At 47.2% G+C, this 71,876-nt stretch overlaps 4 protein-coding genes and 1 long non-coding RNA gene across 5 annotated transcripts in view; 4 read left to right on the forward strand and 1 right to left on the reverse strand.

The window, feature by feature from the left end:
* The first annotated feature begins 10,003 nt into the window (after positions 1-10,003).
* Positions 10,004-14,011, forward strand: LOC119397513 (uncharacterized). The gene is made up of 3 exons (XR_007416579.1): positions 10,004-10,079; positions 11,397-11,483; positions 13,783-14,011. It is a non-coding gene; the product is annotated as an uncharacterized LOC119397513 (long non-coding RNA).
* Positions 14,012-33,856: 19,845 nt separating this feature from the next.
* On the forward strand, positions 33,857-35,668 carry LOC119398030 (phosphate-regulating neutral endopeptidase PHEX). Its single transcript, XM_037665295.2, has one exon. The coding sequence runs from the start codon at positions 33,857-33,859 to the stop codon at positions 35,666-35,668; it is 1,812 nt and encodes a 603-aa protein (XP_037521223.1).
* An 8,482-nt stretch (positions 35,669-44,150) lies between these two features.
* Positions 44,151-49,439, reverse strand: LOC119398031 (uncharacterized). Its single transcript, XM_037665297.2, has 5 exons — positions 49,278-49,439; positions 48,416-48,576; positions 46,533-46,606; positions 45,281-45,361; positions 44,151-44,375 (listed from the first exon to the last, which is right to left on the reverse strand). Exons 1-5 carry the CDS (start codon positions 49,395-49,397, stop codon positions 44,242-44,244), a joined length of 570 nt encoding a protein of 189 aa, XP_037521225.1. The 5' UTR covers positions 49,398-49,439; the 3' UTR covers positions 44,151-44,241.
* Positions 49,440-55,017: 5,578 nt separating this feature from the next.
* Positions 55,018-61,522, forward strand: LOC119397514 (uncharacterized). The gene is made up of 3 exons (XM_037664940.2): positions 55,018-55,036; positions 59,297-60,085; positions 60,964-61,522. Exons 1-3 carry the CDS (start codon positions 55,018-55,020, stop codon positions 61,482-61,484), a joined length of 1,329 nt encoding a protein of 442 aa, XP_037520868.1. The 3' UTR covers positions 61,485-61,522.
* An 8,768-nt stretch (positions 61,523-70,290) lies between these two features.
* The window catches only part of LOC119396340 (lipase lipl-1), a 12,255-nt gene continuing 10,669 nt past the window's right edge, over positions 70,291-71,876 (forward strand). The window contains exon 1 of the mRNA XM_049417055.1: positions 70,291-70,546. The gene's annotated coding sequence lies outside the window, so the exon portion shown is untranslated. The remainder of the gene's footprint in view (positions 70,547-71,876) is intronic.

Below are 71,876 nucleotides of genomic sequence, written 5' to 3' on the forward strand. Positions count from 1 at the left end.
GATCGACGAGATTCACTCACGATTGACGGAACTTCTTCAAGCGCCTTGGCTGCAGAAGGGTTGGATCTGCGGGATACAGGTCCGTTTTCCCGTTTCCCGTCCTCCGCAGAGGCCTCACCGGGAGACCTCGCACACTGAACGTGAACGGTGTGGCCAGGACTCGAAGACAGCGACGGCGGGAGGCCCGACAACTGGGCGAGATTTGTCGCTATAGCGGTGACCAGTGTGGCGAAGGTGGCTAACGGATACTGGGAGGTTGAAAACTCATCGGTCTCGTCGCCCGCTAGCGTGTCCGGCTCCTCGCGATCGACGTTAACGCCAACGCTGGCTCGTCGGTCCCGTAGCCCGTCCTAGCCATCCTGTCCTTGGACCTTTGTCGTACGGCTGTCGGAGACCGGACGCGGCTTTTTAAGCGGTTTCGGTCCCATCCCGTTGCCGGCGCTAGTGGTAGGTACGTTCGTCTTGCTGGAAGTCAATGTGTCGCCGCGCGCGGATCTGCTACTGCTGCGCTGATGCTTGGACTTAGTCGAAAACTTGCTCGGGTAACGAATGCGACGCGAATGGTGCGCGGCGTCTGCCAAGGCGTTTGATGCGGATTCGCGCTGCCGATCGCGAATGCTCTTCGTTTTGGACGCTCGTCTCGAGGAAGTGGAAGTCGTGGGTTCGACCTGCGCTGTGACTGTCGTGTGCTCCGGTGCTGATTCACTCTTGCTATTGCCAGTCGTGTGAGAAGCAGCAGCAGTTGCCTGAGCGTCCGGGTCCAACCGGCGCCATTGGTTTGGACTGCTGCGATCAGCGGCTTTCTTGGATATGATGTCCTGTTCGTCGCTTGTCGTCTGCTTCTCCATATTCCCTGAGTCAAACGAAAGGAAACAAATAGTTATTAACGAATGTTGCGTTAACGAATGACACGCACTGGGAGAATTGATGCGAAGAGCAAAAATGCAGGAAGATCCTTGATAATACTATATGGTATTTTATGGCGCAACGGCCAGTAGTGGCAAAGAGGAGGAAGATCCATGTGTTCAGGAGATATGGAGTATCGGCTAATGCAGTCGCACTCAATATGACCTGCAACATGGGAGCGCGTGGTCTCCCGAGTTCAAAGACTGCTTATGGCTTCCGCTAGCCCTTATTTCCATGACTAAACGCTGTTCTCTCGCTTGGGGATGATCCCAAATAATAAAATATTTATAAATATATAGTAGTTGAAATGAGAACAAGTTGAAGCCATGCGCAATGCTTGAGGTCATGAGGCCACGCGCTCCCGTGTTGCAAGTCATATTGAACGCGACTGTACTTACAGTTCTGGGGGATGAGGTTATAGATGGGCTCTACAGCAGTTACCTGAAGGTAAGACAAGTTGTCCAGACAAAATTATTATCGAAATTATGAAGAAAATTGGACCAGAGTCAACATATGCGCTCACTATATTGTCAAGCAATTCGGAAGACCGCAGAATTACCTATAGAGAAGAAAATACCTGTTTTTATTTCGCAATATTAAAGAAATAAAAATAGGGAGGAACAAGAGTAAACAAAAGAACATAACACTTTCGTAGCAGGAAACATAAACGTCCTGAAAGCTCTCGTTATCAAGGTAGTACAGAAAGGGAGAAGGCTGGTCTTTTCTGAACACCAGACAAGTTATAACAACAAGCGATCAATAGATGATTCAGATACGCAATTAAATAATATGTTTTGTAGAACTGTGTTTTAGGGGCGAAGCTCCTTAAAGCGGCACCCGTTCGTCCCCGTCGTAGTGCGTAACCAGTCTTAACGCTAGTACCAGATCTTGACCTCCAAGGTGGTGCCGGTGGGAGATTTCTCCTGTGCGTTGTTGAACAATAAAAAATTCGCAGCGTGCGCGTTAACTAAAAGCCGAATTCTTCTGTCTCTCATTCCCCATTAGCAGCCATTGGCATGTTCCAGTAGGAAACGTTAGTAGAAGTAGAAGTGTAAGTGTTAGCTAAAAGCCGACTTCTTCTGTCTCTCATTCCCATTAGCAGCCATTGTTTACCTCCAAGGTAGTGCCTGGTGAGATTTCTCCTGTGCGTGATTAAACAATAAAAATTTTGTTCAAAACGCCGTTGATTGATGAAATAAACCAACGAAAGACGCCAGATGTTTTCTCAAAGCAACACGAAAAGACGCCAGATGTTTCTAAAGCAAAACGAAAAGACGCCAGCTGCTTAACGAAAGACGCCAGATGTTTTCTAAAGCAATGGTTTTCTAAACAATGAAAATTCACAGCGTACATGTAAAATTAAAGTGAGCTGCAAGTCGTCATAACTCTCATCGAACCTTTAGTATAAACGCGCCCGATCTCACGTCGGTGATGATGTACTGGGCAGAATTCACGGAAGATTCACGGTTTACCGATGAACCTCCGCAGCTTCGCTCACTCATCATCATTCACTCCGTGGATATGCTGTGATTTTTTTCTAGGATACAGAATAGACGAAGGTGGTAGATCTGCCAAAAAGTTTAGCGCATGTGTGGGCGGAATTTCAGATTCACCTTCGCCTTAATACTCTAATGCTAGCTTGTGGTTTAATCTGTTGTTGTTTTTTTGTTGTTTTTTTAATCTATGCATGTGAGCCGTGCACCTTGCGGAAGTAAGACAAAAAATATATTTCGATCTCCGGTGCTGGCCTGCGTAGGTACGTTACAGTTCCATCGAGTGGCAAGCGAACCAGCCGGGATTAGACTAGAATGCTTTTACGGCGCAATATCTCACGAGGGCATGCCGATTTAACGGAGCGTAAATTAGTCAAAGCGGAAGATCAGAAAAAGAAGAGTTGCCCGTACACTAGATGGTTAAATGGTAATCTTCAGGCCACAGCGAATGTCTCGGCAAGGTAAAGGAACTTGCGTTAAGCAGGTATGATTGGCACTCATGATGTCGCTAAGCAGCCAGCGACTTCACGGTACACAACAAGCACGGATGAAAAACGAAGGGGAGAGAATTAATGGAGAGTATATACCAAGTGTGTGTTTCTACCTGTTTCTCGTATAGGATCGCGCGTCACACAGCGATAGAGTACCGAGAAAGCGAAGATGGGTTAGGCTTCGTGGACAGGGTTAGAACGCTGCAGTGAAGAAATGACGCTTACGACTGTTTCGTTTGCCCAGTCAGCTGATGTTGCGGAGGCACGGAACAGTGCCACTTTTAATAAAATGTCGAACTCAGGACCAATAACAAAAGGGAAAACAACGCGAGAAAGGCAAGCTGCATCGTGAGGCCCGAAATTAAGGTCGTTGAAGGAACGCATAGCTACAAAATTACTGGAGGTTACTTTGGCGCGGCATTCGTTCAGCTGCAGTGAAAATAATGCAGTTGCTTGCAATAATATTTTAAGAAACTGTGCGATGCGAATAGTGGCGAGTACATGGGTTTGAGTAATCGTTGAGCCTGAGGAGGCTTCGAGCGCTCTTGAGACGTCAGATCCAAAAATTTCGAAGGCACCCTAAATTTTTCTAGGCATAGTCTCTCTGCACATAGTTTGTTACATTGGCGTGAATAGCGGGGGGGTCAGGGGGGTCCTGGCCCCCCTTGTGTTCAGGCTGGGGGGACACGCCCTTGAATGTGTCCCCCTTTGAGATTTGTGTTTCAAACATCATATACTTCGCGCATTCAGCTTTTTCAAATGGCTGTTCATATTGTTGTGTGTACCTGTGTTCAGTACTTCTCAGGTGTGTGAGACTATTGGAATCGCAACTGCCGCTCAACTGGTGCAGAGAAGACTCAATAGAACAACGCGTGCTGGGACCCCATGCTCGATTTTAAAATTTTATGTCAATGCATGATTTTATTCCAACATAAATCAAAATAAAATCTATATTTATAAGAACAAAATGGCCGCCATGGCAAGATGTGCGTCCCCCCTTGTGATTCTTCTGGATTAACGCCTCCGGTTTGATATTACGAATAGTTGTGTTTATAACGAAAATTTTTTATGTCAACAAATTGCAAAGACACCAAGCCTGCTGAGATCAAAACTTGCAGTTTCGGCAAATGCATTGACTATATGTTTCCACGCTGGAATAAGAGCTGTGTCTGTAGACGGTATAAAACGGCATAGCTGCTTTTATAGGAAACTATGATTAGGCGGGTGCGTGCCATCTTTAAAGCTCGTCATCAAGGTAAATGCACGCGCATTTTTGAACGCGCTTAGTCCATCCGCCCGTGTCTAGGGCTATCCATCATTGCGTGAGCGTGCCACGTATGAGGGCCATCGTAATCATCGTTATCAACACTATCGCCACCACCACCTGCAAGGGCTTTTCTGGCGGTCAGCAATTTTTCAAGAACCCTTCAGCTTAACCAACCACACAAGTGCGTCCTACTTCGACGTGAAGCCGCACCACTTAAGAATACTTCTCACGGATTTTTCGAACTGATTTCAATGCTTGACAAGTGGGGTCCCGATGGCTTTACGTGCGCATGGAACGGTGGGGTCGGTTGGTCGAAATGATTATGATGATAGTGGTGGTGATGATGATGCGAGTTTCAATGGCTCGGGAAATATCAAATTTCTCCTGACGCAGCGGTCCACAAACTTTTGACACCCACTATACCGTTTCATATTGGGGTTCATTCTAGGTGATGGTGAAACATTGCGGAGTCAGTAACTTGCGTTCCGCAAGGCACCAGAACTTCACAGCCCACACCAAAGACACAGAGGCATTGAACCAATAAAAATGGCTCGTTCTCACGAAGGTATCACGTGAGCCCGCACGCGCGCGTGTACGGGTTGTTGGCCTCCGCGCATTGCAGCAGCAGCAACAGCCGCCGCATCAATTGCATCACTACAGTCCGCAACGTTCGCCGGCGCAAAAAACGACGAGTATCATCGCAGCGCCGCTAAGAAGGGACAGGTTTTTCGATCTTCTCGATCGGAACAAGAAAATAAAGGAAGGAGTGCGTTCGTCGTCCACGATGGCTGGAAAGCGTAAACGTCTCCTTCTCCTCCTCCTGGTTTGAGGGCGATGACCACGCGAGAGCCAAGAAATATCTGCCTCCCATGCCACGGAGGCCGGCCGTTCAGGCTAGGACATGTCTGCAGAACAGGCCATGCGGACGCAGTGACGCCCGCGCCGAAGAAACGAGATACAGTTGCGACATCGTCGCGCTGCTGCGCAACACCCGCAAGCGCTCGACGCGAACCCCAGCGGCGTCGACAGCAAACGGCGCGCGCCGGTCACTACTCCCTGTGTCCGTCGTGGTCCTCACGTGCGGGAGGCCCTGCACCTTTTTGATCCTCTTCCGCAGAAGTGGGCGGAGAAACAATAATGGGAAAGCCTGGTTGCTCACTTACGTAACACACTATTTTCGCGACTCTCTCTCTCTGTGCGCACAGTTTCGTCCATTTAATTCCGCTCGTAGTCTTATAAGCCCCGAAGGTAGCCGTGAGATACATATACGAAGTCATCCTAGCTCTTCACAGAGATCCCTTAGAGAGGCTTGCGACAGGCATGGTTTATCAAGGAGTGGGAAGGGAGGGGCGAGTTTTATTAAGGCGCTCTCGCTCGGGCTTTTGTTATATAAGGCCGACCAATCGGAGTATCCAGTGCGAGCAGCGTCCGTTGTCGTAAACACTCAGGAAACCATTCGTGCCGGAAACGTCGTGAAAAGAACCATGAAGTCCCTGCTAGCTCTCGCCTTTCTCGTCGTCGCTGCCAACGCGTTGTACTACGAAACGAAACCGGAACTTGGGAAGTACCAGGATGAAGCTGAGGTACGATTGATTGATTTGACATGACTTGATTTGATTGACGTGCTTTGACGTGCAAAGCAACTTTGGATTTCTGGAAGACGTCTTAGAAGTAGGCTCAGGAATACTTTCGACCCTCCTGGGCCCCTTAGGAGCGTTTTTGCACTCTGACTCCATCGAAACGTGGCCGCTACTACCGGGAATCTAATCCGGTGCCTCATCAGCAGAATTAACGCCATACATATAATAATAATTGTTGGGGTTTTGGGTCCCAAAACCGCAATGTGATTGTGAGAGACGCCGTAGTGGAGGGCCTCGGATATTTGGACCACCCGTGCTTCTTTAACGTAAGCACACGGGCCTCTAGCATCTCGCCTCCATCGAAATGCGGCCGCCGCTGCCGGGATTCGACCTTGCGACCTTCGGTTCAGTAGTCGAGCACCATAGCCACTACAGATCTCCGCGACGGGTAACGCTACAGATACAGTCATTGTCACTGATGCATGAATAGAGCGAAGCAATCTTTACTGTTCTTCGTGCCAGTTAGCCCGGTCGGCTTTGCTAATAATATATTCGACACGAGTGGCTGACATATCCAATGTTACGAACTTTTCTAGCGTAATAACTTTCTGCATGAGTGCGTGAACGGGTGCACCGCTTTTCTCCAGCCAAGGCCTGTATCGTATAACATCTGAGAACGTAGCTATACGTGTGTAAATTTGTGCGCTTTAGAACTAATATAAGCTACGAGGGACCCCTACCAGTGGCAGATCTTGTTTTATTTAGCTTTTCTCTTCAAGCTATCGGACACGCCGAATAGCGGAGGCGTCCACACTGATTTGGGACATCCGGATCGCTACTGCGGCACTGTGATATGAGCTTTTCGTATACGACACTTATACTCGCTGCAATGGTTCATTGGCTATCGCACGTTGGCGACTGCGAAATTTTAGCTCGGGTACTGCCCGGTCGCGTTATCTGAACCATACTGAATCATTTCTGTCAAGGACCACAACGTAATGTGGTCATTCGTTTTCGAGAGCCGAGCTGCCAGCAGCGTAGCTTTCCTGTATTTCTAGGCGAAGGGGAGAGAGGGGAAGGATGTCTAACAAGGTGGCGTCAACCTTGGTTGGAGGGCCTTATGAACGAACTGTACAGTTACAGAGATGGGGAAAAGTCTGTCATTTTTTAGTCAAAGTTTGCACGAGTATCTACACACGGTTCATTCCACCGGTATATTACGTGTCGACAACAGAATGAAGCCAGTAGATGGAACAGCCAGGGGTCACAAAAACCGGTAGAAAGTTCTCTTGAGTTGCTTTAGGATGTGTTGATGAGAGCGGCATTTTAACCATACCTGTACCAACTGCATATGGACTGACAAATAATTAGACGTTTCGACAAGAGGGCGTTTCTTCATCAAAGCCTATAGAGTGATTTGAAAGGTCAACTTGTCGGCTAGTTGGTTGAACATATTTTAGGTGAACAGTGCGAAAGACGAGGGCAGAAAAAGGCATGTGCACACGAACAACCACGCTTAGCGCTGACTGTCAACTCAAGAGCGGTCATATTTTGTTTTAATGCGCCTCCTCAGCAGAAACGTCATCTTGATAAGGCAAACACACGTGATATGCAGACTCCTTGCGAAACAAACCCAACTGAGTTGTGGTGAAGCTAGAGCCACTCTAAATGCCCACGATACACAGGCACTCCAGTATACTTTGATTTAAGCGACATCTACGGCAAATGCGTTCACATCTACGAGGTGACACACGACAAAAGAGTACATCCTTTCGGGTAAGAGATAGCAAGAACTATGTTATGGGCGTAATAGTGTAGCTTTTTGCTCAGCCCACGAACAACAGTTAAAGTTATTAAAATGCTTTGTCTATAATGCTTACTTCTCCTTTTGTGTGAAGTGTGTTTTGCACTGACCAAATGCCGAATATTTTAGCATTTTGTCAATTTCCGTTTAAGCAAGCAACGCCTTATGTTTTGCGGTGGCGCTCAGTCAAAATTTACAAGAGGACAGCGTAGAACCACGTCTCACGGGCAAAACTCCTTTTTGTGGCGGACCTTCATTACAATTTAAGGCGGCTTACTTCAAAGGACTTTAGTCCGCCTACGTGTAAGCGGTGCAAGTTTGTTTGCACTGGTGAAGCATTCATTCAAAACTATTTGCATTCGTTTACTGGAAAAAATTTTGTTTCCTACTTGAAATCCGGAAAAAAAAGCAACCTTCCCTTGAATTCCGCGACGAGTCCGCGGAGCCGATAGGTCACTGTGACGTCACAGATTTCGGAACAGTTTCTTACCACGGCTCTTTTGGCATAGCAAATGTTGTCAAGGCATGCATAAGTTGAACCTCTGGCTCTATCTCAGTGCAGTGCCGTGCTTCTTACCGGTAAACAAGTATGACCGCAGCTGAGTCGCCGCTGTCAAAATTTATGACTTCAAGGTTAATTGATGCGGAACACTGGCGTACCAATGCCTCCTCTGGCGATGAAGGTTGCACCATTTCTAGTGGATGAACGCAACTCACCACTGCAGCTCATAATCTTCCAGGTAAGAATATGGGGTCTAGCATAGGTACTCTTAGTAGATGCATTGGTAGCTGGCATAATAAAGGGACACTAAATAAAGAGAAGAACAAATTTTCCCGTATTAGTAAGTTACTCTTTCACGATATTAAAAACACCACGCTAGCGAAAAACGTGAAAAAGTAAAATGCGGGTGGCGACGCCGCCTTGAAGTACGCCAGCTGCGGTGGCATCATAGATTAAGACGGCGTCTACTAGGGCCTACGTAGTTCCAAATCGGTAAAACAGAGGTACATTGCCTTCTGAGGGAGATAGGGACTTATCATGCCGAGTTTGAGAGAATTTCGCTGAACGAATGTGACCAAAATACGAAAAAGCACTTTGAAATCCGCGACATCACCATCGGAGATTTCGGTGGGAAATTTAGAAGTCAAACTTTTGACATTGATTTTCTCGCCACCAGTGTGGTGAAATTAGCGACTTTTCAGAATATAATTTATCAGTCTAAACTAATTTATTGTTTCACTTTAGTGTCCTTTTAAGGACTGGCAAGTATGTTCAGATTGGCAGCTGCCAGAGACAGGCAGAACGTAGGCGAAACGGTAAACACGTATTTCCGGGCGCCTAAGTGGGATAGCTTGCGCAGCTTCCAAGACAAACAGGTGTGATGCATTGAACATGTATTTTATATACGAGATCATAACTTGGCGTACTCCACCGCTGCTACTCCGCAATTTGTTAACGGTTAGCTGTGGTGTCCTACGCTATGCCGTATTTACCCGAATGCTACCAGCACTTGTAGGTACCGTCTTGTCTTCGTCAAATGATGGCAAATGTTCGCCAATGATGGCTAAAATACATATTGGTGGTGCTACCTTAGTGTTGGTTAATGTAAATCGTGCGCTTTTATAACTGCAAAATTGCCTTTATTGACTCTTTCTATCTAATGATACCGAAGCGTATACACTGACAACTTCAGTTGGTTATGCCTGCGGGTTTTCTCTTGTGTTTGTTTATTTATTTTTCCCGAGGCATCCTCCTTAATTGTGTATTTGGAAACTGTGTGTGTGTGCAGTGCTTCCCGTACGAGACGTACTGGTACGTGATCTACCGCACGTTCGAGCATGACCCCTACCTCGACGATGGCAAGTGCGCCTACGTCGTGCAGACCAAGCCTCTTGTGAACAGAACAGCAGAGGCACATCTCAAGGACAGCACCGGCAGGGTTCTGTGAGTTAATTAGGTTGCTGTACTTAGGAGCGAATCCAGACTTTCATTTTGAATGGAATGGGAGCTTGCCAAACTTTATAACGTGCACCTAAATGTAAAGCACACGGATACATTTTCTTTCATTTCACCCTCATCTAAATGCGGCCGCCATAGCCGGGAATCGAACCCGTACCCTCGTGCTTAACAGAGCAAGACCAAACATGCACCACGGCCAGTAATGGCGAGCATCTCGATGTGCATAATGCAGGCGTTTTGTTTCAAAACCCTCCTCGGTGAACTGGCAGCTCTGTTTTTAACACGAAAGTGTTTTATGCCAGGGTCCACCATAAACTGACGCACGTCATTTCCGTCACGGAACTGACGCCCATGAAAAGGCACACGTCTTGCACAGAAATGAATTCAGAAAAAAGACTTCGTTTTTTTTCCCAGCTCGAATCGCTAGCGATTCCCACGCTCTATGTGGGACTGGCAAACTATGCGAACTTGTATAAATATATATTTTTTCTTTTAATTATACAGAGAGTTCACGACGGAACTGCACAAGACGGAGGGATACAAGTACTACAACAAGCACAACGTGACTCTGCTCAACGGTAAGCTTAAGCGTTTTGCGGAGAGCAATCATAATCATTACCATAGCCAGCGGCACGGAGTGATGCCGTTTCCGGTACAATATGCGTGAGAAACGTAGACGGCATCTGATAGAATGCAGCGCCCCATCATGGTTTTTTGCTGCTCACACATGCACCACCACTGGCCTGTTCAACTCTTTTGTCCTATATAAGTTAGTTACGGAAGCCCTTCCTGAGAAAAAAAAGAATTAACATTCATTACAATATGTCAATTATCAAACATTAATTACATCACGTTGTACGTTGGCATATCGTAATTAAGGCACTCAGAACTTGCGCTATCCTCAGGCTGGCTCAGGATGCCTGTTCAATTACACAATGTGCGCCATTTAGAGCCTGTAATTGTGAATACAAGGTTACGACAAAGCGGGCACGATAGCAAACCACAGTGTTGGTGGTAATAATAATGATTGTTGGGGTTTTACGTGCGAAAACCACGATATAATTTTGAGAGATGCCGAATTGGAGAGTTCCGGAAATGTCAACCACGTGGGGTTCCTTACCGTGCACCTAACTCTAAGCACACGGGTCTCTAGCATGTCGGCTTCATCAAAATGCGGCTGCCGCGGGCCGAAATTCGATCCCGAGACCTTCGTGTCAGCAGTCGAGGACCATAACCACTAGACCATCGCGGCGGGTCCAGTGTTGGTTGGCGGCTGCTGGTAGCCGCGCCACACGAGCGCGCTAGCCCGCCTGAATTGGCTGTTTGACACCCGCCGTTTTTTGACGCTCGCGCTTGACGTTCCTCGACGTTCCTTGACGTTTACACGTCAATAACTGGTGTCACAACACAATCAAAAAGAGGAGGAGGCAGCAGTTCTCTGAGCCATCAAACCAGAACTGACAACACGACGAAATCGACAGCATGGCGATATTTTGACATTTTCTAGGACTCTCTAAGCATTGTCTAAGTTGAGCTAGTTGGTAAGGGTTCATCATAAAGATAAGGCATGCAGACACGGACACAAGAGGAGATAGCGGCGTTTGTGCATTCTTTTTATGTTCTCTTGCGACCGTGTTTGCTTGCCTTACCTTCTTTTATCTAGGATACCACTCTGGTGACCACGCTTACCGCGTGGTATTGGTATTTTCTTCTTGTTTTTTTTTTAAGTGCTACTCGCCCCTCGGTGGTAAAGCTCCGTCGAATAATAGGGGAAAGTGGTACTTCTGGTAGTGCATTTAGTTCCCAACTGTCCGTATGCGACACTACCATATCCCAAGAACGGTGCACTTTATCCGACAGTCTTTAACAAACAAATTTCACGTTCTTCATTCCAGGACCCAAGAAAGGCCACAGCGTCACCTTGTACAGCGCGTACTCCGACTGCAACGAATGCAAAGTCTACAGGCACCCGTACATTGGCGGTAAGGTCAACTATGCTTTCAATTTCAAGCAAGAAGCTGCATTTATCAGCTAAGCTGACTACAGAAGAGCTTGTCTACCGAAACTGTAGCTGAAAACAGAACGCTGAACAGGAGAAAATTATGTAACAGACAAAAAAAAATCACAAGGTTCCTTATGCATTCGTCTAAGAAGACTCGAAGGCAAAAGACATCGTCTTCTTTTTCTTCTCAGTCGATGCAATATTCACCCCAACCCCCACGTCCTCAACCCTCCGAGACCTTTCTGCACCTAACGTCGGTTTACTCGGCCTCTGTGATCGGAGACATTTCAAGCTTTCTGCACCTTACCTGGCGTCTCACTGCCTCGGTGATCGGCCCACCACTGACCAAGCGACGATGTCATGTGATGACGTCATCGTATGACGTCACAAATTTTGGCGCTCTGTGACGTCGTCACGTCATTATGATTTTTTTGCATCACTCGTGTTGATGCCTCTTTGCCTCTTAATTCATCGCCCCCTGAGCGGGCGAGGAATTAAGATGGATGGATGGATGAATAAACTTTGTTTCAGAGGCAAATAAATAATACTCTCGAAGAAAAAACAATTGCGGCAGAAACCAGTGAAGACGATTGTCAGTCAGCCACACAGCTTTCTCGTGTAACTTGCTGTATGTTCGCGCTGCTATCCGTAAATCACCGTACCTTATGGGCACAGCAGAGGATGACCGTAAGCGTGCGCAGGGTTCCCCATTAGGGAGGGGGGGGGGGCAAAGTTTCGTCGCCCTCTCTCCTGTTGGTCGTATCCAAAGCACAACATGCTTCACAATGTACGAAAAAGAAATTAAATTGAAGTAATGACGTGCTCACAATGGCCTGTCTTTGGTCCCTGGATTTCCGAGAGTAAAGATGGGACGTGAACAGTTCTTGGAATGCAACATCAGGCGTTCGGCCGTCATTATCGTCAAAAACCTGCGTGGCCATAACTGAATAAACGTACGGGGCAGATTTCGCCCCCCCCCCCCCAGCTGAATAAGGGGAGGGGGCGCCTCCCCCCCTCGTGCGCACGCTTATAAGGATGACACATGAAGTCGCATTCTCACTGTGAACCACAATTTCACAGTGTACATAGTTCCGAAATCAAAATCGCCCAACTTGAACGTCCGTAGGACTCCTTGTTTTTGAAGAGCCCTTAGGGCGCACCTAACCACTCTGAGTTCAAAGACGAGAGAGCAGTTTCTTTCTCGCCTTCGCTATCCTTCCTACTGAGGCTATCTCCTTCTCGCCACTTATTTCTTCATAAAACACGAGGACAACGTCAACACTGTGCATTGAGTCTATCAGGATTTCACGCATTTCGGCTACACGCTGTTTTCTCCACTTCCTTATTCTAAAACGCACAAAACGAAGTGATATCAGCTGATAGTCATGCGAGACAAGGCAGAACGGGTGTGCGACTGCATGGCAAAGCAGGGTAGGAGACATTTCACAAGTGATATGCATCGTATATGCACCAATTGAGAGCCTATTTCCTTGTGACGTCAAGTGAACAGACTGCTGGCGTCACGAATAGTGCCGAAAAGACGGGAAATGGCAGGAGAGAAAAACGCGTTCGCTCTTTGTATTTTGAGAGGTTGTTTGAAGGCCCTTTAATAGAAGTTATGAGGCGCGAAGTGACCTTTGAATTCTGGTAGGAGGACACCTTATATACGTATTTCGTTGTGCATGAAGCTTGGCCACGTTTGAGCGTGGCGCCGATGTGACGTGAAGACGCAACTTGAACCCATTTGAATAGCGTTCATTCAGTTCCGGAGAGTGCGTTATTGAAAGTACAGCTTAAAAATTAAAAAAATTAAAACAAAAAAGATCACAGGGTTCTTTGTGCATTCGCCTAACACGACTCGAAGGCGAAAGCCGTCTTCGTTTTCTCCTCAGCCGATTGTATTGACCTCCCCCCCCCCCCCCCCCCCCCCGTCCGAAAGCTTCCTGCACCTCACCTGGTTTTGCACTGTCTCCGTGATCGGCCCACCTTTGACCAAGGGATGACATCATCATGTGACGGCACGTTATGTGACGTCATAGTGACGCGACAAATTTTGGCGATCTGTGACGTCCCGATGAAGTCATCACGTGATGTTCATTTTTTAAATTACTCCTGTTGACGCCGACGGTCAGGTTTCGCCGTTTATGAGGCCTCTAAGGCTTTCGCCTTTAAAAAAATGCCAAGAAGCTCAACACGTTCTCGCCATACGGAATCTGCCAGGCATACGCATGGGTCGGACGAACTGTTTTAATTAATCCTGTTCGTTTTCTTGCTCGCAGAGAAAGCCTGCTCGCTGCTGGTACCTGCTCACAAGAAGCACTACCTGACCCACTCGTGCAAGTTCATCTTCCACCTTCTGTGCGGAAGCAACTACGAGACTGTCTACGACGAGACTTGCAAGAACAAATGAACGCGCCGCTGCATCCGGCACGAGGCTGCGTAGTGTATGCAGCATTTCCGCTGTCATTATCCCGCTGTCTGGTCTCTCTCCATACATCCAATAAAGGCATTACTCCACGCTGTAGGCGCACGGTTCTTTCATTTCCATTTAAAAAGAAAGCTCAAGGAGCCTTGGCCCTAGTGGGAAAATAGGGTCAAGTGAAGCTTAAGTGAAGTGGTCTATCTATCTATCTATCTATCTATCTATCTATCTATCTATCTATCTATCTATCTATCTATCTATCTATCTATCTATCTATCTATCTATCTATCTATCTATCTATCTATCTATCTATCTATCTATCTATCTATCTATCTATCTATCTATCTATCTATCTATCTATCTATCTATCTATCTATCTATCTATCTATCTATCTATCTATCTATCTATCTATCTATCTATCTATCTATCTATCTATCTATCTATCTATCTATCTATCTATCTATCTATCTATCTATCTATCTATCTATCTATCAATCACTGCGCAGTGCTCCCTCCCAACTGTTTCCTTCGTCCACGCCGGGAAGTGGGACATTCATGCCACGTGCTCAGCAGCGCAACACTTCAGCTGCTACAGGCAACAACGGACGGTCATGAGTTCATATCCTGGCCACAACGAAATGTGGCTACGTGAAATGGACAAGTCACCTCGATGAATAGGCCAGATTGCCACATCAGAAACGGCTGATCGCGAAGAAGTCCACGATCGAGAGAGCATCGATTACTGGAAAACGGTGCACACAAATACTCAAGTGACCGGAGCACCTTCGGGGGCCGCATTTCTGCACGCTCGCCGGCGCCAGATTTTTGGCGCATAATGCCGCCACCGAAATATGCGAGTTACAAAAGCTCCGTTTAAAATTTTTCAATACATCAAAGAGACACCGATACGCCCATATGGAATCGCGCATGTGTTCCTTGCTGCACACCAAGCTGGAGCTCTCCTCTCGTGCCAGGGGCGTAGCCAAAAATTTTTTTTTCGGGCGCGGGGGGGGGGGGGGGGGGGGGGTCAGCCATACTTTATGTATGTTCGTGCGTGCGTTTCTATGTGTGCGTGTATATATACGGAAGCAAAACTGAAAATTTTCGGCGGGTTTGAACCCCCCCCCCCTGGCTACGCCCCTGTCTCGTGCCACCACTTCGTTCTATTCTTTTCTTGCGCCCTTCTGTCCACTCTTCTTTCAACATGACCTTTGCAATTATTCTATAATATGATGTTTATTAAGGGATGAAAAAGGGGATTCTGCGGGCCCATTTTCTTTTTCGTTTGACACAACCTTAAAGAAAACCAACAGATACGAAAAGACAACTTGCCGCCGGCAGGCACCGAACCTGCGACCTTCGGATCCGAAGGTTGCAGGTTCGGTGCCTGCCGGCTGCAATTTGTCTTTTTGCCCACTTTGCTTTCTTCACATCTGTATCACAGTTACTGCAATACACTTAAAAACAGTACAATTAATGTCCCCTATACCCTCCTTGGCTTTTTTATCTGCTGGTTTTCATTAAGGGTATTTATTAAGATTATTCATGTAACTGATCAATTGGTCAGCATGATGAACTCGATGACGAAATGATGTTTTGTGTCTTCGCTTGGTTTCGCGACACGGCTTAGACGCGCGTCAAGCCGCAAACCAAGACAAACCAGCGTGACGGGTGGTTTCTCTCAATCTTCTAAAGTTTATGCTTGATTTTTCATTTTTGCCGGTTACTATCATATAAAACCCCCCTCGCGTGTATGCTGTGGTTATCTTTTTATGACCTTCTCTTGCATGCTCCGCGTTGAGCTAACCGTGGGCCTGAAGTTGACTAACTCTGCAAATCTTCGCATTGACTTTCAACTACAAAGATACGTTCCGCAACAATCTCGGAAGTTGAAGTGAAGCGCTTAAACCGGTCGCGGGACACTCGCCGCCGTGGTTCATTTGCATACGTGACAGCGGGAGTGAATCTCCGTGCGACCGCGTGTGGGGTCTCGTTCCGCTGGCAGATAAGCTGCCACGCTATCTGACTCAGTGTAAGAGGCACAGGCGTTTGACTAGGAGCACATCCGGCAAGAGCACTTCACCTCATAAACTCCGTGCACTGTGGAGAAAGTTACAGTAAAAAGATAAACATCTTGAAGAAGGGCTCCACCATCAGTTCTCCTCTAATCGCCATCCGCCCAACGCCGACTAAAACACAAGCTTCACGGAAGTATTAGAAGAATGCAATGGGCGAAGCTGTCTGCACTTCGCATTAGCACTCAGCCAGCTCTTGTCACTAGGCTGTCGCTTCGCTGCACGCAATTGGTGGTACGGAACAGCGGCGTCCTGACCCGTAAGATAACATTGCGATGGATGAGTCTGGGTTACCTCATCGTATAACAAATGCGTGCATTGGATACCCACTTCGTCGCACTAAGGCATCATATCTGAGAACAGAGCAATCCGTTTGCCGTCGCCTGTCGCGGAATGCTTTTACAGACGAGTGCCACTGACCGCTAAACATGTCTTCACGTGCGCGTTATATAACTTAACGTTTTTCTTTCTTTCTTTCTTTCTTTCTTTCTTTCTTTCTTTCTTTCTTTCTTTCTTTCTTTCTTTCTTTCTTTCTTTCTTTCTTTCTTTCTTTCTTTCTTTCTTTCTTTCTTTCTTTCTTTCTTCTTTCTTTCTTTCTTCTCTTTCTTTCTTTCTTTCTTTCTTTCTTTCTTTCTTTCAAAGTGCGCGTACGTTCACTTCGAACGCAGTGGCAAAATTTTATGGGGTGTACCAGTGTTGAGAAGGCAAGTCGGGGGGCCTTAGGATAAAATGGCATCTATGGATGGATCGGATCCTATAAAAAGGGGGCTCGCAGAGTACGCGTCGCACAGTCTTTTCCGAGGTCACTGAGGATACAAACCATGTCGCTAGGTTTTGCCGTCGGGCTCGGCTTCCTCGCTGTCGCCGCCAACGCGGTACCTCTCGAACGCAGGCCGGACCTCGGGGAATTTCAGGACGAAAGCAAGGTACGCGATGCGCCTCCTTCTTTTCACACTCGATGGAGTCGCGTGCATCTTTATACGCTCTGCTGCGAATGATGGGCCGGGTATTAGCGCGTACAATTTCGCTTACATGTCAACAAGCCGAAAGCATTGCTGAGTTGTTCCGCCTACGTTCAGTGTTTATTTTCTTGACCAGTCCAGAGGACGGCGAGCGACTAAAGGCTTATGAGCCTGACAAAGGTTCCCCGCCCCCACGTACAGTTCAGACAACATGGCGTATGCTTCAACAGCACCGAATCGCTACAGAGTCGACCACAGCTGCTTGAGGCGAGATCTCCCTTTGCATAGACGTGCGTAAAAGGAGCCAGAGGGGAGGGGGCAGCCTCCCCCCCCTCCTACTCATCCAAGTGCGGCGAGACGTCGGCCCCATATGTTTATTGTCCTGTCATTGTTTATTGTGACGGCGTATGGCCACGCACGTTTTTACCATAACGGTGGCTGAGGACCCCTGGTACTGCGTTAAGAACTGCTTGCTTGTCATATTTACCGCCGGAAAGCCGGGGACAAAAGGCAGCCGTTGAGAGAAGCACGTGACGCTTTCTTGCATGCAGTGCTTCCCGTACGAGAGGCCCTGGTTCGCCATGCTGAGAAACTTCGAGAGCGACCCGTACATCGGCGGCACTGCCAAGTGCGTCCGGGTCACTCAGACGGCTCCTCTCCAGGATGACGTCACTGTGAACGTCGTAGAGTTCGGCCACACCCACAAAGCGTGAGCAGCCATTTATCTCAGTACACTCAGTTCGTTCTCTTCCACATTGAGAGTTAAGAAGGCGGAAGTGTTACCTTGACCGTTGTATGTGTAGGTATGCTTATAGCGTACGGAGAACCGTGCCACGAGCAGTCTGCTCTGATCACAGTGCAATATACACGAGTATGATTAGAGCGAATGTTGTGGCCGCCCCCCCCTAATGACCTAAGAGGGGGGGGCGCAATATCTGCCCCGTACATTGACCCTTCTAGTCACCTAAGAGGGGGGGGGGGCAAAATCTGCCCCATACATGACCTTAGTAGGGTGGGGGGGGGGGGGGCGCTGCGACGAACCTTTGCCCCCTAATGGGGAACCTTGCGCACGCCTATGGACCTCAGTGACATTTTGTGCTATTGCGTGCGCACAGTGATCGTTTTCTCTCTCTTTCTCTCTCTCTCTCTGTATTCCCCATTTCCTTATCCACAGTGCAGCTGCGCCTTGCCGCTTTGCGCATCGGCGTTGTCAATGCCAGCGTGTTTTCCGGGCGTATTCTTGTTGTTTTGCAGGAAAAACAGGATCACGTTGACGAGTACAGAAGGATACCAGCACAAGAACGCGCTAAACGTCACTTTCCTGGAAGGTAAGCACGCGTCCTTCTCGACTAGCGAAGAGCCAGGTCTCGTACTGCGTTGACTAATGTCCCATGGCAACTGCTCCATGGGTAGTACTTGCTGCTGGGCTAGTTGGTACATGCTTACCGAAATGCACAAAGACGCGCAACCACCATAGAAAGACTCGAGACAGAACGTCCTTTTCTGTTATATCTCGAGTCTTTCTGTGGTGCTTACGCGTCCTCTTGTATTTCAGACTCCTCTATTAGGGATGGAATGCAAAAGCACCCATGGAGGGGTATTCTGTAAGATTCCACTAAGTGAACAGTCACATTCAGCGCACACTAAGTGAATAGAGCTCTGGATCGGCGCAGTTTTGACTCGAACAATTACATCAGAGCCAACGTTACCTCTAGCGGCCCGATTTGCAGCGACATGACGCTGTTATTACGAGAAATTTCCCATAACATTCGTTACGCTAAAAAATAAAAAAATAAAATAAAATAAATATGTCGTGCTTCAATCCCCGAGTACTGCACGCGTGTGTATGTTCGCGTGCGTGTTTGCATGTGTGTACCTCAGCACGGCACATGGTAGTCTTGCTAAATCATGGCGCGAAACATGTGCTCACTCTGGCTTCTGGCACCTTGTTCTCAGGACCCGGAAAGGGATCGACCATTCACTGTTCAACGTGTACTCCGATTGCGACAAGTGCAAGGTGTACAGGAACACTTACGCCGGCGGTGAGTGCAACTGAAGTCCTGCTAACTTTGCACAGCATTGTGTTCAATCCGTACGTCTTGTCCTATTTGCCGTAATAAGTTTATGACATCGGGCCAGCACTTAACCATGCAAGCATGTGGACAGCAAGCGGCTTCGTTTTACTTGTCTTAAGAAATCGCGATCTTTCTGGCATGGAGTCTTGTCGGTAGGTCTCATAACCACTCTTCAAGAATATACGTGAATAACTTTTTGATGTGAGGCAATTTATTGAAAGTCAACCAGGTTGCGAGAAGCAGTATTCCGGTAAGCATAATAATAAATATTTGTGTAAGCATATCATCTGTTTGACACCGAATAATCGTCTTTCCTTTTTAGAGCGGTAGCCATACTCCTCTCGGTACAACACCCACAAGACGACTTTTTGCATGCGTTTGACCTTGGAGCTCAGCAAAAGTCCATTTCCTCCGCTTCCTCCTCTCACGTGCGTCACCATAGCAACGGACATGCCAATGTCGGTTTGTTCTCCTCTCCCGCGCGTCACTCTCCGTCGGTCCGCGAGAGCCGCAAGCCAGCGGGTGCGCGCGCCTCGAGACCTTAACATTTGTCACGTGACTCCCGCGCCGGCAATACGAAGGGAAGTGTGGACAGTGTGCCGCGGCTTGCCGCAAGGGGGCGACGACGCGCGGGACACCGGCGCGGCATGCTTTCCGCTGTAGTTGCTGCTATCGCTCGATAAGCTTGGTTTAACCACGACATTTTTTTTTTCTCTTTCTGCCTCTTTCTTTTTTGTAATTGCAGAGAACGCCTGCACACTCTTCGTGCCGGAGAGCCGGAGGAACCAGATCGACCCTGCGTGCCAGTTCATCTTCAACTTGCTTTGCGGCGGCGCAAGCACTTACCACTTGCTGGACGACAGCTGCACTTTCTGAGCGGTTCACACGTCGAAGGTGTAATATGGCTGCGATTTAATCGTGCGCACACTTTGCGTCGACCTTCAGGTGTACCATCCACACATCGGAAGACCAAATACACCTTTGTCTGGAACCCATTCGGCTGCTGTTGTTTTGTCAACCGCGAGTACAAAAACCAAGAAGAAAAAACAGAAAAAAAAGCTTGCGCAGGCCCTATGCGCGATGTAAAAAAATATGCAGCGCGAAGTATCCTTTAATCGAACGCCTGCACTTTACCGTATTCTCAGCGTTGGGCACCGCAATGAATACTTCGCAACGAGAATAAATAATGCAAACTAGTAGCTGCTGCAATAAGTACGACGACAATGACAACAATAGCTCAATACAATGATGAAGTGGTCCTCATAGCTGAACATTCTGTCAAAACGAGACGTCACTGTCAACCTCTATTTGTAAGTACAGTACGGCAATTGAAATTGGCAGATCAGTGCAATTCGCACGTTATTTTTTTTACACAATTCAACAGCAACACAAGCACTACAGTAACTCTGTACAATACAACAATTTTCAGATAACACAAGAACACAGAACACAAGAATTAGCCTTGTGAACCTGATTGCGAAAAATATACGTTGAGCGCTTTCTCAAAATTTGCTAGTGAGATACATCAGAGCAGTGATAATGACAATGAGTTCCACCGTTGAATTGTTCTTGGTGGAAAAAAAAACTGACGTTGCTTATACGTTGACCTTGTTGAGGTACTTGTACCATATATTCAATAATTTCTCTGAGAATTCTCCCTTGGCGTGGGGTTATTTATTGTGGTGTGGGTGTGTGTATCTATATATATATATATATATATATATATATATATATATATATATATATATATATATATTATATATATATATATATATATGCGTGTGTGTGTGGTGTGTGTGTGTGGTGTTTCGGCATCAGCAAATCAGCAAATAAATAAACATATAAATAATTTTTTGAAAAAGTCGCCGCACGGCACACAATATATCTCCAGATGCAATGCACAACACAAGTCCACAGTGCGTGAAAGATCAACAAAACTATACGAATCAAGAAGATCAATGAGGTACGCCTGAGGTTTCAGCTTTTATCTCAGTTAAGCTTGCACCCACGTGCACAGTATTACGACACGCGCGCGCTTGTAAACATACTTATCGAATTGGCTGTTGTCATTCGTGTATCTACGGGGAGAACAATCGAATAGGCAGACTGTCAAGTAGCAACATTGAATCGGCTTACAAACTACGCGAGATTTCAGAGGAAACCGCAAGTTTATTTTCCTTTTGCTTGTTTCTCGGCCTTGATGTATGTACAGCCCGGGCGGAACAAAGCGCGCAAGTAAAATGGAGCCCACGTTTTGTTTGCTCATTAAGTGACTTTCGAACGGGTGATGCGCTCCACTGCATGTCACGGTCGCGCGAGATTTTGTTAAGGGACCTGTTTCTCAATAACGTGCGTCAGAGTTTTACCGCGTCCGCGCGTGTATACGCGCGTGTCTCTACAACGCCGAACAGAGACACCACCAATCTTACTACGAGTATACATTGGGTAGGAGCGAGAAAATACGCGCGCAAGCATACACACTCTTCTATCTTTCCTCATTACATGAATCATGGCATCCGCAATGTTCGCTGGAAAATTCATCCTTTTCTTACTGTCTTTTGAAAACCACACCGGTTGTATGGGGGGCAGATGCTCTTGTCAAGGTTTGTCGTTAAAAGCAGGTCACCCGAGACGTCCCGCAGGATTCCTGGTTGGAACGGCAGCTTGGTTTCAACGAAGACCGACGTGGCCGACTATGCCTGTTACGCAGTAACAAAACGGGCCCCTCCTGAAGACTGTCATCAGAGCTTGCCTCGTTTTCCAGGCCACTGGGACGCCTCATGTCGATGCCGAAACACACACACACACACACACACACACACACACACACACACGCACACGCACACGCACACGCACACACACACACACACACGCACGCACGCACACACACACACACACACACACACACACACACACACACACACACACACACACACACACACACACACACACACACACACACCGGTTGTATGGGGGGCGGGATCAGGATAGGCAGCTTCTCTACATATAGGCGTGATAGTCACCGTCATTGGTGGCGTTGCAGAGATTTTAGCGTGTAGGTTACACCGTTATACTCAATGGCGTTAGCGCAGCGCAATACCGGGTTACCGTGCATTCGCCGGTTACATCGTTTGAAGAGCCTCGCCACAACGTCGTATGGACAAGTTTTCCTCTTTTGTAAGTGCAAAAGCGTTAAAACGAAACATTAACAAGAGCGAAGTAAAATATACTTGGTTACTGCAGTAACAGCTTCGCGCTCGTCTCGTTAAGCTCTGGGCTAATATATGGTGGCAAAATTACGGCCGCTAACGCTCACCCCCCCCCCCCCCCCCCCCCCCGGATTTCACGGTGTAACCATGATTGCTTCAGGAGCTTCGCCCAAGCTCTTCATCATTCACCCGTGGATATGCTGCGAATATTTTTTTTCGTTTATCGGCAGCGTCGAAACGTTCGTCATTTAGCTTGCCACAAAAGTTCTTCAGGAACACGTTCGTGCTGCACCGCAGGATGTATTTGAGGGACATCTCAGCGTCCCTTCTCTCACATTTCCAAAGCTCGCAGACACGGAAACACTCGCATCAACACGCAAAACACTAGCAACTGAACGGCGAGGAGATGCACGTCGACAAAGACGCGCCAGGGATTGCCGATTCTGCGGGGCAGCAGGATGACTCATCAGCCCTACGCGCGACACTGCGACGTCGCGGTGACTGGCCGAACTCGTTTGCCGCCTCATGCGACCGCCCCATTTGCTGACGTAGTGCGAGTGGGAAGGGAGGAGGCTTTAGTTTCGCGCCCTTCTCACTAGCACTACGTCAACAAATGGGGTGGTCCTAGCCGTGGCCTCCGAGATTGGCTCCGGCAACGCGCCGTCGCGTTGCCGGAGAAAATCTTGGAGGCCACGGTCGCTGAGAAAACGCTAAATAAAACCGCGTGGGACTTCTTGTTCGGGAAACATTGTGGGACGAAATGGGATGTGTTCTCGGTAAGCTAGTGGGAAGCGCTTGTTTCTCCTTTCAACTTGGGCATTTCGACGGTCCAGCAAAGTATTCCAGGACGCTAAGGTTCTCGCCACAATCACCACAAATTAAAGGTTACTCACCAAACAAGTAATTATCTGCACCTGCGTACACTTAAAGGAGTCATGAAGCACCCCTTGGGCTTGTTGAAAAAACACATCCTGTGGAAAGCTGACACGGCCATGAACTGCTCTGCCAAATATGACAGTCGTGCGCGCCGCGTAGAGGCTACAAGCGGAGCGCGAAGTTGCCGTTTCCCCAGGCTCCCTCTTTTCAAACAGAGGACGGTTCTCACTCTCGTAGGTGGGCGGGGCGTCTGCACGTTGACGTCGCGGATCTGCCAGTTTACGTCGCAAGAGACATGGCATGCTTATTGGCCGATAGCCGACGTAAATCGAGAGCGGCGTTCGGATCAGATGCGCTTCTTGGCACGGGGTGCCGCCACTTGCCGGCGCCGCACTCCTCAGTACATGGTAGCCGCACTCGCGCACGCGAATCACAACGGGAGAGCGATCGCGTTTCATGACGCGCGCTGACGTAACTTCTTTCCCCCGTGCCATCCCTCCCTGCGTAGCTTCCAGTGCGCTCGTTGGCACGAGAAAAGAGAGAAAGCGCTGGGAGCGTGCGCCGAACCCCCGTAACTCCGCTGATTCTTGACGGATTCGAGAAATTTTTGCGGCAATCGATTCGGGAGGCAGTAAACTCCGATACTGGGGTCATTAGATCATTACTTGGAAAAGTGGTTCATGACCCCTTTAAAGCCGGTGGTCGTAAAATATTGCAGAACGGATCGTATGGTTTTCTGGGCTGATTAGCTCTGAGGTCACGCTCCTAAGGTCTATCCAAACAAGAAAAGCAATAGTAGTTCAGTAGAAACAAAAAAAATTCACAAGCAAGGGTAGGCTGCAAAATTGAAATACGTACAGTCGTTAGGTTATCGCGCGAGCGACGACCAAGAAATACAGCAGCGCCACGGCCCAGAATCCTCAGTCGAGGAAAGGGAGGTATCAGGTAAGCTTCCCTCACTCTTCTTGCTCTTCCTTGATCTGCTGTCACTCCCGTCCGAGGATGGCGCTTTCTCATTTTTTTTTTTTTAATTTTTCGCTTCAAGGAACGGACAGTAATGGTATCGCGCGCAGCGTATTCTTCGGCCTTATACCAGGGGTTTGACGCTCCGAAACTGCACTTTTTTTTATCGTCCGCGAAGATAAGAGCCAACCAAATCCACGCTTGATCGAAACGAATGGAAAGGTTAAAATATAAAGAAAGGGTGGCGAGTTCGTTGTGTGGGTGACTGCTGGAGCATGTAACAGGCAACGAGGTAGAGAAGAACGCGAAATCTTGATTTTCAGCGTCGTGAAACGGGCCGTCAGGGCTCTGGGATGCTGTGCCGGTCGACGCTCGCGCGGTAAACTTCACATCGCACTCGACTGTACGTACAGTGTCAATTTTTATGAAAGGGAACACGCGAACGCGTGGCCTGCGCTCTGCGATGGCTGCCTTCAGCTCCGTCAACCGACAGCTAACGAAAGCTCGCCCGCTTTGGCGTCATCTATTGGCAAACAAAATAACAAGTCATGGCCGGTTGCGAAGCGCTTTTAGATAACGCTGCATCTCGGCTCGCGTAACGGGCGATGCAGGCAGCGCTTCGTCTGCCTGTCAACAAATCGAGCGTGGCGCGCCGGCACAGCGCGAGCTGCAGGAATTGCCCTTAACGCGAGCCGAGAGGCAGCGTTATCTAAAGGCGCTTCTCAACCAGCCATGATTCGTTATTTTGTTAGCCAATAGATGACGCAAAAGCGGGCAAGCTTTCGTTGTCGGTTGACGGAGCTTACGGCAGCCGCCGGAGCGCGCAGGCCATGCGCTCCCGTGTTCCCTTTCATAAAAATTGACACTGTACGTCCAAGATTACGCATATCTTGCAAATCGGCATTTGACGCCCTGATGCCAGGCAGTTTCGAAAGCTGCGGAGACAATCAGCGGACTACTATATACAGCTTGCGCGTGACGATATGGACGCAGGTTCTTAACGTGCTGGTTCTCCAACATGGCGGCTTTGATGACGTAAATGCAGGATAATCACGTTGCGGTTAATCTGCTTCAATATGATAACGACGCGGCCGCATCGTTATGGACCTCTATGCGTAAATAACGAAAGAACCTGCATGTAATGTACTGACAACGTTAACGTGACGTCACAAACACTGCGTCCCACCATGCGGTGAGCTAACATGGCGTTTTCAGTATTGTTAGTGCAAGCCATTCGCTTGTTATGACCCACACCAACCGAACCATCGACATGCATTGAGCCGCCGCGGTGGTTGATCCAAAGATTGCAGGTTCGGTCCGTGATGCAGCGGTCGCATTTTCTCCGGAGGCAAGAATTCTATAGGAACCCGTGTAGTTAGATTTAGGTGCACGTTAAAGAAATACAGGCCGTCGGAATCGCCGGAGCCCTCCACTACGGCTTGCCTCATAATCATGTTGTAGCTTTGGCACGTAATACCCCAGCAATTATTGTGAACGTGCGTAACCAGCGCAAACTGACTTGCCAACAAGGTAAGGCGCACTGTTATGTACGCGTGTTCTTATGTATGCTTGATAGTTCAGTTCGGGTCACTGAAGTTACAATGATGATCGCTGGTTTATAGGCATATGTTGCCTTATTGCTTGATAGTTCAGTTCGGGTCACTGAAGTTACAATGATGATCGCTGGTTTATAAGCATATGTTGCCTTATTTCACACTTCATAGTTTTTCTTGCCTGTCATTACTTCGTACTTAGGACTCTGTGTGGCTTCTGGTGAATAAACAGTTGCAAGCTGGCGCCCGTATATGTCGTTTCTGTCTCACAGTCATGAACCAACTATAGCTTAGCGGCAAGTTTCGTATTGTTATTAAATACACTGCAACTTGGTAAAAATCCTCAGTAAGCTTGGAAGTAAACGCGAGGTCTGCGCTCACTTCGTTTTTTTACGGCGTTCCCTTGACTAAATAAATAAAGCGCAAATACCACGATACCGTACGAACTGCACATTCACTTGGTCTTTGCGGCGTTCGCGTAAGCAAGCAAATTTAAGAAAGGAAATGGACGTTCGCGTGATATAAAGTACTAAGATAGCCACACCAAATCGCATTCGCCTTCGAGTCAGGCGAATGCATACGGGACCCATTTTTTTATTGTTATAATGATAAGTTATAAAGTTATAAAACATGACCACTGTCCTCTTCTATTATTCTCACATAGTACCGTAAGTGCTTCCTTTCACCTCCTGCCACCCTAGATTAGTCGGCAGGCATTAACAATAGGCAATACCTCAACATGTGCGCGTTAAAAGCTCGCTTTTTGTTGTCATTGAAGTTGCTCAGTCGTAAAACAAGTTTCTGATTGTGCCTCGTTCTTTCTTCTTTTTTTTTGCCCACGCGATGAGTTATTCGCTCAAAACTCGTTTCGCTGGTGCCAATCTCAGCGCTAAATACAAAAGAAATAGATTGAGCAATGATTAAGATGTGTCCTTAGCACTCTGTAGCAATCAGTAGACTGTCCTAGTTTAGCACCTGCTTCGATATTAAGTTCATATATCTTATACGGAATTTCACTTGTACTGGTTGGGTTGATACATCGGCCACTGCTTTGTCACTAAGTTCAATATTTACAAGAATGCGAACAAAACGTTTCAGCTTACCTTGGACAAAGTACTGTGCCTGGAGGGATGTTTCTTGCCAGCGTTTCCAGCCGTACTCGTGAAATTTCAGTTCTTAGCACGATCACTGCGACCCAACCCTGTCCTGATGTCAGCGTTAAGCAACAGAACAAGTATACACAAGAACTCAAAGTACTGCCCTATACTCCCACAAAAAGCCCTTCGCCGGAGCAACACCCCTACTTATCTGGAACTGGTATACCTTGGACCCCGAATAGAAAAGGCTCGTGAACCTGCAAGATGAATGAATTATTTCGTGGCCGTGTGCCAGCGCTGGCGCCTCGCAAAATGACGCTGAAAATGTTGGCGGCGCAGCACCACGTTTCGAATGTCGCGGTCGATGCGGCTGTGCAGCTTGTACTGCCCGAAACGAATATATTCGGCATAGATGCAAAGTGATGAAATTCCCTCTGAACCTGTCAAACAGTCGCTGGCAAAGATTGATATCGAATGTGACATGCCGGGCTATCAGATGATCCTAAGACAGGTTCATGCATGAAGTAAATACCTGTAGAACGAAGACGAACAAATTATTTTGTGACCACGTTAAAGACGGCACCACCTTGCCAGATACTAAGGCAAGAACTTTAGATGTCTCATGAAACGCGAGAATGGACTGTCGGAGTCAACACGAGGAATGCCAAAATTCCTCATCACGGGATGCCGCCACCATATGACGTCATCATGACGTCACATATGACGCCATCACGGCTTCACTATAACGTCACATAACGAGACGTCAAATGATGACGTCACCGCATGACACATCGCTTGGTCAAAGGTGCGCCGATCACGGAGGCAGTGCGAAATCACGTTAGGTGCAGAAATCTTTCGGAAGGGGGCGGGGGAGGATCAGTATTGACTGGGAAAAAAAATAAGAAGTTGTATTTTACCTTCGAGTCGTCTGAGGTGGATGCATAAAAGACCCTGTCAGTTTTTTTTTTCTTTTTTTTTCTTTTCTTTCCTTTTTTACAATTCTGTACAACTTCATAAACAGCGCGCCAAATGTATGCACGAGGAACAGCTCTGAACCATATTAAGTTTTGCTGGGAGCCATGCTGTTTGTACTTTGCGACGTTTAGTCATTGTGTGTTCTTTTTTTTTTTCTCCTGTATTTCATGACACCGAAGGCAACGAGCTACCTACGGGAAACCCCTTAGCGTTAGCTTTGCTGGAAAGCAACCAGAGGTGGGTGGTGCTGGAAATGAATGAGAGGTGCGCTCTGAACAGCAAATATAGAGACCTTCGATTTCATGGCTTTATCTAGCAGTGGTGCTCGTTGCGAAAGGAGGAATATTCTGGACATTTCGCATGTGTTCGGTACGTACGCCACATCCGATATCGTTCTTTCTTATTTTAAAAGTTTGGCATTAAAGGCTTCCCATTTTCATTTATCGATGTGTGGAGAATCCTCTTCGTCGTCTCGTGCAACTGACAAACGTGTCCTAGTCTAACGTGATCGTCATCGCTACCCTCGCACGCAGCACGAGAAGCCAACCGCCCCCAGCTCGTTCCATTCCTCGATGTCCTTCGGATCGTCCGCTCCGCGCCCTCTGAAAAGCTAGGCACACTCCTTCGCACACTCACAGTTGTTTTTAACAGCCGCGAGGATTCCCATTCCTGCTAGACAGGGGAGAGGTAAGAAAGTAAGCTCAGTCACCGTTCCCAGCCACTGTACTATTCGCCCCGGTCCTCTTCAAGGGCGCTTGGAGATCGAGCAGCTGGTCGCAAAAAAGGGGCAATTGACGTCAGCCATGGACAACAGGACCGTCAACAGGCCTTTCTCGTACATTCGGCCAAACATGCCGGTCCGGCCCTTCGGACAGGTCATGTTCCCCAGCGGCCAGTACTTGCCACAACCAGGTTACGTGTACGGCGCCGAGATGCCGCAGCGAGAGGCGGTAGCCCCCGTCCCTAGCGCGCAGTACGCTGCGTGTCCAACCCACGGGGCCATCGTCGGCAATACCAGGACCGCCGCGCCGCCACAACAGCAGGCGCCTCAATTTCCAGCCGCCAAAGTCCCGTCCACCAAAACGTCCGCCACCGGGGGCGTAGAGCCTCGTTCGAACGTCGTACGGTCGTTCAGTGACCCGGCGACCGGACGCGTCGCAGCCCTGGCAGAGAAGCTCACCGCGAGCCGAGTGTCGCCGACGGGCAGCTTTTCGTCGATAATGACGGCGAACGAATCGTCGAGCACATCTTCGCCCTCCGAGGAAAAGTTGGACGAGGAAGAGGACGACGAAGACGCCGGCACGGAGAGGACAGAGGGGGCCGTGTCCGATGCTGCCCCGAGGTTCAGTGGCAACCGCAAGGCGTTCTCCATGCTCCCAAAGTGGTGGAAGGACCTCAACTTGAAAGAATTGAGTGCGCAGACTGTGATACTGGCCGCCGTCTTCGCGCTAATCGTCAGCTTCGTGGCGATGATGGTCATCGAGGTGTTTCCAGAAACTCGCGACCACCACCATCACCACAGCGAAAGTCAGCAGTCGACAGAGACGACCGGAGAGCCGCCTGTGGCGAAGAGCGGCGGTAGCATGGGCCCACAGGGGCGTGCGGCGACGTACGCCGCGACTCCTGCTTCAACGTCGACGTCAACGTTGGCGACGACCCGCAAGAAGGACTACGACGACGACGAGACCGAGGCGACTGGCGACCCGCCGGCGACGTCTTCCGGATCGTTCGACTGCGACACCGAGGCGTGTCGCTGGCAGATACGTCTCGTGGACGAAAAGCTCAACGTCTCGGTCAAACCGTGCGTCGACTTCTACTCGTACGTCTGCTCGTCGGGCTGGGAGATGAACGACGACCTGCCTTACAGGGCCGCAGGAAAATCATTCTTGATCAAGGAAGTCACAAAGTACGTATACGGCACAGATTTTCGCCATGTCTTACTGTAAATATTGCCACCGCGATATGCATCATGTCGCATATCGAAAGTTACTATGGCAGGATAATCTTGAACGCAGGGTGTCACTGGAGCCAACGTTTCGACAAGTACCTTACTTGTCTTCTTCTGGTCAGTTGCTGTACTGGTCTTGTCTTCTTCAAGTCAGTTGCTGCCTTGAAGAAGACATATGCGTAATGACAGGAGTACCGCGAATTCCGCTTAACACAGCGAAACGACGTAATGAAGGTGCTAAGCAGCTTGTTTGCTTTTGACAAACGCGCTGACGACTGTGAGCGATTCGATAAACGATGATAGTGGTGAGATGTTGGCTTCACGGCAGGAAATGTAGCAAAGTTAACGTTCCCGTCCTAAGAAAAAACCCTCTCGACAGGGCGCCGAAAAGGTCGGCTTAGCTAATAGCTAGATTATGTCCTGTAGCGAAACTTCGGAGTTCCGTCTGCTGCTGCTGTCAGCCTGAATATGAAAAAAAAAAAGTTACACGGTCCCTTATGCATTTGTCTAAGACGACTCGAAGGCGAAACTATCTTCTTTCTTCTTTTTTTTAACACGAAAGTGTTTTATGCCGGGGTCCACCAAGACTCTCATGACGCATTTCCGTCACGTAAATACGTCAGCAAAATGAAGCTCATCAGATGGCAAAGAAAAAAACTAAGAAAAAGTTAAAAAAAGGAGTCGAACCCGTGTCCTCTCGGTCCGCTACGATGGCTGGCGGGCGTTTAGCTCACTAAGTTACCGCCAAACACATAATGAAGGCTACATGAACGCACCTTTTATCTTTAACTATTTCCTTTCACAGTGCTATTGGCTGGATGGATACTATGAGCGCTCCCTTTATAACGGGGCGTTGACATGTCTGCCATCAGGCTCGAAAAAAAAAAAAAAAACGCGCCGTTGCTACAACCGTCCCATTCGGCGCGTTTCCAATGGAAGTGTATTTTCGTCAACGCTTTAAAGGGAAGCTGAAGCACTTTAAAAAAAAATGACTTGTGAATGTGTAATCATAGTTTGATCCTTGCTGAAAACGAAAACCAAAGTAAGAGTTTACAGAAGTGAACGCAAATGGCATTGCTTGGCAAAAAAACAGCGGCTGCAGCCGCAGGGCTTCTTGAACTGCAGCCCAAGCCTCACTCATAGCATCCATCCATATCGAAAAATAGCTCTCCGACGCTCGTCTGGCTGTCACACCCTCCATGGTCACACCGCGTTCCCCGCTCGCCCTGTGAAAATTAACGGCCAGGCTAGAGCGAAGACACGACGCGCGTAGCGTTTCTCTTCGCGTTTTACGACGCTTTGAAGGAGTGCATGTGGAGTATCAGTGTTTATTATGTGCTTGTTGATGCCATATTTGCGCGGGATTCACCATATGCGGTGTCCACGTATATGATAAGAACTTCAGCTACCGCAAGAATTATATCATGATCATGGGCGTTAGTCGTCGGGACGGAGATGTGCCACTAGGCGTCAACGTGAGTGCGTCCACATCAGGCGGTTCTATATCTGCCAAACAATAGACATTATACAAGCTCTGACATACCAGTGCACTAATGCAATCAACTACTTCTATGACGATACGTTTCACTTTCGTGTTGTACCGATTCCGATGACAGAGGGATCAACCATCTTCTTTTTTTTGCTTCTCAGTCGGTAATATTGACCCCACCCCGTCCCACCCCCACGAAAGCTTTCTTCACCCAACATGGTTTGGCAGTGCCTCCGGGATTCTCTCATTTTATATGCGAATCAATTCTTAGCGAACCCAAGGTACTGTGAGCGTTTCTATCTCCGTATCTATCTAGCTATCTATCTAGTCGCCTTCGTCTGGATGCTCTCGTGATCGCTTCCTTAGCTTGGTGTAGACAAAAATTGGGCTGGGAGGGTAAGAGGGTTTGACGAATATGACTGCCGCGTCACGACACGAATAACGCGATAATCCTGCCGCGTACGTCGTCAAGCCCTTTCCTCCAGACACGCGTGCCACATACCCGTAAACCACGGGCCACGGTAAGCGGGTATGCGCCACAGGTGATTGACAGTTCATATCTTCCCAGGAACGGCGAGAACAGATATTGGTAATTTAAGTGCGAGAGCGTTAAGAAAAACAGACATCGGCAGCGTTGACCCGACGACTACAAAGAATAAAAATGAGGATCCCAGCAGGAATCAAAACCAAACATTCTGCGTGGCAGACAGGTATTCTACCACAGAGCCACGCCACGTCTTGAAACTGTTTTTGGAAAAAGACCCCGTGCAGGTGTAATACCGGCGCAACGGTACTTGTGGTTGCAGTGCTGGTTATCTAATTTTATAACACAGCAATAAACATTACTTATACACTACTGTGATACAGGCGTCATGCCGGGTTGACGTAAATTGTGTTTCCAGTGTTGGCTTAATTCGCTTTCATAAAAGTCTAATAAACATTACATTTGTATTCCTATGATTCGGCAAGCTATATACAAGCGTTGCTCGACCGCGAAAAATACGCTAACAAAAGTTACGTATGACATACCCATCGTCGAACCGTAAAGCGCACTTCGTTTCGATAATACTCACGTCTGTGCCTTAAAGGGAGTGCTGACGTTACGTCAGACCATAAGTTACCCTTTAAACGCCAGTGTAGTCGACGTGCCTGGTACAGCCACGATGTACGTACACACTACTACGCTTACAAAAACACGTCGATCCACCTCGTAACGCTTGACTCAAAGCCAAAAAAATGCAGCATGGACAACTACTCGCTGATTGCTTGGCATTAAACTGATTCCCACAAGGCGTGGTATCTGCCGAATCTTCTACAGCGAAAGCTGTTATGAGATCAGAACAAAGGCCGTTTTTGGCGTCGTAGTTGTCCGCCGCCGCCGCCGCCGCCAGTGTCCGCAAGGAGGTTTGGGTGTCCGTAACCACTATCGCGCGAAATAAGAAAAAAAAAAGACTAAAGAAGAAATATCCTGGATGGAACGAGGTTCGAACCTAGGCCCTCTGCGTGGGAGCCCAGTATTCCACCTCCGAGCCATGCCGGTGCTTGAAACTGCTTTGGAAAGAGACCCTATACAGGCTTCATGTCGAGAAGGAACCACATTAACATATGTAATGTAGTGTGGTAGAAGAGTATAACAACAACCAGGCGTCACACAATGCGAATTGCGCAACGAGTGGGTAGTTGAATGCTTCCAAACCATTACAAAGGGCTCTGCCATAATTCTTCATCAGCCTCAGCATCAACAAAGTGCACATAATGCCTTACAGGTGTTTAGCAGGTACCACGGTTCTCCGCAAAATGACGAAAAATTGCATAGTGGCTGCTTCCCTACTTCACAAAAAATTATGATGATTTATAGCGTAGTGGGTTCCCCGCAAGTGCACTTCTATTGGTTGCCAAGGAAGCCCATAAGGCACCGATGATCCATTTCCTCAGGGTCCCAATAAAGTTAATTCTCTCTCTCTCTCTCTTTCTCACTTTAACGTATGTTATAAAGCGTGGTGGGAGAGTTAAATAACGACCGGGCGTCGCACAATGCGATGTACGCAACTAGTTTGTCGTTTAAAGCTTCCAACCCATTACAAAGGGCTCAGCCATAATTCATAGTCATCAACCGCCGCATCAACAAAGTGCACATAATGCCTCACAGATGTACCTCGCTTCTGCGCAGAATGACGAATAATGTCGTGGTGGATGCTTTCCAACATTACAAAAATTATGATTTGTGGCTTAGTGGGTACGTTGCTAGCGTACTTGTATTAGTAGCCACAAGAGAGTTTATAACGGGCTCTAAAAATGCCACTCTTCCAGCTTTGGCTGTGTCTGTGCTGCGCTTTCCGCGCAGGCCTGGCGTTTTTTGAAGAAGAAAGGATGTAATATGATGACGTTATCATGCGACGTCATTGTGACGTCCATGGTGATTTCATGATGGCGTCATAAATTTCAGCGATCTGTGACGTCATGATGACGTCATATGGCGATGTCACCACATGTTCTTGCATCACTCGTGTTGACGCCGACGTCGACGGTCACTTGTCGCGTTTGATGAGGAATTTAAGGCTTTCGTCTTAAATATTCGGCATGATTCTTTCACCCCGGATTCATTTATCGCAGGTATCTGCTGGATCACATGCACGCGCTGACGACAGCAACCGCAGAAAGCGTCGGCCGCGGCGAGCACAACTTCTTGGATCATTACTAGCCTGGTGATGAGCCTCTGCCTCAAAAAGACAGCCGCCGAAGAAGACGCCCAGTGGGACGGCATCCGAGGTCTGCTTGAAGCTGTTGGCCTCCAGGGCTGGCCGTACATCGACTCGCCGACACCGTTCCAGCTCGATCAATTCCTGATGCTCATCGACCGACAGTTGGCCATCTTTCCCATCGTCCACGTGTCGCTTCGGAAGGTCTCCGACAGTGATCCCTACCTGCTGCACGTCGACGCGCCGCGTGAATTCCTTTCGATACAATACGAAATGCAAAAGACCTCCAAGTCGATGACCTACAAGGAGATTGTTCGGCGAACGCTAACCTTGTGGAAGACATTGCCCCAAAGTAAAGCCTCAGCCAGAACCGTCGTGCAATTAGAGGCTGAACTCCTGGAGGCGTCCAAGCCCATTTCTGCCAAAGAGGCACATGACGACAGGGTCCTTTACACCGTGAAAAATTTGCCACCGTTGCCAATGTTCAGCGTGAAAGAGTACCTCCTTCACCTTCGCGGAGGGCCTAACGACAGCGTCGTGGTGGTGCGTCACTCGTACATCGAAAAACTTTCTGGCGTTATTCGAAAGTGGAGTCCTCAAGCCATGCTCAACTTCCTCGGCGTCCGCGTTGTCGCGCACGTGGCTCCCCTGCTGCCGCCGGCATCGGTACCACAGGGCTTGCTCCGCATGGGTTACCCCAGTTTCCAACACACCGTGGACCCGAGGACACAGAGCTGCTTCCACCTAGTCAACCGACTGTTTCCGCACGGCTTTCGGTGGATCCTGCGAGAGATAATCGCCAAGACCACCGACCTAGACCTCCAGTGGGCCGCGTCGGCCAGACACGCCATGTCATCGCTGACGCGAACCTATCGCGCGGGAACCGCCTGGATGCAGGGCGAAGACCTTTCGAACGCCTTGAAGCGGCTCGGGGTCTTACGCGTGAACTACCTGGCCGGCAGGGAGAGTCGAGAAAAAATCGACGCCTACTACGCGATCGCGAACACCACCTACGACACGGACAACCTGGTCGGCTACTACGGCGGTCTCCTGGCCACGTCCCTCCAGAGGTACTGGAACTCGAGCAACGGCGACGCCAACTACGACGCTCGCTTCGACGGCCGCTCGACGGACCTGGACGTAGCGTGGACGCGGTCTCCGGAGTCGACCTACGCGGTCTACCTGACTTCGAGCGGCGTGGCGTCCGCGTCGCTGGTGACGCGAGCCGATCTCCCTTCCACGCTGTACCCGCTGCTGTCGGTCGACGTGTCGAGGGCGTTGCTCCTGTCCTCCCTAGAGGAAGCCCGCTGGTCCAGCTGGACTCGAGACAGGTTCGACTCCCTCGTGAAGTGTCTCGTGGAGCGCTACAAGAGCGCCGTCCAAGCGACCGGAGTCTCTGCGACGAGCGACAACTTGGGCGACTTCGCCGAGCAGATATTCGCGGACAACGCCGTCCTCAAGCCCCTCATGGTGGCGTTCCAGAGGTACTCGCACGGTGTCCCTTTCGTGCCGGTCCGCGCGCACATGAAACTAACCGCGTTGAAACTTTTCTTCATCAACTACGCGGCGGCATTTTGCGCTTCCAAGAACGAGGTTGCACACGACCGCGAGCGCATGCTGTACGGACTGAGCCTTCCACCGCGCGTGCGAGTGAACGCGGCTCTGCTGGACCTAAAGGAATTCCGAGACGCGTTTAAATGCTCGAAGCGATCGACGGCGACGACGACTCGTTGCCCCGTTTGGAACCAAGGCGACAGTGGCCTCTCCGATTCGAGTCGGCGTGGACTTCGACGGAATTTGGATAAAGTGAGGAAGCGTTGATACTTGAGTTTGTACTTCTCTTGCTATTGATATTTTGTCTGCGTGGAGAAAAAGGAAGGCACTAAGGTGGCCGTAATATTGTTCCTTGCTGTATGGTATGCGTTAAACACCCTTTGTTTCCTCTTTCAAGTGTGGCACACCAAGAGCACTGCACTGATCTATCTATCTATCTATCTATCTATCTATATCTAGCCTATCTATCATCTTCTATCTACTATCTATCTATCTATCTATCTATCTATCTATCTATCTATCTATCTATCTATCTATCTATCTATCTATCTATCTATCTATCTATCTATCTATCTATCTATCTATCTATCTATCTATCTATCTATCTATCTATCTACGTCTGGGCGCTCTCGTGGTCGTCTCCTAACCTTGGTATATAAACTAAATTTGGCATAAGAAGACATGAGTGTATGACGAACACGACTCGCAGGTCATGCCATGGATAACATGCCTTGCCTGTCGCGTACGTCATGAAGCCCTTTCCCTCAGTCACGTGCGGCGCGTAGTATGCAGGTATGCGCCATAGGTGATTCAGTCTATGCAAAACCAGGGCAGCGAAAATAGACTTTGGAAACCTAAACGCGATAACGTTAAGGAGAGCCTGTAGTAGAATACTCGGTGCCAGCGTCGGCGGCGTTGTGAATAAGCGAGGAATCCCGATGAATGTGAAGAATAAGAATCGCAGCTCGAGCCGGAATCGAACCCAGGCATTCTGCATGCTAGTCAAATATTGTACCACAGAGCTCCGTCAGCGCTTCACAAGGAAGGAAAACGGGAGAGAGGAAAGACAGGGATGTTAACCAGTTTGGCATAGCCGGTATGCTACCCTGTACAGGGGGAAGGGATGGGGGAGATTGAAAGAAGAGTAAAGAAAGAAAGAGAGGGGAACACACACGCACACACAACTTCACAGCGCAGAGCGGCAGTCTTGTGCGGTATGCGGTATCATTAAAAAGTCTACAGCCGCTCGTGTAAGCCTGTTGTCCTTAGGAATTTGAGCAATGCCTTGGTTGCTTGAATTGTCGATGACTTATCAGGATGACATTGTAGAACTGTTTCTAGTGTCAACGGTCTGTTGTGAAGACGAGCGAGAGCGAATATGAGGGATCGTCTCTGCGCATCGTAGCGAGGACTTCAACTACCATCTGGACTCCGCCGAAGAGAGGCCACTCTGCTATGCCGCTTGTGGCTAAGAGTGGCTTTCACGAAGTCATATTCGTTTCGAATAGGGATGGCCGACAACGCTCTTTGCGACGCCTGCGGCACCGAGGAGACCTTGCAGCATATCAGCGCTTCACAATGCTTCGGAAAAAGACCCTATACAAGCGTCATGTCAGGGCAACGCCAACTGTCGTTGCAGTGTTGGCTATCCGTGTTTATAACAATGTAATAAACATCGCGTATGCATACTGATGACTCCGCACGCTATACTCAAGCATTACTTGAATACGCCCACACACCCTGTTAATGTATATATCTTCGAGCCTCCGTCTTCTCCTAAACTTCTACCTTGTTTACGCATTGTTTAGCAACATTTTAAAGACAGCAGTACGATATTACCTTTACAGGAATTCTAAAGTGTGCGCCTATGTGAGATGCACCTAACGACAATCTACAAACGGGAGGCGTGCTACTACATGAAATAGGTGACTCAGGGGCTCAACATGGAACGCTTCTTGGTGGCAAGTGAGCTTCGATAAACTGGCCAGCCGCCCGATCCGAAGCATGTTCAATATCGTATATACTAGCATATGTATATGGTACTACGTAAAGTTCTAGGGTGAGATCTTATGTGAATATATGATCCCCCGAATTCCAAAGGGCAAGCTAAGATAGCGAAGCATTTACAGCGGTGGCAGCTTGAGATGCGCATTACAACGAAACGAGAAACTGCTGTTGTCGAACAGCCGCCACATCTGCACACTACACTGTGATCACGTGCCCTCACTCGCTGTCAAATTCACGTAAACTGGGATTGCGTAAGGTGGCATAGACGTTTACAGCGCCTGTTAACCGAAAGCGGTGCGTGAGTTAAGACACGTTTGGCCGTTTCGCCGCATTGACTTTCGAAATGAAAGGTGTACAGTTTGTCTGGGTTAGGTGTACTATGATCGTGTCCTTGTTTTCGCAGTTTTCTTTCTAACGCGATATGGCTTTTTTTCTGGGAATAGTGGAACCCTAGCTAAGTGTTGGCCTGATTTCACGTCACGCATTTTGCCGCCCCTTATATTCAAATAAAGCGGTCGCCAAGTCAGCCCTACATCTTTAATCAGTCGGACCTGTCCGGTCATTGGTTAAAGTGCAGAGTTATGGCCATGCAGGTTTTTGACAATATTTGCGGCCGAGGACCCCGGATGTTGCATTCCGGGAACGGCTTACCTCCCGCTTTTACCGCGATAGCGTTGAAAAGCTCGTTTCGCAGAAATTCCAGCGTCGGCGTCGTTGGTTGTGAGCGAAAAATTGACGTTCTCCGTGAGGCGAAGAAACAAGAAATTAAGAAATAGTAAAATCTTCGGTTCGAGTACGAATCGAACACAGGCCTTCTGCTTGGTAAGCAAGTGCTGTACCACAGACATACGTCAGTGCTCGAAAACTGTCTAAAAAAAAAGGGGACCTATACGAATATGGTACTATGCAATATTGCGCGTGTAATATTGCGTGGCAGAAGCGTAGAATCGCGCCACGCGTCGAAACATGTGCATCGAGCAACGAGTGGGCGCTTTAGAGGCCCACCCATTACAAAGCGCTCAGGCACATTTAATCATCGTTATCAGCAGCAGCATCAACAAAGTGTGCAGCTGCGCGGGTGCGCGTGTTGCCTACTGACGCGTACTTCGCCACTTCGCAAAAAGAATTATGGCATACTGGGAACTTCGCAACTGTACTTGCAGTAGGGCTTCCAGGATAATTTGAAATTGCCAGTTTACGCGCGCACAGACGTTCCTTTCCTCGCGACACGGTTGAGGTGTTCAACAAGAAGCGAAGTCAGGATAGCGATTGAGAAGGCGATGCGAACGGGGCTCGATTACGCTATCTCGTTCTACTCTTGAATGCGAAGCTCAGGCGTCCTCCAAGTTTTTAGCCTCGAAAAGACGGAGACCAAATGCCGGCCGTTGCGGGCAGCACGCCATCGCTTTATTTTATATCTATTGCGAAGCTTTTCTTTCGGACTCGTCCTGTGGGGGAGATGTGCGTCTGCAATGAAAATTTGCTCTCCCTAATGGAAAACCCTGCGCAGGACTATGAGAGGCCGCGTTATCTTTCTTAACACATACAGAAATAAACCAACTACGAAAAAAGTCATTAGGTACATACGTCACGCCGACTACCTTAGCAAGCGAAACACTCCGCGAAGCCGTTCGATGCGCCATTTCCCCTCGCAGTGTATCGGTTCAACACGTAGATGCCGAGAAAGGGAGCCTATTGGTAAAAAACGTTTGTTAGCCCTCGCTTGCGTAGGGGGCAGCACTAAAACCTACTGCGCTCTCTGACGGGGTTATTACGTGTCGGGCCGGCTTTTTTTAGCTTCAGTCGTGTTGAGCAAAGCTCTCTCCTAATTTGTTTCCTTCATGTTGCTAAGACTAACAGTGTCTGAGGTCAAATAGGAGATGGCATTACAAAACGCAGACAGTCTTGGAAAACGTAACATCTCCATCAAGCCATTCCCTTCGCTCTTTCCCACGCAGCATCGGCCCAATACGTAACTCTAAAGGCCCTCCATGCGTTTTCCGCCTGCTATAGGTTAAGTAGCGCCAACTCGTCCTCCCCCTCTCCCTTTACACCGGTTCTCCGCCCAGCGGAAGCCGAAGTACAGCCGAAGTGCCGCCATGACGTTTCTACTGCTTTTCCGGTTGATGCATCCGCCCCATGCTCGCCCATGCCCTCGCGACGCAGAAACACCGAGCGCAAACTCACTCGGTGGCAGGCAGTTTACGACGAACCCCAAAACAACAACACTTGCGAAACGGAGAATGAAATATTTGCTTTCTCGCGTGTGCGCAGAAACAAGATAGAAGGAAAAAGCAGAAGGAAGTGGCTCAAGAACTTCCTTCCGGAAGCTCCGGAACCTGAAATGGGCGACGGCGACGAAACAATAGATGGCGATACTTAAAAAAGCAGCAGCAGACGCGATGGAGGGGTTTTACGTAACTCCTGAGAGTTAAGCTGCACTGACGTAGCTTTGCCTGCACTGCCTGTGCACCTTGACGTGGTGATCACGTGTTGAGTCGATTGTCTCTCTCTCTCTCTCTGGCTCTTTTTCTTCTTCGGTCGTGTGTTGCGGTGTGTTCTCTCCTAACTGTTCCTCCCTCCCTGGCTCGAATGATGTGAGGTCGGCCATCTTGCGCAGCTCAATGGGCGCACCCACTCACGCACCCAGTTTCCTCCCTACCTTTCACCGTACCTACGACGTCACCCGAAACGTGGGAGGGTAGAGCTTAAAGGAGTACTGACAAGAATTCTAAATTTTTTGGGATTGTTGCTCTAAATAAAAATACTGGTGTCGAGAAACCTAGAACGAGTAATGTGGTGCCTGGGAATGCATCGTATATATTTTATTTACCACTACCTTAAAAAGACACTTTCGGTTTCGATATCGTGGGGGCGGCTTCTCAGTGACGTTTCATAGCAGTGTGACGTCACGGGGATACAGAAACTCGCGACGTACTAGCGGCAAATCCGCCATCTGCTCGTGGTGCACATAAACAACGATGAAGTGATTTGTCGTCCAGTGACCCTGACAATGATTTCTACAATTTAGGCTGCATGCAGGACGTAGAACTCGCAAACTCGGGGGTACTGTCTTGACTCGTCGGTATAATGTCCATTGCAGTGGAGGCTCGCTTGCAGATGCTCAGCGACAAAATCTTCAAAGTGAAATTAAAATATTTTATACGTGTTCTCCGACTCCTGTGTGTGGACAGCGTTGAGACTGCATACCAAGGAAACGAAAAATGTCCCTTTTGCGATGTCTCAGAATCGTGTCAGTACTCCTTTAATTCCAATCGACACCGCGCACTGTTCCCGTCGGTGAGTCTGCGTCGACGCAGCGTGACTGCGTGACTGATGGCAACGATGCGGACGACGGCGCTGGTGCCGTTAGTTCTGGTCTCAATTGTCGACACGTCACTCGTGCAGGATACATTTGTCCCGATGGAACGCCGCATTATAGACGGACTGGACCGATATCATCAGTTCGTGAAGTACTATAGGACCTCGCCGCGGTGCGTATATTGCCACGCCCGCTTCTTGTTTTATTTTGAAGTATTCGGATTTGACCAGCAAGGACGGTTGTCATCGCTCGACGCTGACCGCCCCGCAGTGTTCGAGAAGATTCGCGATGGTAGAAGATCACTCTGTTAAGATTGCGCGCATGACGTGAATAGTCTAGATTATTCCACAGCTTGCGCGACCACCAGTGATAAGACTGGAAAGTTCGATGCGTGATGTATAAAAGACGGCGCGTCCCAGCCATGAGCAGATTATCGACGGCCGACGCTCTGTTCGCCGCTATCAGTATACAGCGTGCCTTGCTTGCAGTTTCACTTTCCGTTTCCCGGCCACAAGTTCGGCCAAATAAAGAGTTACGCATTTCCAAGTTCTCCTGGAGTCTTCTTCCCCGTCACGACCACGTGACAATATGAATACTCGCGGCGTGCTTTAAAATGTGTGGATATTGCTTTTAACAATAGTTGTACATTTGCAACGAATACCACCCTATTAATGCTTTCTTTACGATGAGCTGAAAACGGAATAGGCTTGCAATGCGTTGTTTTTTTTCTCTTAGGATTGTTGTGCGACTTGCCGTGGCCCAGCCAACATTAGTAATCTTAAACGCAACATTATCCAGTGCTTGCTGTACGTGAGTGAACACGGTAGCTATTGAAGAAGGCCTGTTGAATTCGTCCAGAAATTATCGGCGCTACGGACCGTCGCAGAAAGTTGGTAGAAAAGGCCGATGAAGGTGTTGTCTTCAAAAATTCCGCAAGTTCCCCTCATACGCGCCATATAACATACGAAAATATGCGGATCATACATTCATGCGGTTACAATCGGCTACAATTCCTCAGTCGCCATATGTAACAAGTAATTATCTTAGAAACGTACATTAGTGAAGTTTAGTTTGAAATTACTCCCAACATGATTTTACCGTTTAAGGACGCCCGCCGCACCTGAAAGCATGCGTATGCAGAATTCTTTTCGTCGGAAACCACCCATTTTTAATTGTTACGTAAGGTCTTCGTAGAAACACCTGGTATATCTGAAACTATTTGGGTATTGTTTGCGGTCCAAGCTATTATCAGCGTCGGCCTTTCAACGATCTCTTTTAGACACCGCCAGGGCAATTTATAAACGTTTACGTTTATTTTTATTTATTTTTTTCGTCATTCGCACTGAACCAAACGTGGTTTCTGCACTACCGGACAAACCCCTACAACATGATGTTCGTAGGCAACGCGTCCTGAGTGCGTATGAGTCGACGGCCAAAGAGCCGCATGGAAGGCCTCGAAACTGACGTTGGTCTTTAGCAAGGGCCACAGACGATGAGTTATGCTAAATTCCCGAAACTCGGCTATAATCTGGTGTAAATCAATTCCATTTCGTTTCACCTGACCACTGCAGAAACAGGGCGCAGTAGGAAATCGTCTGGTGCGCCCTGTTACACTCCTCTACGCTCCTTGACGCTCCATTACGCTCTTATACGCTCCATCACGCTCAAATAAGATAATAGCTGAAGCTATATATAGGTCTCCGATCACATGCAATTTTCACCATGACGCATATAGTGTAAGCCCAACAGTAAATCTATAAAGCATTCAAGCAATGACTCGAGAACCAGTACGCTTGAAAGGTGCACTGACACGAAAATTTTCAGTTGTCTTTTTTTTTTGGAGTCAAATGATAGACCAAGTCCACAAGAGCCCAGAAAATGTACTGGCAAGCGTGAGCGCACCCTTAAAAATCAATTACCACAGTTTTTTAAAAGCTTGTTTCGGTTCCAGCTATACTCTGACGTCACGACACGGTATGAGCTTCTCGTCATGTGTTCGCGCAAAATATCGTGACGTCTCCACAGCCGCTCCTATGCGTGGTTCCGTTGGTGACGCACAAGCGTCCATTTTGAATGTCTTCGGTGGCGCGCAAGCGACCATAGTTCATTTTTTTTTGGTACCTGAGGTCATCACAAGTAGCCATACTGGTGCGTGAAGTCACCAGAATTGACACTATAGCCTGACGTTACGCTAGTGTCGACTTGAGTAAGTGCACCATGCAAAAACTTGATTTTAATGTCAATATAAAACATTTTATCACTATTTACTAAGCCTCACAGTTGCTCAGAGCGGTCTCTGTATACAGGGGACTTGTATGACGGAGCAAACCCAGCTTCGATGATTGGTGTCAGTACCCCTTTAAAGCGAACACGCTGTGATACGTTAATGGCTAAAGGTGCAGCACTACTAAGCTAGAAAACAAGGGTTCGAATCTCGGCCATGGTGGAAGTTTTTCGATTTGGGGTCAAATGCATGAATACCCTTGGTAGTACTCACATTTAAGCCGGGTTTAAGAAATCCGAGATGGGCAAACGTAATCCGTAGGGGCACCCACTACATCGTGGCTCAAAATCATGTCTCGGATTCGGTACATAAATCCGCAGAATTAATATATTTTTTAAAACACTAACGCAAACAGTCACGTTAAAGAACACCAGATGGTTGAAAATTCTAGAGCCCTCCACTACGGCATGCCTGATAACCATGTTGCGGCTCTGACACGTAAAACACCAGATGTTTTTATTATTGGAATATTAGCGTCTGATTCGCAAATTTTAATATTTGTAAAGCTCACGGGGATACACTTGATGTTTTCATACTGGACTCCAGCGATCTCCACATACGGTTTGAGCAGACCGGCACTGCACAGTCTGACCGAGTCAACGGCATGGAGATTACCTTCGCAGACGAATGTAAGTACATAAATGAAACGCCTATTTAGAAGACGGTGTCGATACGTGCTCAAGGCTTGACTTTCTCCTTCGCGGTGTCGTCAGCGATGACGCAGCAAGCGGGCACGACAGGTATTTGATTGCATCGCACGATTGCCGCGTCGGAAGGGCGATCTCGGAGGCCGCGTGCCACGTTGTGCAGATATCGCGCTCGCCCGCACAATGCCGACACGTGCCGGTGGTATTCGAATCGGAAGGACCTGTCAATACGGGCAAAGAACGTAGGACAAATGCTCAAGGCCATGACGAGCGGTGACATAGTATTTGGGCGGCGCATCGCCCCCTTGCCATCACCGTTGAGCAGGGAATGTCGCTGTGGCCAGCCTTTCGAGATGTTTACTTGTTTTCGTCAAGACACCTTATGTCGTTCTCTTTGCAACGCTAATACACGTACTTTATTGTATATTTACGCAAGTGTTTGCGAGTAAGGCGCCTCAGAGAGAAAAATTGTGACATCCCGGGCCATATGATATATTTATATGTACATTTGCTTAATTGTAAAACGATTATCTGGTATATACAGGGCAATGGCGAGATGATGTGGTCGTCATAGGAGTGATCAGTGGTGCTTCTTGCAGCTTTCGTCGTAGATGGGAATTTTAGTGGCACCACACAGCAGTCGATAGATGAAGTGACAGGCGTTGGGAGGGTTCTCGATGTGCTCTGCAGTGACCAGTAAACTGCACGCTGCCCCTGCAAAGAACGTGACATAGATCGATATAGTTAACATAGTGATTCTTTAGTAATATGCTGTAGGTCATACGTGAAACATCTTACATACTCATTTGTACGTTGTGCGAAGTAATAATATGCGCAACACTGAAACAAGGCGGACAGTCACAGATTGAGACAGACGTGAAGTGATCAGCAGTGGTAAAGCAAAAACATAAATTCCAAAGAAAAAGTTTCGACAAGGGGATTTGACGAAAACAGCATTGACGATGACAACTTCAGATGTCAAAACGCCGGCTTGACGGCGTGGTCTTTCTTAACTGACTGGTTCTGAAAGACCTCAATATAGTTTATTCCATCCATCCATTCCTCTCAATGAAGTGACCGACGATAGTACAGAACAAAACCTGAGTCTGGAGTCTGACAGTTTCGACAAAACAAGAAAAGAAAGGCACACAAAAAAACAAGAAATTGTCTTCGTCAGGCCGGCAACTACTGCTTGCCCTCACAAAGGCAAAGATACGTCTTGACGTAGACAAGTCTTGATGCAGACAAGTGGCCGTGGACAATCTTGATGCCGACAAGCCTTGACGAAGTTAAGTGATCACGTGGAGAGGCCTCCATAAAGATAAGTCATGACGTGGACAGGCCTTGAGGAAGGTAAGTCACGACGCGGACAATTCTTGACGAAGAAACACCTTAACGAAAACAAGCAAGCGCGCAGGTATATATATATATATATATATTTATATATATATATATATATATATATATATATATATATATATATATATATATGTATATATATATATATATATATATATATATACACCTTGCTTATCAGGAGAGTAAGAGCGTTACTTTATATCCTTGTAGGTCGTGTAAGTCCGGATGGCTTAATCCATCTAATTATTTATGACACTTACTGCCTGCGTAGGGGTGTCTGAGGATCTTGCAGGTGCTGCAGTCGACGTAATCGATCGGGAGGTCAAGTTCCACCTGTGCTCCTGTAGTACACAGAGAGTGAAACACGAAGCACCATAAACAAAAAAAAAGCAGACAAGTAATAGACGCCGTCAAACGTGAAGAAGTTACTAGGTACAAGGGTTCTTAAGTGGGCTAGTCGGTTGATGAACATTATGGCAGAACAGCGCAAACAATGGGACAGCGAGACGCACTGGACTCAGCGTTACGTGCTGTGTTTTTCACTGTACCGTAGTTTGCACTGTTCTGCCATGAACTTAATAGGTGCTTCGCGTTCTGCCCCCCCCCCCCCCCCCCCCCATTGATTGTGAAGAAGCTTCTCATACGGCCCGAAACCTCAAGCTTTTGCAAACTTCTTTATCGTGATCGTTGTCCGTTTAGTATTCTTCGCGATATTTTCAAATCAGACCATATTTCTCCGCTTTCAAACTGATGTTTCAAGTTCACGTTACCGCTATTTAATTTTCCGCAAAGAAAAGTTGGTCGTCGCCTTTCTGTAAGCTTCCGCCGGACGAACATCTAAAGTTGGCTAAAATGTTGGCACAACTGATTATTTTAAGAATGTCTAGGTGTTGTTAACTTGGCGTTAAAAGTATTGCGAAACGAATCTCGCGAAAAAGCGAGGCATAGTAGAATAAGTGCTTGCAATAAATTCATGTCCTACATTTCGCAAATTTCTCAGCTTTATGGTTTCAAAGTGTGCGGAGTTTTAAAGTTTAAGTGTATGCGTCAACGTATACACTCATATGTTTTTATTTCGTTTTTTTGCGTAAAATCTACGCAAAAAAATAAAAGTCGAGAACCAAACAAAAAATCAGTTTCACCAAAGCAATTGATGCGATAGCAACAAATTGTAATGTCATACGAAGTAAGGCTGGCAGCTAACTCTTTTGGCATGCGATCTCGCGTAACTCTACAAAAGCGCTGGTGTAAGAGAATACGGCCGCTCCAGGGAGAGATGCGGTTTTCGCACAGTCTCTTCGCGTTGAGAGCGCAACACGTAGAAGGGTATACGAGCTGTCTGCTCAAGCCTGCCGAGATAGCGCGCGCGCCAGCGATCGCCACCGCGCCCTATAGAATCAAAGTTCACAGTTGCTGCTCAAGCAATTTTCTGTGGTGTTGATTACGTGTCCGGGTATAATTCTTGCTTCCTTTTGATACCATGAAATGTAACAACGAACCGGCAAAGCTTACCTCCTGTTGGTGAGACCCGGAGAGCATTTTGGTGGTGATAACCATCAGTGCGAACCAGCTGAACGCTCAGGTCCCTTGGAAATAAAAAGAAACCCAGAAGAAAATATTGAGCTTTGTTTATCAATAGAAACATGAAAGCCTTGTGTTTTGGTTTCGGGAATTGAAAATTATTAAACTTCATTTTAAGACTGTTAAGTAAATTTAATTTAATATTGATTTTAATACTGTCTTCAACAATTTTCATTTGTTTGAGCAAAATCGCACTAAACACTTTATGTTTTCGTTAAAGAGTGAAAGAGTTCATGTTAAAGATATAGCTTTCTCGAAAATTTATGTAATATGCTATAGAAACGACTGACAGCTCCGGGCAAGGTACTGAACTGCCTTAATACAGTAATAACACTTAATATTACTGGCATAGAAGACAATCGCGATTAAGAATGCGATCGAGATTAGATCCTGATCGGGATCGATCCCGATCGAATCGAGGTTAACATCGTATACGAGGTCTACTCGAACTTCTCTCCTGTCCTGCACTGCTATGTAAAGGATTCATTTTTCTTCCCTCAATCGTTTCGTTCATTCAACTCTCCATCGATTGTGAAGAGGCCAGCGACATGTTTGTTGTACTCGCTCCTTCGTGTTCGACAACAAGATGTATGATTCAGCAATTTTTTCGGGACGGTAACATCCACACAATACAGCCATATCATTCTTTCACCCTATTCATAACTGAGGCGAGCTATTTGCATACGTAAACAGGAAAAAATTTGGAGGACGCTTGAGTATCACCTTCAAGAGTAGAACGCGATAGGCGTTATCGGGCCTTGTGCATCGCCTTCTCAACTTCTAGCCTAGCTTCGTTCGGCTCTCGGTGCATGCCTCAACCGTTCCGTAGGGAAACGAACGACTGTGAGCGCAACATTGGCCGTTTCAAAGTATCCTAGAATGCCTACTGCAAGTACAGTTGTTAAGTGCCCACTACGCCATACTTCTTCCCTTTTGCGAATCAGCGAAGGGCCCACTACGCGTCCGTAAGGCAACACGCGAACCTACGCAGCTGTTCACTTTGTTGATGCTTTTGCTGATGGTGATTAAAAATGTCTGAGAGCTTTGTAATAGGTGGACCTTTAAAACACCCGCTCGTTGCGCAATTCACATGTTTTGACGCCTGGCGCTATTCTACGCTTCTGCCACGCAATAGTAAATGCGTTAAGGAGACTCGATCCTTCCACTACATGACATTCATATAGTGTCTTTTTCCGAAGCAGTTTCGAAAAGTAGCGTAGCTCTGTGGTTGAGCACCTGCTTATCACGCAGGCGGCCTGTGTTCGATTCTCACTCCGACCACAAAATTTTTATCATTTATTTTATTTGCATCTTTCTCGATTTTTCGGTCACGGACAAGATGATGATTTTTCGCTCACAACAGACGACGCCATTACCGACGCCGACGCCGATACCGGGATTCCTGCGAAACGAGCTATTTAACGCTATCGCGTTAAAAGGAAGCCAAGAGTATAGTACACTATAGCCAAGGGTATGTGGACGAGGCAAATAACGAAAACAGATGTTTGTCAACATTACTCGCGATTGTCGGTGTCTTTCTTTAAATGCGAAGAATTTCTTAGCGAACCTTTGGCACTTTGAGCGTTTCTATCTATCTATCTATCTATCTATCTATCTATCTATCTATCTATCTATCTATCTATCTATCTATCTATCTATCTATCTATCTATCTATCTATCTATCTATCTATCTATCTATCTATCTATCTATCTATCTATCTATCTATCTATCTATCTATCTATCTATCTATCTATCTATCTATCTATCTATCTATCTATCTATCTATCAGTAAAAGAAAGTGGTGGATGCTTACAGACTGTCGTGGTCCCCGAACTCAACCTTGACGTGAGTAGCGTTGTCGACGTAAGGGACGTCCGTGGGGCTAAAGCGAACGCACTTGGCAGCCAGGCCGAAGAAAGGGTCCGCCTCGTAGTTACGGAACGCCACGAACCATGGCTGCTTCAACGGAAAACACTGCGGGCAGTTGAGGAAAGGAAATGTTTCGCCAAATTCGCCAGGGACGTTGCAAATGTGGCGGTTCAAAACTGGCCGACCTGTGCATTCTTTTTATTAGATAATTAAGAGTTCATGATGCCCCAACCGTTGAGGTATGATATGTCATGTGGTCTTATATGTCGCAAGAGTTCAAGCTTTGGCCTCATGGAGCGAGATGTCCGAAGGATGGCATCTCTCGTCTTTTCTAATTTATATGTCTATTCACTTTCCCATACTTTGTGTTTCGCACGACTATTTGAAGGAAATACACACAAGCCCATTCCCAATATCAAGTGAGACTCTTCAATAGTTGAATTCCTTCTGCCACGCAAGCACTGGCAGGTATGCATGTCTACCCGTTCTGAGAGCGATGTGTAATATGTAATTATGGGGCTTTACGTGGAAAAATCCCAATATGATTATGAGGCACGCCGTAGCGAGGGGTTGTGATTAATTTCGACCACCTGGGCTTCTTTAACAAGCACCCAAGTCTAAATACACGGGCGTTCCTGCACGTCGCCCCCATCGAAATGCGTCCGACTTGGCCGGGAGTCGAACCCGCGCTTTCGAGAAAGCTTAGCAGCGCGACAGCTTACCTACTAAGCTTACTACCACGTCACGGCGGGGAAGTGTTTTGAGACTGACACTTGCGTGCCGTTTCAAACCACGTCGCAACTCACTTTGCCGTCGTCCTGAAATTCTCCCAGCTCGGGGTCTCTCACGTTGACCTGCTGCGCTCGGACGCCCAGGAGAGCGCTAAAGCAGGTAGTCAACAGAACCAAGATCTTCCACGACGACATGGTGATCGCTGTAACCGCGAGTGCTTGTTGTTCGCTACAGGGCGCGGTGTCGAGGGGCGAGTCGTCTCGTTTTTATATCTCTCCCTCCTCTCTCCCTCGCCTCTACCGCGACGTTTATTTACAACGTATATAAGAAAAGGACACGTGCAGAGACGCGTTGAGGAAAAAAAGTTATAGAGAAGCGGCAGTAACGCGAGGCAGCTTTTCAGTGCGATAGGTAGTGACCCCTCGCTCACTCTTTCCACGACGTGGAAAGAAAGGCGTGCCCAGTGGTAAATGTGCGCTACACCGCCGCTGCTCAGAGTGAAATCGTCAAGGTCTTTGTCGGGGGTTCCGCAATGATAAGCACAGCAACGCGTGTGCGTGTGTGTGTCAATTTGTGCGTCCACCGAGGCGGCCGTCTCCAAGCAGTCGTTTTCGAAACAATCTAAACACACTCACTCTACGAGGTTGTTTGCTCGTCGTCTTTAGATCTTGGTCTACAAGGCTATTAGTGCAAGTACCGCTTGTTTTTTATCCCGCTTTTTTCCTTTTTATTTTTGCTTTGTCGGGGACGACTATAACCGGCCGTTTGCATTCTGATGGCTTATCATTTCTTTTTTTTTGTTGTCGTTGCTACCGGCCTTTTATCGTGGCGCTCGAAAAGTGTGCCAAGTGCACGCGCTTAATTTAGTATGGCAACAGTGTGCATGCGCAGTCAGCCGGCACGAGAGTTGAGTTAAGGTTTCAGCGGCCAGCCACGCTCTCACTATTGTCCTCGCGTCTAGGTGCATGCATTTGACGCGGCGCAAGGAAAGGGTGTTAACGTTGTTGTGTTTCGAGGCTCTGCTGTAACCTTGTTCTCATCTACGTTATCCTCGTGCAACGCAGTACCCGTCCATGGCAGCGTCTCCGAGGGAAGCGTTTACCGGATTTGCGGTCCAATCGATTAGCTGCGATCGACGAGGAAATTGAAAGTACGCTCAAGGTGCATAGGCTCAACGTACAGACCGAAGGACGTACAACCGAGGGAACAAATGGTGCGAGCACGACACGGTGCGAGCTTTCAGCTAAAATATTGCACTGTTCTCTCTCCTTCAGGGTAATGAACTGAAGACCGACAGCAACTGTGACCGAAGTTGCTTCGAGTATTAATCAAACAAAGCAAATTTTGTTACGTGACTACAGAAATTTCTTTTTATTTATTTATTATTGACATGACATAAGGAAATGTTGGAGTTCAAACAATGCGTCGGATACCTCTTAGCTCAAAGAGGGGTCGACAGTAGAGCATACATTGTATACATGGAATGCGAAGAACACTACGAGGATAGCAAATACGCTGCACATACAATATACTACAAATAATGTCTCCATATATGAAGTCCTCAAGTCAGCAGATAGAACGTACATCATGCAGGTGAATTATCACGTAGGGAGATAGCATAACAGTCAAGACAACATAGTCAACAATCATATATATGTGATGTTATATGACTGTTATAATAAAACAAAGATTAAATGCGTTAATAACGGCCAAGAATGCCACTGTGTTCAAGAAAAATTCATGCAGAAATATTTAGACTGATAGGCCAATTTGCTACATAGTAAGTGGTTTGGTCCAGTTCAAAACAATCTGCTGACAATTCTTAAAATCTCTACAAAGTGTACTGTAATAATAAGCAAAAACTCGACAATGGAGTCGTCTGTCATTGAGATACTCTCGAAAATAGCCACTTTCCCGTAAAGGAATTGTCAGCTGATTAGTATTTTCAGAAGAGACATACAACTCCAGAGAAGTAACCGTGCGAGAGATAAGTAAATTCATTAAAAGCAAATAGAAGCAGCAGAGAAGCTGGCCCGAATGAATCTCGCCAACTGTTCGGGGTAGTGATTAAGGAGAGAGACGTATAATTTGAAAATGAAAGAAATATTGTCATTACGATTACCGTTTCATCCTACCCCTTTGTTATGGTCCACTGTCTCTTATTCTTGCGGACATATCTCAGCACTTTAATATGCACCAACTTACGAGAAAAGATGAGGCACCGAGTCGAATGACTCAGGGCATCTTTGTGAAGAAGTCGCGACAGCTTTCAACAAATGTTCGTAAGCATTTACTCATGCTCTGGGTAAAAAGTTCCGGCGAATGCTTCTTTTTTTCGCATTCAATAGCCATTTTTTAGCCGCGTCTGTTTTAAGGCGAAAGCCTTAGATGCCTCAACAAACGAGAAAATTGACCGGCGTCCCGCGTCGGCGGCTCAGCACGAGTTATTACGTCACGCCGTCACAGATCGCCAAAATTTGCGACGTCATTATGACGTCAGAGTGACGTCACGAGACGTAACGTCACATGAGGACGTCATGACATGACATCGTAACTTGGTCAAAGGTGGGCCGATCACGGATGCAGTGGAAAGCCCCGTTAGGGGCAGAAAGCTTTCGTAGGGTGGCGGGGCAAGATTAAAAATTGGGGGACGCTTTAAGAGTTGAACGCGATAGCGATATCCCGCCCCATCCTCATCGTGCTCTGTTTCGGTTGTCATGTTCAGTCGCCCGGTCACACACACACACACACACACACACACACACACACACACACACACACACACACACACACACACACACACACACACACACACACACACACACACACACACACACACACACACACACCTCGTACTGTGACACCTGTACACAAGGCGCGTATGTTTGTGAAGCATTAAAGTTAATTTCAGTGCAGTTCCACGCATTGGAGTGGTTCTGAGGTAGAACACCTGATTGCCACGCACACGGCCCGGGTTCGATTCTCACTCGAACCTATGATTTTTTTACTATTTATTTTGTACAAGATGACAATTTTTCGCTCACAACCAACGACGCCGACGCCGACACCGGAATTTCTGCGGAACGAGCTCTTTAATGCTATCGCGTTAATATATCGACTGAGAAGAAAAAGAAGATGGCTTTCGTCTTCCGGTCGTCTTACGTGAATGCATATGAGACCCTGTTAGTTTATTCAGTGTCTCCGCGATCATGTTCTCTATGCATACAATTAGCATGCGTCGTTAAGTAACGTGCGTGATTTCGAACTACGGTAATATTTTGAGTCTCTGGCATTGCAGGAAGATTTGGAAATTTGTTTACAGAAAAAAAAAGTAAGCGGGTTACGTATTGACGTCAAGTGCGTGACGTTATTACGTACTTATAAGGTGCTACTTGCATCCAGTGAGCAATCCAGTAGCGTTTGCGCACATTTCCAAAGCTGCGGAGGCGTCGTAACGCGGAAATCAAAATTTTCGGTGGAGAGCAGTTGATTGTGAAAATTATTTTTAGTAGCTTAGTTAATTAGTTGATTAGTTACTTTGTTAATTAAAATTAGTTAATTAGTGTAGTTAATTAGGTTGGACTAATTGTTATTTTTCTCCTTAGGCTGGTTTCACAAATGTAATCTAGAGTACAAGAAAGTTGCCTCGTCGTATCCCAGTACACTCAGCTCGGGCTTACTACAGTTTTGTGCTTCTATCACGTGACTTACTGTCACGTCCGTGAGCGAGATGTTTATTGGTTAATGGTTATTGGTAAAGAACAGACGCATTTTGCAGCGGCCGATTCGAGTATAGGTGTCCGGCAGGGGGAAATGTCGGCTATTTCTACATAAGCGAATCGAAGACCCGTATAGTGCGACGTAAACACAATAGACACATTGAGGAAAATCAATTTCATAAATATTGCTAGAAATAGTCATTTTTTCCTTTTGACAGCGCGTGATTGGAACTGCCTCTCTGCAGACATTGTAAACGCAAAGACTCGTGAGCGGTTTTCTGTGCTTGTGTCCGAATATTCTCAACAATATGTCATATATCGTTGTATTGCTGTATTCTATGTCCCGGGCCCATTCACTGTTTACTGCATGTTCACGTTACCACTCCTGTCTTGGTCTTGATGAGGAACGACAGCATATGTAAATAAAATGTTAAAAAAATATATAAATAAATTATTGCTTTATGTAGTGAAAGCAAGACTGGTGTTTACTAGACATTGCGGAGTGATCGAGTCGTTCTGAAGCGTATGCGCGAGCTAATCACAATCGCGAAAACATTGTTAGCTTAACCATGGATTGTTAGCTGGTACGGATATCCACGCGACCGACCAGTGAATTAGTCGTCGTACGAGTCTGTGACTGTGACTGCGGCCTCAGACTGGAACAAGCTTTCGGAAAAACAAGTATGTTGTGCAAATGAAGACTTATTTGTATCTCTGTTGTAACCCCCTCCCCCCCCTGCTGTAACGCCCAAGGGCAATGCGGGGTAATTCCTGAATAAAGAATAAAAAATGAAATCTTCGGCGACATGAATTAGGATTTGCGGCGTTCGAAAGAACGGAGACATTCGTGTCACACGACCCTTATCGTACGTTCTTGTTGTCAGCAAGAGAACACTTATAGTGCGCTTGCAGCGGGCGCACTGATCCGTAGCGACGTGTATATTGCGCAGAGGTCCTTCAAGAGGGAGCGGGGGGGGGGGGGGTGTTGGCCCTGAAGGAAGTAGTTATATATAGTCACGTGAAACATTGAGTTAGTTAACTCTGCATGATTCGAAGGGTAACAGCGGAACTTCGTCAAACAAGGACAAAAAAAAACAAAACAAGAGAGCGTTTGCCCACGTTGCTTTGTTTGGCGTTTGTTCCCATCTGTAGAAGCAACGCTGTTTCCCTTGAATTGACTATATGGGCTGAACTTTCCAACACACGCTGAACCTTCCGGATCGCAACTGCGCCCCACCCCCGGCCCTGCCCCTCTTATCTGGCTTTCTAAACTTTGAAAATAAAGAGCGTGCACGTTTAATAAATGGTTTCATTAACCTAACGTCTCTATTTCTTGTACGCCTTAACTTCTACAGCTGGGTGTAAACATCGATGAGATGATTAGTGCCGATTTAAATAGTGTAATCGTCTGCATGCTCTTTGATATAAAAAAGCTTTAGACGATCGATAGAAATACAATTTAGAAATGCTAGATTGTGTTATTCTCAATATCGTCAGGAGTCATACCTCATCGTTGTACGTAGGCTACATCTATCCCTCAGTATTGAAACTGCAACAGTTTCAATATCTGTATGGTACTGCTGCTTTATTTAATATCCCCATAGACAGATCTCTGACCCATCTCTTTTGTTGATGTGTCTGGATTCCAATCAACTTTTTGTATTGTTTGATGCCTCATCAAATTTTAATCGTTTCGTTTCTCCCAAACCTCGCAGCTGTATACTGCCTTCATAAACCGCGCATCAGACAACGCAGCTGTTGCTTTGGTGGGCGCACCGTCGCAACATTCGTCACGTTCTTTCTCTCGTTCGCGTCAGCTTTTGTCAAGCGGCGCCAGAGTGGAACGTTTACAATGTGCCCAGTGCAGTTCCCATAATAAGCTCGAACGCGGTATTCTGTCGGTTCCGCAAAGGCGCGCTGCGGTGTTCTGTATTTGTTCATGTGTCTGTGTCTGTTCCTTGGCGACTTACATTTTAGCTCAGCTCGCGTACTGCGTGTCTATACTCCTTACGAAAAATAGACCAAAAATAACGTACGTCCCAGAAGTTTGTCCCGTACTCTTGGAGTGTTCGGAAACGTTTCAGAGCTAAACAACATGGCGGGATCCGCCGAAGGTAAGTGAAATCGCACTATACATGGTGGTAAATGTGCAAATGGCACTGAAAAATCAATAATATCTGGTGTTTAACGCCCCAGTCTGAAAAATCAAGTACCACAAGGCGAAATTAGGGCCCTCTACCTTAAAACAATAATGAGCTCCGAAGATACGTATACAAATACTTAGTACAAAGGAAAAGTGTATTAAACTCACTCGTTGGTCGTGGCGAAAATTCGCGAGCGAATATTGCGTATACATAAAATCATCTGCTTGCTGTTCTTGTATATTTGTTATTCTCGAAATGCTGGGCCTCTACACTCGCGCCTAAAGTCCCTAGATTTTTACTCGTGCCTGTCCACCATCTTTTCCCTTTCTCCATATGCTGCATGAGTGCTGCCTCCGTGTCTCATGTCGATTGGTCCTTGTTTTCCAATGGCTTGTATCCTCCTTGTGGCTACATACAGTCCAGACTCTTGAACGTTGCTCTTGTGTTACTAGTGTTCGTTATTCTTGCGCATACTGTTACGCTGCATTTCTGTAGGCTTACGTTTATATAGCTTACTCGGTACGCTCCTTTGTAGAAGTGAATATAGTAGTTCCAGAGGTAGTGACTTCGCAGTAGTATGCCGGACAATCACAAAAAATATCCACAATATTTCAATATTCTGGATGGAACAGCCTCTGCGGCAGGGTTACACGTAACGACATTTTCCCGCCAAGACAGTTGTGCTATAGGTCACGGTCAAAATATTTCAGTATGCAGGTTCCGCGAAATAGTCGAAAACACGACGCTGATTGCGTGGAGTAGAACAAGATGTGCATTAGAAATATGTGCATACAAGCTGCGTGACAAAACCTGCGACGAAATATAGCGCTTTTTTTCTCAGATTCCGCTACCCGTAAACTTTTGACACTGATTGTGTTTTTTTCATAAGCGCTTTTGACGTGGACAACAGACTGACGAAACCTATATGAATGCATTTCTTCGGAGGTGCTTTCTGGAGAAGAAGAGGGAAAGCGAAAGAAAAAAAAAAAGAGGCGTGTGCGTATCGAGTATTGTGCTGTTTGTCGGTTCTTGGAATAGTCCACATGAGAGTATTCTTCGGATAGTTTTCGAATGCATGGTGCGCGGTGCACTGTACACAATCAAACACGAAATTAGAGTTAAATCCCAATCGCTTTTGATGCACATGGAGCTGACATGGAATCCTATTTAGCGCGCACAGCCTCTCTGACAGCCACATTTTCCTGGCTAAACGCGATCACTCGCAACGAAATTTTATTCAGATACATCATCCGGTAGTGGTTACGGTTTGTTACTGTTTATAAGTACAGCACCTGTGTCCTCTCGTCGAAAAAAAAAGTGAATACGTTCAACTGACAGCATACTTTGTACACCTGGCGCCATCTGCCACGGCCATTCGAACTAGAATTTTTATTTTTATTTTATTGTTATTAGTTTTTTATTTGCTTTACCATCACCGCAGATGGCAGGCATTTCTCATTTGGTCGCGAAGGTATACATTGTGATGATTAGGCAAAGGGGCTGCCTTTCTAAATTTTATATAGTAATAAATGACCGCGCAGTCTTTGAAGATTGAATTGAATTGAAAACAACTTTATTAGGTCCTGCGGAACGCGACTGGGTCGCGCACCCGGCTCAGTCCCACGTAGGGACCGGCAAGCCTAAAGCCCCTCTAAGCCGAGCCTTCCGGCGACCTCACGGGCCCACTGAACAGCCGTGCCAAGGATCTGCTTTGAAGATCTCTTTGTTGATTGCTTAGTTCATTCTTCTAAACGGTTCCTTCGTACTGGTATTAAGACGTGCTCGTAATTTGCACTAATACGTCCAAAGCTTTCTGATGTCCCCTGGAATTCGATACCAGGAGCGATAAATGTTCGAAAATCATTCGGAAAATATTCAGTAGTTGATTCGCTTTCCTTCTGCAACTATTCGATTTGCATTTGATTAAGTCCCAAAATGTGCTATTCGTACGCCCCTGGAAACGAAGAAAGAGGTTTTCCATACTAGGTATATCCGGCTTGCTACACTTCCTCGGTGAAGGTAGAAAGGGAGGTTAAAATTTAAAGGGACAGAGAAAGAGAGAGAGAAAATAACTATAAGGGACGGGTACAGCGACACAGTCAAATCGGAAACACGCTCAGCTACGTAGTCGTCGCAGAGGTCAGTCGTTACAAGGAAGCGCACCATTTATTCTTGCAATCGCAAGGTATTTGTGACGCCTATGAAGTGTACGAAAGGGTGGTCAATGCACTTGGGCTTGCGGAGCTTCGGAGCACTGAGCGCATCCAGGATACTACTACGGTCAGGTTGTTTAAAATCAGGTGGATAATAGCTACAGACGTCTACGTATGCCTAGCACATAGATAAGGACCTCTTATATAAGCTTGCGAGTTTGGCAACTGCCACTCGGCAGGAACACAGTGTGTCATACCATAGGGGCAGCACGCCGAAGGTGATACGAGTGTCACTCTATACGAAACTACAACAGCATGTTTGAGTATGAAAAATACGTAAGCGAGCGGGTTTGTGGAAAAGTACACCATCCCGTCTTGCAGACAGGACATTGGACTACAGTGAAACCTCGGGGATACGAATCTCACGGGACCACCAAAAATATTCTTATCATCCGAAATTCGTATCACCAGATAGCATGGCAAATTAGCAAACGACAAAAGAAAGCTGGCGTACATTTTCCTTTATTGTTTGTCAGGGCTGCGGCAAGGTCAGGAAGAATTCTGAATGATTGTCAGTTAAGTTTTTGGATATGGGCAATCATACCAGCACTCGTAAATATACGGCCAGTACACGCGCATTTAATTAATGAACCAGGTGCGTTGTGACCCGCGACACTCGGAGGCCGTGATGCGTCTCTGAAGGTTTATTCTGACCGCAAGAAAAGTGTTTTTCTTACACCGTGATTCTGACGATTTGGCGGTGTGGCGCGCATGCCCACGCTTGCGTTCCCGCGCTCGCACGTGCTTGGCGCGTCTTCCGCGACAGCGCGGACAGCACCTCTTCGAACCTGGGTGGTAGCGAACGTTCGTATCAAACGTCGCTGGGTGAAAACTCGTTCGCAACAACCGTACTCCATTACATAGAGGCCATTAGGCCTTGGCCGGGACCAACGAAATATTCGTATCAGCCCGAAATTCGTATGAGCTGTGATCGTATCGCCGAGGTTTCACTGTACACTGTTTAAGAGACCAGTCCATCCACTGGGGCCGACTATACAGTGCAGCTTACAGCAGAATTACAATCCAGTTTTCTGCGACACTGTTAGCGGGACTATAGGTTCCCATGAACCACGTTGAACGCTAGGCGTTCATCGATTGTATTTGCGTGAAGTGCTCCTATATGACTGCTCAGCGCTCATGTCGTGGTTCTAGAGGGTACTAGCCACATTAAAGGTGTACCTTTAATGTGGCTAACAATATATTGTTAAACATTGAATCGCAATTCTGAGGGCGCGCAGCAAACTATACCAGAAGTGACCGAAAGATTTGCAGCGGGTCAGCTATGTTGTTCATGATACACAAATTTGATATGAAAACAAAAGTCAGTCGGCCCAGTTCTCTTTCGGGGTAGGCACATTTAAATGCTAGTAGTTGCTCTAACTTTGGTTTTTCAGAATCCCAGGTTAGCATAAAATTCGTACTCGTGCATAAAAATTCACAAGGTCCCTTATGCATTCGCCTAAGACGACTTGAAGGCGAAAGCATTCTTCTTTTTCACCTCAGTCGATATACCGATCCTCCCCCGTCCCCCTTCTAAACCTTTCTCCACCTAGCGTGGCTTTACACTGCCTCCCTGATAGGAGGCATTGCAAGCTTTCCACACCTCACTTGGTTTTGCACTGCCTCCGTGATCGGCCCCACCTTTGACCGAGAGACGATGTCATGTGATGACGTCGTTATGAGACGTTTAGTGACGTCATGATGACGTTAGAAATTTTGGCCATCTTTGACGTTGTGATGACGTCATATGGTGACGTCATCGCGTGATGGTGATTTTTTGCATCACTCGTGTTTACGCCGACGCCGACGGTCAATTTTCACGTTTGATGAGGCTTCTAAGGCTTTCGCCTTAATAAATCAATAAACAAAAGATAAAATTAGCAATGCCACTAACAGCGCCTATTGGAATACGAAAATGAAAGGCAGACCATTCATGACGCCAACGTTACAATTACATATTACATAAAAATAACTTTCTGTCACTGTTCATTGCTATTTAACACCTCTATCCTCCCAGGTACGAGTACGGTGACTAAAGCACAGCCGCCAAGTTTCTTCTGGTCCACAGTGGCACCGCTCTTTCTGATCCTGGGCTTGCCCATTACGCTCATGTGCGCCGTCTCCTTCGCCATCACGCTCAAGTCGTCACCCTCCCTCGCCTTCAAGTCTGGATTCGGCCAGTTCGTTTACAAAGCCTGCACGTGCCATGGCTTCGGCACGTTGGAGGCCTGGACGTTCGCGGTCGCCTTCACCCTCTACAGTGCCCTATCGATCCAGCTTCTGGACGGCAAGGCGTACCGCGGACCACCGACGTCCTCGGGATTCAGGCCCGTCTACCGGAACTCCGGATTCACGTACTACGTTTTGTCTTTGTTGATCGCTGGATACTTCCTGCTCGAGAAGGACTTGCCGGGGTACGCCATCTACAGGAGCATACCGTCCCTGGTCGCGGTTCTCGTCATCGTGGGATTCGCCGCTTCGACCTTGCTGTACGTGAAGGGACTGACCAGCCCTTCTCCGGGGGAACACGGTTCTTCCGGAAACGTCGTGTATGACTTCTTCTGGGGACTCGAGCTGTACCCTCGCATCGGCAAGAGGTTCGACGTCAAGCTGTGGACGAACAGCCGCTTCGGCATGATGCTGTGGCAGCTGCTCGTGTTGATCTGCTGGAAGGCACGGGTCGAGACGGCGGGTTGGAGCTGGGCGATGGCGGCCACGTCCTTCCTGCAGACTGCGCACGCGGCTAAGTTCTTCTGGCGCGAGGATCGTTACGTGCAGTTCGCGGACGTCGTAGTGGACAGGTCGGGTGAGTGACAACACTGTGTGGGTGTCTTGCAGTTTCACGTATGTTACAAAGCTGTGGCAAAGAAATGGAAATCTAGAACAGAGCAACCCAGCCCTTGCATATCAGTCGTCGCTATAGACTTGTCTGTTAAAGTTCGTAAGTTCTGCTGAAGCCTCGGCTAAAGCTCGTGGTTTGATAGGATAACGAACACCTCCCGGATCAAGGCAATGTAGCATGTAGTACGTTGCCTCACACCATTTATTCGAGACCCATATACCAAAGGAAGCAAGCAGGAGCGAGGGCATCAGGATGGTTGCCTTTGTCCCGCATTTTGAGTTCCCGCGCCATAGCCTTGTTATCAAAGTTGTCCAGAAGTTGTACTGGAGCAAGAACGGAAGTGGCATATAGTATAAAAGTACTAGCCGACAAAGGCGAAAGTGAGAAGAGGGATATCTTGCATTAAAACACTGGTATAAATTTCATTATAGTACTTCGGAGGCTGTAGAATGCCAACGCATGTCGTGGACATTGGGTTCCAGTGGCACGAGTACTTTCCTAAGAGATACTCAATGTACAACGCGTGCCAAACTAAAAGGTGGAGCCTGAGATTGATAAAATCAGCTCGGATCGCAATCTCCCTCTTCACGAGGTCGTCATCGTCGTCATCCTTATCATCATGAGCTATTTTCATGTCAAGATATCTGCCAATGATCCCCGATTTGCTCTGTCCTGTGCGAGATAATTCCATCTTATGGCTACAAATTTCTCAGTTTCATTGCTTCACCAGGTACGAACATCAAAGCTCTCTCAAATGTAAGCGCGGGTTCCAGTTATAGAAAAATCGTTTTCACCTGACCCTTACACGGTTTTTGTGATTCCTTTCATTTCTGTCTACGCAGGATACTACTTATCGTTCGGTTTCATGGCCTTCATGGGCCCGATATACGCAATTCCGAACTTCTACATGGTGGAACACTGCCCAGACATGAGCCCAGTACTGGCCATCTTTGTTGCGATCCTAGGACTTGTTCTGAGCCTGCTGCATTCCGGGTGCGGCTACCAGAAGCAGCTGCTCAAGGATACTCAGGGTGACTGCGTCCTCTGGCAATCTCCGGCAAAAGTGATCAGGGCATCGTACTGCGACCACGCCGGCCACGAAACGGCAGACCTGCTGCCGCTGTCGGGATTCTGGTCGATTTGCCGCCGGCCCGACTACGTACTCGAGATCCTCATTCACCTCTGCTGGGCGCTACCGGCGGGAGGAAAAAGCGTGGTGCCCTACTTGAGCACCATTTTACACGCGTGCATCTTGGTGTACGAGACGTACCGCTTCGAAGACCTGTGTGCCAAGAAGTACGGTCAGAAATGGAAGCAGTACTGTGCCATCGTCAAGTTCAGGATGATACCTTATATCTACTAAACCGTCAAAGGTTGTAAAGATACGCATTTATGTTTTCTTTCTTTACGGCTGATTTCACAAAGGTAGAAAGAAAAGCTATAAGGAACTCTTCCTTTTTTTTCTGTAGTTCATCCGAAACTTTACACCCACGATTAAGGTGTGTAGTATTTCCTCATTAAGTAGACAATGATACCTGATAATTACGTCAAAGTTTATGAAGATGTGCGCCTGTATTTTCATCTTTACATATGATTTCACTAGCATAGAAAAATAAAGCAAGGAAGGCTTGTTTATTATGTTTGTTTTCGCAATTCTCCCGCGTTGGCAACTGTTCAACGTTGAACAGTTTTCTTTGCGTTACCCCTTGCAGAATCGACGTTTTCGTGTTTATTTTACACCAACTGTGTTTTGCCGTCAACATTTCTTTGTTTTATTAATAAGGCCCAGTTTTGTTGAATCCTTCGTACTTCTATCTTTCACACAGATTCGGGGCTTTCGCGAAGGCAGTTTTCGCGAACATGTTCGACATTGTGTCTTAAATGCACGGCGAGCAAAGACCGAGTACGGACGCAGAACGTTTTCAGGGCTATTCGTCGTCATTTTAATTGGGATATATGAGCTACCATTTGCTGCTTGCAGATTAAATTACAAGACCGAACCTACACCTTCCTCCCAAACCCATTAGGGCAGGCCATTGCTACGCCCCTGATGGTTTCGACGCACCACATCATTCGGAAATCTGAAGATCATTCAATGTCTGTATGTGCGTGTGTCTATCGTTATCAACAAGTACAGCCAAGCGCGAAGAATCTCGCAACATAGAGGTGTCCTAGTTATAGAGTTAAAAACACTAAGAAACCGCTCCGGCTAGCAACAGCAGAACTTACTAGCCTCACTGTAGCTTCATGCATGGCGAGTAAATATCGTGTTAGAAAGCAGCAAAATGCACATGAAACTAGTAAATGCATGCATTTGCTGCTTATACTAACTTTTAAGGAATGTGCGTCGTACCACTCGAATCACTCATAATCTGACCACCACACAGTGGCGGTAAGCTGATAATGACCCGGGAGATTTAACTTTTAATATTTCGATCACACCCACTTTTCGTGCTGTTCGAACGCGAATAGTTACACACTATGGTCGCACATATTTCGTAGCAGTAAGCGGACCAGCGGAAGGGTGCTACCACTGTCAGTGTCTTTGCTGCACAATTATTCAGTTCAAGCGCACGTTTTCTTTATTGCTGCCTGGATAACTGGCTCGTGCCCACAGGGGCATTGACCGCACTGTAGTTAATAAAGAATGAGCATAAACAAAGCTGTAAGTTACCTCTCAGTATGCAAGTACAAATGGAAGGATGTTGTCTTACCGACATATCATACATGAATATTCTTCGCCTTCTACCTTCATTTTTGACGTATGCCTTGAGCAGTGTCTTGACTGCGTTTGTCTTGGCGCTCAGCCGTGCTGAAGCTTTCTTTCTTTCTTTCTTTCTTTCTTTCTTTCTTTCTTTCTTTCTTTGCTTGTATCCTCAACACTATGGCACATACCCACTCTAGGGGATTGGCCAAGACTTCGCATATTAACATTTAGATGATATACCTTGAAAAAAGCTTGTTAATTTTAAAAAAATAAATAAATAAAAGCAGGAGTTTCTCTTCACCTCAAAATGCGGATCATATCCAATGCAGGAGATTGGCCAGTAGTGAGTGGATTTTTTCGATCTTATATATATTCTATAGCAGGAGTCGGCAACCTGCGACCCGCTAGGCAGTATTATGCGGCTTCCCGGCAAGACGTCAAACGCCCCCCCCCCCCCACCCCGCTCCACTTATCACTTCTTATCTGGAGGCCGACATGGCAGTTTTGACCTGAAATGGAATTTTCGCTTGTAACCTTTGTTTGATTGCAACCTTGTGACATGTGGGCTGAAAATAAACATGATTTCAATCCAGTTTTGTGCATTATTGTCAATTCGCGCATTTTTTTCTATTTGAAAGCACCCCCTCCCCTCCCATTCCGATTTACCCTCCGGCCCCCCGTTGTGCCGGCTTCATGCAACTTGGCCCTCTACCTCAAAAGGTTATCGACCTCTGTTCCATAGGGTAACACTAGTAGACTGCTGATGGTAAATAATATATTAATTTGCATTTGCAAATTATCAGTCATGAGCAGAAGATAGAGCCATTTTCCTCTTCTTCAAGGGTAATACACTCTCTGCGTTTCCGTTTGTGCATTTTGTGTCCAATTTGGGTCTAAAATGTCTTGCGGTTGCGCACGAAATTTTTCGATTGACTCACAGTATATGGCATACGCACTGAAAACCGGCTAATAATAAGAATAATCATAGTAGTAATAATAATAATTGTTGGGGTTTTACGTCCATAAACCATTACATGATAATGAGGGACGCCGTAGCGGAGGGCTTCGGAAATCCTGACCATCTGGTGTTCTTTAATGCGCACCTAAATTTCAGTACACGGGCCTCAAGCATTTCGCCTTCGCCGAAATACGGCCGCACGGCCGGGATTCGATCCCGCGACCTTCGGGTCAGCAGTGGAGCACCATAACCACCACACCACCGTGGCGGGTCTAGCCCGGCTTATAAGGGGAGGCGAAACGTTACGGAGAGAGCAGCGACAGGAGACGGAGCTACAAAAGGCAAAGCGATCGGTTCAAAACGCGCATTGGTGTAGCGAGGGGGTGGTACACCGGGCACGTGACCCCCCACCCCCCCTCTGCCCCCACACCCCGACACTTTTTTTCTGCCATGGTATACACAGCATAAAATTTCACTTGCCTAGCCGGTCTCCAGATCAAGGACGTGCCTCCCCCTCCACCCCCCCCCCCCATCCCAACATAAAACAAGTTTCTGCCTACGCCACTGAAAACGCGTACTCAAATTGCATACCTCGCCATCCAACGAGGTCATAATGACAGCTATAAAACGTCCTAATATGACACTAAACAGCACCGGAGCCGTGATGAACGTCATAGGACTTCCTCGGGAACCGGGAGGCAACCGAAGGTAATCTTAGGCGGTTACCCATGGCTCTGTGCCCTGTACAATAACGGCGTGCCGGCATAGTTGTGGAGCCCAGGTTTGGAAGTATTACCTGACGGGGGGTCGGATTACCTGACGTCATGGAAGCCCTCGCAGGTTGTTCAGGGCTAGCATGGCAGTCCAGTACGAAGGCTAGCATGGCGTGACGGTACTGGTCGCTGCAGTCGTGTGCTCTTTGGCGTGTGATGTACAATGTTCCTACCGCTACTGGACAGTTTTAGTTGGGCGTCCGTGGCAGCTCTGCATCTAGCAGGATGCAGAGCAGCTATTGCCATTGTAAACGGCCGGCAGCCTGCGTCCGCACTGTTGCTACGCACTCCCAAGTAACACTGTCCATGGGCGTGTCGACAGATGCACGTTTGGGTGAGGTGCATGGGAGTTAGAGCACGTATGACATCTTATATAGCGACGTCGAAATGGCGCGAGTCAAAATGTGACTCAACCGCTAGTCATATATGATATGCACGTCAACTCTGCTATACTCTTTTTGTTTAGTAACAACGAACAATACCTCATGGTCAGTACAAAATTGACAATGATGGTGGTCGTGTAATAGTGGCACGCGTGCTTGCCCCATATCCTTTCTTTTTTTAGATGCGAAGCAGCTTTCGCTCGGGGTTGTGTCCGTCCTTCCATTGGCGACCGCCCGCTCGGGAACCATCATTCCCATGGTGGCTGAACGATCGCAGCGCCAGAGTACCCTCTAGTTAATTTTAGGAAACTCTATGGCTGTGGCCACTCTACCTTACTCGCTCGGGAACCATGTGTGCTGGCATGCGCTAGCGTGTTCGGGCCTGTGTAAGGGGCTGGGTCCTCCCCGCTGTGGCCTCTCCCCTTTACACTCGCTCAGCAATCACGTGATGGCGTCGAGGAACGATATTCTGCAGACGCGTGATGAACGCACGTGCTCCCGCGTTGCGTGGCGATGAACCCTCGTGGTCTGCTCCAACAAGAGTTCGGGACGAGTAACAGCAAGAGCAACTACACCGAATTCATGGTTTGCTCCACTTGCAAGGACGCATTAACATTGGGCAAGGTGCCCGTGATGAACGAAACTTTAAGTCGACCCATGCGCTGCTTCGCATCCCCGCATAGCTCCCTTTAGTGGGAGTTGGTGTAATTTTTTTTTTCTTGGCCGCCACCGCTTTTCATTGTCTGCCTAGGTGGTATAGTGGTTATGGTGTTCGACCGCTGACCCGAAGGTCGCGGAACCGTATTCCGGAAGCGGCTGCTGCATTTCGATAGAAGCGATATGCCAGAGGCCCGTGTACTTATATTTAGGCGCACGTTAAAGAACACCAGATGGTCTGAATTTCCGGAGTCCTCCACTACGGCGTCCCTCATAATGATGTTGTGGGTTGGGACGTAAAACACCAGCAATTATTATTATTGCCGTTCTTCATTGGTTAAGTGTTATCGGTGGGCGAAAGGCGGGTATTTGTGTACTTCAACTATTTCGAGCGCGATATTGTTGTACGATTCGCATCCTCCGCTGTGCTCCTGAGGATAAAGAGATAGATATAATATGCAGCTTCCCACGATGCTGGCTTTAAGAACGGCTGCTTGGATGAAGTCGTACTATACATGAGAAAGGAGTGTTGCCTGCAATAAAATTCCGTATGCGACACGAATAATTGTTTATACATTTCGTAGCCCGCTCCGCAGCTCTCGCGAGCACCAGAAATTGCGCTAACATGTACACTATAAGAAAAAAAAGGTGTCCTTTGAGCCTTTTCTGCTACACATGTGACTCTCACATGTATAACTCTGTTAAGAGAGACACGTCGACTCCCTTTAGGAGAGTCGTTGAATGTATAACTCTCTTAAGGGAGTCACGCTGACTCTCTTTTGCGAATTCATGCGTCCCACGACTCTACTAAAGAGAGTCCACGTGTCCCTCTTAACATAGTTATACAAGGGGTGTTCAAATGAAAAGGTGCGAAACGACGCTGTGGGTATAAATGAAAACTTTATTCAAGGTATACACCATAAGCCTGAGGACAACGATCTCTTTGATGAACGTGCTGAAGGATTCCTTGTTCCCAGAATTCCTGCGGTCGTGACGAAACCCAGTGCTTGACAGCATCCTTGACTTCGTCGTGCAAGTTGAAGAGCTTCCCATTTTCTCACGCACTTGTCGGACATACAGTCTTCACCGTATACGTTCACTAAAGTCCCTAGATTTTTCCCTGTTCTTTCTTAAGTACCGACAACCATTGAAGCGCCGTCGACGAATCTCATTGGCTAACGCTCGTTTTCGGTAGCCATGTTCTTCCTAACGCTTTTCCAGCACCCGGTGAAACGCGATCCCCCATTCACTAATGACAGGGGGCTGACGGGAGGAGAAAGGTGCGCCGCGTTAGCATATTGTTCGCTGAAAGATGCGTGGCTAATGTACTTGACGCGCATGGCTTTGTAAATCTTCCAAGTTAGGAAGAAAATGGCGTCGGACGCCAGCTGCGCGCGTGAGAGAGGGCTGAGAAAGGAGGCAGTTGTCGGTACTTAATTAAAAAGGACAAATCTAGGGACCTTAACGTTCACCATCCGGCGATGAATGGCGGCCGGTTTAACACCTTCCGCTGTGAGAAGTAGCATAACGCCTTGCTTCCCCTCAATCTCAAAGTTTGCAATGTGAACGCCATCCTGTCCTCACATGCACTGCCGCGTCAATTGGACGGCGCCCTTTATAAGAGCCTCTGCTGTCTCCTGCGCATGCGGGTGCCCCCGCATGCTCTGATCCACGGCATCTATGTTAACATAGGCATCTATGTTAACAGTTACGTTGTTACGACGTTTCGTACATTTTCATTTGAACATCCCTTGTACATGTGAGAATCACATGTGTAGCAGAAAAGAGTAAAAAAAAAAACTTTATTTCTTAGAATGTACACTATGTTTCATGTATGTACAAGGTCGTTCACATCTACAGTGAGCACCTCATTTGCGTTCATGAACTCGTAGAAGCTCATGTCTGATACATAATTCGGAACATTCTTATTGTGTTTATCGACACCATGATTAGATGTCATATAACGGACATTTCCCTCGTGAAATAGAATAGACGTTCTAGTTTTACTAGTTTTACTAGTTTGACTGGCTTGAATGCTAATGAGGTGTTCACCATAGATGTGGTCGACCCTGTACATATATGGTCGATTCATTCGACAACTGTGATCGCTGCTACAGTTGTGCTGTGAATATTACGTGTTTTCGGCAAGAACTTATTGCTGCCGAAAGTTCGTCCAACATAAACTTAATAATTTCGCGGGGCTTAAATCCAGGTAGACATATAAAGACAAGGAACCTGTATTTTCGATGTTATAACTGTTTCTAAAAGGTTACAAAAAAGGTCATATATGCTTTGGGTCACTAGAGCAAGGGGTTTTGCAAAAATTTCTAGGCGGGGCTTTACGATTGCAAACACCAATGGACAGCGGATTGGAGGAAAAGCCTCACCGACGTAAGTCCTACGCTGCTTTATTATGTTTTACTCTCTCCCATCCTCATCAACCCCACCTTGGCTTCTCCTTCCCGTTCACCTCCCTCCCTCCCCCTCGCCTAACTCCTTCCTTGCCTTCACATGCTTTCCTGTGCTTTACTCTCTCCATTCCTCCTCACCCTCGCGTCCCTTTCCCATTCATCTCCCTCTTCCTCCCCCCTGACCTCACTCATTCCTTGCCTTGACGCTCCATTGATTTACTATGCTTTACTCTCTCCCTTGCTCCTGACCCTCGCTCCCCTTTCCCAACTCTGCTACGCTAGGCTTTCACTCTCGCCTATGCTTGGCTTTCGCTATGCTTTCCCTCTCGCTATGCGCTTGCCCCCTCTACCGGCGTGGCTAGGCTGCGAAAGACATCGCTGAGGACGGACATAGCTAGGCTTTAACAGTTCCGTTGTAACAAGTTTTGTAGGATCTCGCAAAGTGACGGAAAGGGTTATGAAAGGGATAACTGACTACCATCCGCCTACGAGTCGTCTTAGGCGAATGCATAAGCGACCCTGTGGGTTTTTGTACGTGCGCCTAAAATAGTTGTTCCTTAACCTAAATATTTGTTTTCAGATCCCCCCTTTTTCACAGGAGCACAGCAGCGCGAAGCCATTCTTTTGTTTATAGCATCGTCTAGAGATTGTCCCATCGCACATTACGAAACATTGCTGCTCTGCCATGATGTATATGAAGGAAGTATCGTTTCTAAATGTTCGAGTGCACTTCGCCGAAATATTTCGAATACCCCATTTTGTGGGTCCACGTGCGCGCTTTAACCTTTTCAGAGATCCACGTGCCTTGTGTACCCTATGGTAGACAGTCACATTTAGAACGGCTATCTTGTTTTCTCGTTATTCCAGCATTTCACAGTATTGTATTCCCGTCTTACGTTGAAAGTTTTCGTATCTTGTATTCCTGATACTCCGAATCTTCCGCAGTGGCTGGATAACATCGTTTCATTTTTAGTAGTGATATGTAACGACTGAAGTAGACGCTCGATTACCTAAAGATATGGCAAAGAAACTTGGAAGTTAACCAAAAAGTTGAAAAGGAAGTTGTGGACCATGCAGTGAGCGATGGAACGAAATATGTTAGTCGTAACATTTAAGAAACACGAAGACAGCGCTGCCAAGTGTGGAAGCGAGAAGCCTGCGGTCTTCTGTTTGAGCACAGAGAGTACACGGTGAGATTTAAAGCGGGATGAGTGGTGGATTGGAAGACCGAGTGCCCTGTTGGTGGTTTATGCACACACCGAATTACCTTGTGCAGTGGCAATCGTTCCGAATGTGCTAGCACATTGCACACGGCTGAGACAAGTCCTTAGTGCTAGGGCTTGTGAGCTTCGTTGTCCAGGTATAGGTTATAGTCCTTCGGGTAATCGGGCAACACTGGGCGGCTTATCAGCGACTGTATATTCAACTCTCAGTGCCCAAGAGAAGAGGCTTCCTGATAAAGAATGCCAGGAATTAAGAAAGAAAAAGCTGTTGTCGGGAAAACTTTTTTTTTAATTTAAATGATGTATAGGAGAGGTTAGGGCCTCTTTGTCGGCACCGGCTACTCCTTCTCGCTCTACGAACGAAACACAAAACACAAAAAAGCGGAACTTGATTGCACGAATATGTCAACCAGTAGAACACCAGATGTGCAAACACATTTCTAACAGTTAAATACAGGAGGGTGTGTGAGAATAAGAAAAATAGACAATCGGTGTGAACGCCATCCTGAAACACGAAATATAAAATCCCAAAATAGAAACAGACCAGCTAATACACACCGTTGTAAAGGCGGGTGTAGTGCATCCTATAGCTTTCATGTCTACTTTACATAATATGCGAACAAAGCATGGGAAATAAAACTGCTGGAAGTTACGCTCCATCCTATTAACCCGTGTCTGAGTTCTTTTATGTGATACTTTCTTTAATCAAACCACGCTCAGTGTCTAAAATAGACACAGAGGGCCCAAAACAAGCGCGAGTGGTTGATAGCAAAACCATCCTTCAAGCAGACAAAGTAACAGAGTTGACCTCAACAATATAGTTATACATAACGCAACGTTTTAGAGGAACAGCTGTGATCCAAGCACCGAAGAAGAATATACATATAAAAGGCCATAACGTACACGCGATCCACTAGGCTTAAAGCTGGAGATTTTCCTGCCTGTCGCCGCTGTCTTCTATATTTGTATTCCTCGTAAGCACAACCTAACCCCAACGAGTATTTTGGGGACAGTTACGACCTTGAGGAAGCCTAAGGGCATGTATGTCGCCCATAAGGAGGCGCACGTTGCGAGAACGCTTGACGTCTCTACATGTACTTGTTTACCGTGTATGCTGGACATTAGGGTTAGTACGGATGTCCGCGAAGCACTCTGTGTGCGGGCGTTGTTCGCGAATTTTGCCAGAAAACGGGCCAACGAGTTCAGTGACAGAGATGCAATAGCGTCTAAGGATATTGTTATTTACTGGCGAAAAGGACAAATCGCCAGTCAACGTTCGGATTTGCAGCCGTTTGTAACGGAGAAGTAAGTAAGTAAGGAAGTAAGTAGGTAAATACATTAATACTCTATATGTTACAGATCGCTGTGGCGGCGGCAGCGTAGTTCGCGAAAAACGCGGCGAAAGCGAGTGTACAGAAATGTGGCCCTCGAATATGCGCCGTGCGCATGAGTATTTGTATGCGCCGTTTTTCAATAACTGGTACTCTAATCGCGGGCTTGTCGGTGATAAGTTGCTTGAACTTGCTTCTGATGTGGCAATCTGATATTCTATCTAGATCACTCGTACATTCACGGTGCCACATTTCATTGTTGCATTTCATTGTTTCACGCATGACCGTGGTCGTTGTTGCTTGCAGCAACAGAAGTGTTGCGCTGCTAAGTACGTGCATGGGTCGATGTCCGTCTCCCGGCATGAAGGAAAGGAAAAAAATTAGGAAGGAGTACATAGTACAATGAGAAAGAAAGAAAGAAAGAAAGAAAGAAAGAAAGAAAGAAAGAAAGAAAGAAAGAAAGAAAGAAAGAAAGAAAGAAAGAAAGAAAGAAAGAAAGAAAGAAAGAAAGAAAGAAAGAAAGAAAGAAAGAAAGAAAGAAAGAAAGAAAGAAAGAAAGAAAGAAAGAAACGGAAAGATTCGTATGGTAACCTTGCTCTTCTACTTCACAAAGAGGTCTCAGCAGTAGCATCGCGGAACAAAATATCTCTTATTTAGTTATGTAAATTAGGTATCAGAACTTGTATATACGCAACGCAGAGGCTGGAGCTGGAGCTAATCTCCTGTTCTGGCATATTATGACGTAATTAATAGTCGTGTGCATGTATATGCTCATTGTGTATAACCCCAAAATGCATGAATGAATTCTGATTACTCGTGAATCATTTGTGAGCCCGTGCTAGCCAGTAAGGAATGCCCTATGCAAGGCAGTATACATCAGCCATGATAAGAAAGTTCCCCACGACAGCTTCATGGAGCCAGGGCGCGATTCGCAGGGTGACAATAACAAACAGAAGACACGCAAACTGTACCATAAAACCTAACCGTACAAGTAAACAAAAAACAAGCGATTGACATTGCAAAACACGTGCGACAGTACACGAAGTTTCTCAATCGCTCATAGTCATGCAACACAGCGCAAATAAAGAAACAGTATATTGTGTGGCCAACGCGACCTATTGTGTACAATGAATGAACACACGCGTCAGGAAGAAAAAAGAGAAAAAAAAACTAGGGTGATTCTTTAAAGTCTGTTGTACAGTTATTGAGAGGCAAAAACGTCAGGACTACGCTTTCTTGAAACACATAACTCAGCATGAATGGAGAGTATCTGTCTTCATTACCGAACTGACAACCTAATTTTCTCAAAAGA

The sequence above is a fragment of the Rhipicephalus sanguineus genome, chromosome 6 (genome assembly GCF_013339695.2).
Source record: "Rhipicephalus sanguineus isolate Rsan-2018 chromosome 6, BIME_Rsan_1.4, whole genome shotgun sequence".
Taxonomy (NCBI): domain Eukaryota; kingdom Metazoa; phylum Arthropoda; class Arachnida; order Ixodida; family Ixodidae; genus Rhipicephalus; species Rhipicephalus sanguineus.

Bases quoted from the DNA above. Each gene is read 5' to 3' on its own strand.
- LOC119398030 (XM_037665295.2), top strand. From the start codon at position 33,857: ATGAGCCTCTGCCTCAAAAAGACAGCCGCCGAAGAAGACGCCCAGTGG.
- LOC119398031 (XM_037665297.2), bottom strand. From the start codon at position 49,397: ATGTCGTCGTGGAAGATCTTGGTTCTGTTGACTACCTGCTTTAGCGCT. The intron at 46,607-48,415 runs GTAAGCATCCAC...TTTATTTCCAAG, and splicing joins TTCGGGGACCACGACAGTCT to GGACCTGAGCGTTCAGCTGG. The intron at 45,362-46,532 runs GTAAGCTTTGCC...TGTGTACTACAG, and splicing joins CCGGGTCTCACCAACAGGAG to GAGCACAGGTGGAACTTGAC.
- LOC119397514 (XM_037664940.2), top strand. The intron at 60,086-60,963 runs GTGAGTGACAAC...CTGTCTACGCAG, and splicing joins CGTCGTAGTGGACAGGTCGG to GATACTACTTATCGTTCGGT.